Genomic DNA, 72,089 nt, shown 5'->3' with positions numbered 1-72,089 from the left:
GTGTGGGCAGCTCTCTTCAAGTTCTGTCTGCTGAAATCCCTGAAAAGAGGTAATCATCCTTGATGCATAAGTAGGGATGAATATTGAAAAAACATAACATATTGTATCAGCAGTAGCATGGTAAGACAAAGAGCAAAAGACAAAGGCTTGCACCTGCCTCCAAAGGTGTACCTAAATTAACTCTAGCATGTTGGAACATCAGAACCATGCTCGACTCTGCGAATAGCAGACGTCCTGAGCGATGTTCTGCCCTAATTGCCCATGAACTGGCTCGTCTCAACATCGACATAGCTGCTCTCAGTGAAGTTCGCCTTCGCGAGGAAGGCAGCCTCAGAGAACATGGTGCCGGTTACACACTTTTGGTCAGGTAAGCCCAGAACCGAAAAACATCTCTCAGGTGTCGGCTTCATGATCAAAAACTCTATTGTCCCTAAACTCGAAAATCTGCCGACAGGTCACTCTGACCGCATTATCTCCCTACGCCTTCCACTAAACAACAACCAACACGTTGTCATCTTTAGTATATATGCCCCAACTCTCCAAGCTGATCCTGCTGAAAAAGATAAATTTTACACTGACCTGCGCCGCCTTACTCAAAAGGTACCCGCAGATGATAAGATCATTATCCTTGGTGATTTCAACACCAGAGTAGGTAAGAATTTTGAAGCATGGAAAGGCATATTAGGCAAGCATGGTGTTGGAAACTGCAACGATAATGGTTGACTTCTGCTAGAATTCTGTGCGGAGCAACAGTTTACCATTACTAATACTATCTTTCAGCAGAAAAATAGTCTGAAGACAACCTGGATGCACCCCAGGTCTAAGCATTGGCACCTCATTGATTATGTCCTGGTGCGACGGAGAGACGTCCGCGATGTCCTCCATACCCGCGTGATGCCCAGCGCAGAATGCCAAAAAGACCATCGGCTTGTGCACTGTAAACTCAACTTCATTCTCAAATTCAAACCCAAAAGGGGCAGTATCCCAAGGAGAAGACTCCATGTTAACAATCTCTAATCAGCCACAGTAAGAGAAAGATTCCAGACAAATCTTCAAACCAGGCTTGAAAACCATCCCACAAATCCTGCAGATTCCTCTCCTGAAACAATTTGGCATCATATTAAAAGCTGCATCCTGCAATCCTCTGAAGAATCCTTAGGGTTCTCCCTCAAGAAGAACAAGGACTGGTTTGATGAAAACAATCAAGAAATCCAGGACTTGTTGAGGAAGAAGAGAACTGCCCACCAAGCACACCTTGCACTGCCATCATGTCACGCAAGAAAAGTAGCCTTTCGTCTTGCATGCAGCAAGCTTCAGCAGAAACTCTGTGACATTCAGAACAAGTGGTGGACCGATCTAGCTGCAAAAACTCAACTATGTGCAGATACAGAGGATCACAAAGGATTCTATGAGGCCCTGAAAACAGCATACGGGCCTACGTACCAAGTCCAAAGCCCACTACTCAGTGCAGATGGTCAAACGCTTCTGACAGATAAAACCTCCATTCTGAAGAGATGGTCTGAACACTTTCAGACTCTTTTCAGTACCAACCGTGTAGTCCAAGACTCAGCAATTCAGTCCATCACACAACAACCGGTGAAATTCGAATTGGATACTGCCCCCACTTTAGGAGAAACCCTCAAGGCCATACAGCAGGTGAAAATTGGCAAGGCAGCTGGGGTTGATGGAATTCCACCTGAAGTCTGGAAACATGGGGGCCTTGCACTCCATGCTAAATTTCATGAGCTTGTGGTGCGCTGTTGGGAACTAGGCGAACTACCTTCAGACCTTTGTGATGCAGTCATCATCACCTTGTATAAGAAGAAAGGTACTAAATCAGACTGCTCAAATTACCGTGGTATTACTCTGCTCTCCATTGCTGGCAAAATCTTGGCAAGAATACTCCTGAACAGACTAATACCCGCTATAGCAGAAGAAATTCTACCTGAAAGTCAGTGTGGTTTCAGAGCCAACAGGAGCACCACAGACATGATATTTGTTCTCAGACAACTGCAAGAGAAGTGTAGGGAGCAGAACAAAGGTCTCTATGTAACCTTTGTCGACCTCACCAAGGCTTTCGATACTGTGAGCAGAAAAGGTCTATGGCAGATTTTGGAACGTTTAGGTTGTCCCCCCAAGTTCCTTAAAATGATCATCTCACTTCATGAGGATCAGTACGGCCAAGTCAGATATGGCAACACACTTTCTGAGCCCTTTCTAATAAAGAATGGTGTGAAACAAGGCTGCGTTCTCACTCCTACCTTATTCACAGTCTTTTTCAGCATAATGCTCCAAAGGGCCATGGCAGACCTCGATGATCAGGACGGTATCTACATTCGATATCGTACTGATGGAAGCCTATTCAACCTAAGGCGACTGAAGGCCCACACTAAGACCCTAAACCATCTTGTCCGTGAGCTGCTTTATGCTGATGACGCCGCCCTTGTTGCCCACACAGAAGCAGCTCTGCAGCGTTTAACATCCTGCTTTGCTGAGGCTGCTGAGCTCTTTGGACTGGAAGTCAGCTTAAAGAAGACTGAAGTTCTCCATCAACCTGCACCTCAGGAAGTCCTCCATCATCCCCACATCACCATCGACCAGTCAGAACTCAAATCAGTCCAACAGTTTAATTACTTAGGCAGCCTCATCTCCTCAGATGGTAAGATTGACGGGGAGATAGACAACAGGTTAGCGAAGGCATATAGTGCTTTTGGAAAACTCCATAAAAGAGTGTGGCGTAATAAACACTTGAAGAAAAGTACCAAGATCAGTGTTTACAGAGCCATAGTGCTGTCTACTCTTTTATATGGTTCCGAATCATGGGTCATCTACCACCACCACCTGCGTCTCCTAGAACGCTTCCATCAACGCTGCCTCCGTACAATCCTAAACATCCACTGGTCAGATTATGTGACCAATACATCTGTTCTTGAACAGGCAGCAATCACAAGTATTGAGGCCATGCTACTGAGAACGCAACTGCGATGGGCAGGGCACGTCTCCAGGATGAAGGACCACTGCCTCCCTAAGATCCTGCTTTATGGTGAACTTGCCTCCGGCTGCCGCAAGAGAGGAGCCCCGAAGAAAAGATACAAGGACTCCCTGAAGCAACAACTCAGCCTCGGGCATATTGATCACCATAACTGGTCTACTCTGGCCTCTAATCGGGAGGCCTGGAGACAGACCATTTATAACACTGCTGATGCTTTTGAGAAAGCACGCAGGATCACTCTTGAGGAGAAAAGACAACGCAGAAAGAATCGAGCCTTGCAGAATATACCATCTAAGGAGTCTTTCTGCTGTGCCTTTTGCAACCGGACTTGCCTTTCCCGTATTGGCCTTTTTAGCCACCAACGCGCTTGCAAGAAAAGTGGGTAGAGCCCTTCCTAAATCTTCGTTCGCGAAGCCTAGCCATGATGAAGAAGCATGGTAAGATAACAGATGTATATATTTCATACATATATTTATGTATATATATAAGAAAACAGAAGATAACTTTCCTCAAAAATGTTCATGTGGTGTAGAGAAGAAGTCCACAAAGCAAATAAAAGTTTGACTGATCTGTGAAAGAAGCTGCAAGCTCCAAATCTCCATTACAATTGGGATAACACACTATTCTGAGTCTGTCATTGCAGTGGTGAGCTGTTACTGTGCTGTTGCTGTGCACAGCACCTGGAGTCCTTCATGGGCATTAGGAAGACATCTGGCCTAAGCATTATCTGGCATGTGCATGATGGAGCTGGATAACTGGATCTAGTAACCGTACCACGTTTTTGTTGATGCATCATTTCTTCCTTATGCTGCTACAGAGTCCCATGTAAATAAATAATAGTGTTTCCTGCTTCAAGCAATGCAAGAAACTTTCACAGTAAAAGCCCAGATCAGCATTTCAGTAAAGGAGGTATGAGGAAGCACCAGGAGTGTGCTGTTGTGCTGGGGCAGGAAAGTGGGTGCTGAGGGTGGCAGTGAAGAAGGGAGGAGGACAGGTTGCAGGCCCACAGAGCCCAGAGAAAGCAGGGAGCAGTGACAGCAGCCAGGGACCAGCAGCAGGACTGACATACAGTAGTGATGAGGCAGGTCCTGGTGGGTCAGAGGTGGGTGCAAGCACATGCACAGCCAGCCACAGGATCTTGCAGTATAGCTCAAGACAGGGACTTTAGATGGATCAGGATGCAGCTCCCAGGAGAAGCAGGGACAGGGTCCCATGAGACTTCTCCTGGCTGCTGCTCACACAACTCTGCTCCCGCCAAATGGGGAGCATGACTGCACTCTGTTAGAGCTGACTGGTTTGTCACAAATGGACAAACCCAGAGGAGGGGAGATAGATGGGTGAAAGGAAGTTGCAGAGCCTGGTGGTACCCTGGAGGCCAACAGTGAGTGCCAGTGTTTTTCCAGATGTTGTGCCTCAGCAATGACTATGCAAGAAGTCCATTTGTGAATGTATTAACAAGCTGTTGAGAAAGATGATATCATTATTTTCATAAATGTTTGGAATTCTCCAAAATGGATTTGTCAGTTTCTTGTCCAGTCTCATAGATGGCAGAAGACTGGGAGTGTCAGGAACTGAAGAGGACAATTTGAGGAATACTAAGAAGGAAATTAAAAATTAGACATAAATCATGATAATGTTTTCTTACCATTAATGTATGAATTAGAGACACCATGAAGTAGAAATAGTGATTTAAATCCTCTTACTTTAGAGCTATTGCCAATTAGTTCTCTTACAGAAACTGACACAGCTTTGTCAGTGTGATTCTTTTAAGGGATAGCCACTTAAAGGTGTCTTAATTTGGGAAGGCTGCTGCCCACTAGAGCTAAAGCAGTGTCCTCTGTTCCACATACTGTCAAATGCTGATTTTTCATCATTATAAGTTGTGGTGTTGGTTTCACTTCATGCCTACCTTTCCTGAATCCTTTTATTGGAGAGTTTTACACGTAGATACTAAAATCCTTTCCCATCCATTTAGTTTATACCTATGACTTGCTCAGGTACAACAAATTCTTCTGCATTTAGAATACATGAGGCTGCTTAATATAAAAAATCTGCCGGATGCAAGCAGAGCATATTCATCCTCAAATCCAGCAATTTTATAATTTGTTAAAGAATCTTCTAAGAAATAGTTATGCATTTTGAGGCTTCCAAAATGCTCTGCTTCTAATGAATATGTGAAGCACAACCTGCTGTATATACAGGCTTCATTTTGTATATGGGATGATGCATATTGCAAAGGCAATTTAATCAAACATATATGACAGACAGATAAAGCAACTGCACTCCACAAAAAATAAAAGGCTCTTTCAAGAGCCTTTCTTCATTAGCTCCTTGATCTTTTTACTTACTGGACCTCAGGTCACTCTTTAAATCTTAGAGAAATTTAAACTGAAATAATAAACTTAGTGTTTGAATAGTTATATTCTTTAAAATCTGTAATCAAGCTGCCTGCTTAAAATAAGTATGTTGCATGTAGATCTGTTTAATATTTCACTAGTATATCATTTTAATACAGAGTAGCTTCTTTACAGGGAATTCAGCCTGTCACTGGATGTTTAAATTTTCAGTGTCTGTTGTCATGGCAACATGAATTGGCTCTGGTACCCACTGTGCTCAACATAAGTTAATTTAAAGTCATAGCATCTTGCTTTTCCATAGATTTATTGCAGTAAAAAATAGCTATACTTGAAATAGCAATAAAAATACAATAATTCTCAGCTAATTATTAGTTTTATTGTCAGAATTAAATACACTGATCTTAATAAATAATTTTTCCTTCATTTCTCATGGAACCATACTTTTCAAATAATTTAGCTGGCACATTTAAACCATTCTTTACTTTTGAATTCTTCTGTTTTCAATTGCAGTTTCAGTGCTTTCTGATCTGCCTGTTGGACTAAAAAGTGAATTGTTATCATTCAAGATTTCCTCTAATTTCCTGGTTCTTTTTGCAGTATTGTCATGCTTCTATGAAAACTGCTAACTTATGTCTTATATTTAATTTTATCTTAATATGCTTTATGAAAAGAAATCTGTAAAACACAGCTATGTATATATCAAAAGGAAACAAGGAGAGTCATGTGTGTGATCCCTTGGGATTCGCATGGTTCTAAAGAGGATTAAGAAGATACATAAAATGAATGTGGTAAGAGAGGGAAGACTGTTCCAGCAGGCATAACAAAAATATTTTTTCCTCTTGGTATTTGTACAGTCAGTCACTCACAGCCTAATCTATCCTCTAGATAAAACAAAATAGCTTGTGATGTATGGTATTTGTAGGGTTCCTCAGTGCAGGAGACTCTTAATAACTCTGTTTTGCATAACACAGACGTTTTAAGAAAATTCTGTGGTTTAACCTTCCTGATACAAGCAGATATCAAATATTTTATTCCTTATGGCTTGTACAGTACATTAGATGTCTCAGAGGACTAATGCTGAAACAGTTCTTTGAAAGAGTGTTTCAGTTTTATTTTATGTTGAAAAGATTCTTTAATGATTTTATAATTGGTGTGAACAAAATGCCAGCCTTTCTGAAAATGTAGGCATCTCAAAAAAAAATTTCAATTTGAGTAAAGTGAGTGTTTCGTAGGTAATCAAAGCCTAATTTTTTACTATTTATTCTGAAAATCTTAAAAAAAGATCATGGTTCAGTACCAACAATCATCTTGTAGATACTGAGTTTTACATAATGAAACTGCAAGAAACCAAACTGTTCACATTCTATTTAATTTCTGTGTGGAAAACACTGATTAATATTTAGGGCTTTAAAAAAATCACTGATGAAATTCAGATCATAATGTCTAGTTGTGTCTCTGTGTCTCTCTAGCAGTTGTAACCTTGCCATATTGACACATGCTGTAATGAGATATTTAAGAACAGAGAAATCTGCTGCAGCTCTGCATGACTCACTTGCACCACCCTAGCACATTCATTAATAACACAGCAGAGAGAGTAAATCTCAGTCTGAGACTCTTGTGAGGATTTGGGTTGCTGCATTTTGTACAAAAATGTTAAGGGTTGAAAACTTTCCTCATTTGGATTAAATCTCCCAAACACCTCTATTTCCTAATAAGTATGTGGTCATTCATTGTGTTAAATCTTCTCTAATGAGCTTCAAAGGAGAAAGGCTCAGATCGCCCTTCTTGTCTGACACTGATGGGACAATTACAGTGTTATAAATGACTTCATTTTATAGTCTGCTTGATTCAAACTGGAAGTGAAATAGAATCTTCTCATTCCTGGATTACTGAGAGAGGTTTTCTCTTCAGCTCAGTGAGCAGTAAATATCACGGAGTTCATGATAAAGTTGTAGAATCACAATTGTGTGTTCTTACACAAATGTGGATTTAAATATCACATCAATAAATGTTTTCCATAACACAGAACTTTATTTGAAGTTCACCAGAGACATCTGGTTGCTCAGTTGATGAACTCAGTTTGTCAAGTCCCTCTTTTCCTTGGTGAGAGAACCAGTTCTTTAATATTAGCCAGGTCTTGCATTAGGAATTTACAGGCTCCCTCAACATGCCATATAATCCAGTATCTTTTACTTGTGCTGCATTACTTTTTAAGATATCTGTCTGATCTGGGATCTTTCAACTAATTAAGTTGAGATTTTCTTTAAACTGCTTATTAACCTTAAATTATCTTCCTCTGTTACAAGTAGATGTGCAGGTGGTGCATCTTTCAGATAGGCAGATTGTAATACTGAAACATTCCTTTTATTACAGATATGATTTTACTAAATTACCATTTTCGTGCAGCCAAAGTTCATTTTTGGGAGCAAGGATGATTTATCTAGCTCCTAGCAAATAGTGTATAGCTTATTACATAGCTTAGCTTCACCAAGGAGACAGTAAAAACAAATTAGTAATGAAATCTATTCCCTAGGAGAGAATGCATACCAAATGCCTCCAGCAGAATTCTTGCTATGATTTCTTTTCACCAGTGGAGAGCAGAGACCAAGGCTTTTCCAGAAACACAGAATGCTATTGCTAGGAATATATAGTAGGTTTACATTTTTTTAATGGCTGGCAAAATTTCTTTAAATAAACCATTCTGAATGTCTTTGCTATTTATTACCCTAGGTGAACCTTTTGCCAACCACACGTGTATTTGAATGCGTGCAGCTAAATCATATAGCAGAAAGCAAACTTTCAAGAACAATTTTCACTTATTTGAAAAGTGAAGACTTGCTAAACTCTAGTTCAGTGAGGTTTTTTTGATCTGTTACCAGGGACTTTGTAGAGGTTGATGTTATATTTTTACACTCTTACAAAAGAAAAAAGCCCAACAAAACACTTAGCATGAGTATAAACACTGATGGTTTTGCCTTAGGTCAAGATTACTGAGTTTTGTAGTATTCCTAGTTTCTCCCACCATCACTGATATGTTTTATTTTTAATTACTGCTTAATATTGCTTCCTTCTGGTATTTGAAGCACATAGCTGAAGTGAAAAGGACAGTTCAAATTCAGATGTAGACAGCCAATTTATCTGCTACAAATAAAGTCATTTGCCTGACTATAACATTTCCTTAAGAAATTCTTGAGATTTGTGTCTGAGTTTGCACTGATCTTTCTTGGACACTTGCTGATGAATCTCTAGTCTCGTGGCAAAGCACATAATACATTCTCCTTAATCTTGAACTGTACTTTTTCTCCAAGAGTCAGTGAACACTCAGAGAACTAATAACACTTGCTGCTTGCTTTGTATTCTGACTTTTCATGGAAAGAAAAAAGAAGTGTCATCTTGAATTTAGTATGAGTTTCCTGGGTTAGTTTGTCTGGTATGGTTACAATTTTGTGAACAGTGCAGTCAGGAAAGCATTTAATGCCCCAATGCATTGCGTACTCTTAGGATAGTAGTCCAAGTTCTTTCTAACATGATTTAGAACAAGATTTTGATCTTCCGTGAAATGAAAAAATTAGCATATAAAATATGGAGGAGAAAAAAAAGTTTGTAGCTGTAAAATCAATAGATGTGGGCAGGAGACTGGGGACTCCTTGTCTGTTTTGGAGTGACCTGTGTGTTGCAGTGATACCCGCCTGTGTTAATGTCTGACTTTCTGTGCATTGAGATTCAGGGTCTCATTTGAACTTTCCCTCCCCTATGTAATTAGCATGTATATCAGGAAAACGCATTTAACTTTTTTTCACTACAGGGTTAATTTTCCTCAGCTTTCTTTGAACTCAGTGAACCTGATTTTCATTTACATCAAGAACCTTTTGAGCCACTCTGTTAACTTATTTCCATTTTAAAGGGCTTTTGTACTGTCAGTATTACGGAAAAGGTCATAGTGCAAGTGAAAAATCAAGGCTAGTGAGGTTTTTAGAGATCTTGTTTGTGTCTTTCAAAACAATCATCAATAAGAAGGGAAAAATATTACCCCCAGTTATTTTTTTTCCTTCCAAATATTGAACCTCTCTTATTTTATATGACTTCAAAGCTGTAAAAACATGTTTTGAAAGCCATTAAAAACAGTTCCTGTACTTTCAAATTGAATGACATCTGTTAAAACGCATCAGTTTATTTGAAGTTTCAAAATGAAGCTTTACTCATGTTACACATGGATTTCTGGCACTGGGAACAGTTTGTATGGTGAAAATAAGTAAAAAAAGGAATGCCTGGTTTTCAATTTATATAATCTACTTTTTACCCTTACAACTGTGACTGATAACTCTTGTATACTAAACATGTGAAACTGGGCCCATTGAAGACTGTGCAGAACTCACACTGAATTCATAACAAGCACTTCTTTCTCACAGTTAGTTTCACAAAGCTGTATTTATCAAAAACCTGTTTAGTTTAATTGGAAGTATCTAAGGTAAATAATGCAACATTGCTTTCATGTGGAGAGTGTTCCACAGTCTGGCAAATCCTCTGGTCAGTAAATTTTTCCCAGTGAGACAGCTTATATTTACCTTACAGCCACATTAAAATATTTCAGTTTCAGTCCTTTTAAAGGATTGTTTAATGCCAGGATATTGTCACTGACATTTACAGAAAATATGAAGACTCAGAGATTTTTGAAGAAAGTCTAAAAGAGCTACATGCCCACTTTTTATTCATATACTTTAAATGAATTATTTCAGTGGTAGGTTCAGATCGGCAGACCAAACAACTTCTGGCTTCTTTGTCCCAGTTCTTTGTTGAGGTATTTGTTGGCTTCTCTGCTGTTATTATTAATTGGGCAAGCAAATTTACTAATACAGTCCATAACTAAAGCCCAGATTCTTGAATACTGAGCTTATCTATGGATAAAATGGAGATACTTCTTTCAGTAGAGACATCGCAAAACAAATAGCTGTAAATCATATGGAAACATGCAGATATTTAACAAATAGTTAAATTACTTAGAGAACAGACTCTGGAATCTTGCTGGGATGTATTCGTAACACAATTGGGTCCCTATTTACGTTGGATCCTCTCAAGCATTAGACCTCAATAAATAATAAAGCAGATCCATGTGAGTAATTTTAAATAGTTAAAGCAGATGGGCAGAAGCTGTATGCACCTATATTGCAAGGCTGTAGATCAGAGCTGAAAATAATACTAGGAACATGACAAAAGCTTTTGTCAAAGAAAGGCAGCCTTCAGGATATCTTGTGGTCCAGGGTCAGAGCCTTTTACTTCTATTTTAAGTAGAAAAGCCTTTCTCTGCAACAAATATTATAGGGAGGAGTTTCCTTCCTGTAGGCATAGTCTGGTTAGCAGTAAACAATCATCACTATGATGTATCCATGTTCAATGATCTATTTCATTTTTTAACTACCTGCTCCAACAGAAACAGTTGAAATGAAATTATATCCCAAGGATAAATGTCCACTCTTTGGAAACATTTGCATCTCAGTGTTTATGTTGAGTAATTGTCTGGCTTTCTTGGCTTTCATCCAGTAGAAGGAGACTGTTATCCTGGGACAGAGTTGTATGATAACTACATTATTCCCAAATTAAAATATTGCATGGACTCCAAAGCTGAATGCTGTGTCTGTCCTATTTTCAGGCTGAACTGCATGAGTGACCCTGTAATTCAAAGTGGCAGCTTCTATACATCAGAACTGCTATCTGCTTCACTCTTGACATGGTGTCATTCACTATCCCAGTGGACCCAGTCCTAGGTTTACCAAATGCATTAGAAATACTTCTGCCTATTTCACAAGGACAAGAACCAAATCCAACCTAAAGGAATTGAATTTGCTGTTCAGACTGATTATGTTTTGTACTTGTTTTTCATTTTCATATTGCTTTTGATAGTACAGAATATTTTGCCAGAAGAATAGCCATCTCTCAATCTCACTCATCTGTATAGAACAAAAGAATTGCATTCTACCAAGTGTTTGATTAAAAGACTTACAATTAGCTTTTCTGTTTCCATTGGGAGGGAAACTGACAGTTATGTCCTTGTCATGTTAAACAAACCAGATACAACAAAATTCATTACAGATTTGGTGATATGGGAGATCACATGGTCTAAGTAACTACATCATTTCCTATAACCTGCTAGCTAAAAATGGTCTTTATTTGTAATATAAATTTTCTTAGTTGTTCTAAATCTAATGCTAGTTATAAAATTTGTTACCATCTAAGATCAAGAGAAAGTATTTTCAAACAGAAAAAACATTTAAACAATCTTAAACACTGATTAAATTCAGAATAGACTCACAGCTGAAGGAGATGTTTTTCCATTCAGAAATCAGGTATAAATGTCTGTCATGGATTAAGCCCAGCTGGCAGCTAAGCACCACACAGTGGAATGGAGAGGAGAATCAAAAGGAAAACTGGTAGGCTGAGATAGGAACAGTTTAATAACTGAAACAAATGAAAACATAATTACAATAATTAATAAAAATAACAATAAGAAAAAGAAAAAATCTAAGTGATGTGCAATACAATTGCTCACCACCCACTGGTCAATGCTCAGTGCATTCCCAAATCCCACCAGGCCCCCTTCTGGGTCATTCTCCCAGTTTATATACTGGGTATGATGTTCTATGGTGTTGAAATATTCCTTTGCCCCATTCAGGTCACCTGTCCCAGCCATACTCCCTCCTAGCATTTTGTGCAGCTCCTCAGTGGGAGAGAATGGGCCACTGACAAGTCCTTGACTCAGGGTAAGCACTACTTAGCAACAGCCAAACCATCAGTGTTAATATGTGTATAATATAACTAACATTATTCTCACACTGATTCTAAAACACAGCACTGGATCAGCTACTCAGAAGAAATTAACTCTCCCTGATGAATCCAGGATAACATCAGACATCAATTGTCCTTTCTTATTCTATCTCTGTTTCCCACTTAGAATCCCTTGTTTTTCGCTGAAAGAAACATAAATTCCAGTGGTGAAATGCTGTAGTTATATGTCTCCAAAGATATAAATGATTGTGAGAAATATATTTGCTTACTCATGCAGAGATACTTGTAAGTGCACCAGTACTCAGTAAATAAATGTAATTCTGTGTTGTCATTTGGTGTATAAGGTTGTCTAAATATAAGGGCATTAGTTCAACTGAAAATGACACAGTTGTGTTAGTCACAGGCATCAGAAGCCTCCTGAATCTTCTGTCAATCTTCTGATTTTTATTCTTTTCTTCTGCTTCTCATGCTGAGCCTTTTGTTTCTCAGTAGATATCCAAAGAAACAGCCACAAATATTCTCTTTTTACAGCATGAGCTATTTTATCCTTTTATCTAGGATACTGATTTTGAGGGCTTCCACTGAGATACTGTGCAGCAGATAGATCTGTTATTTGAAGTCTATTCTGTGCTTGATCTGTAATATCCAATGCAAGGGATGGTGCTGGATTTCAGAACAACAGGCTTCTCAAACTGGATCTACCTTGTAGAAACCAGTACTGTCAAAGGTTTTACCTGATATTAAGTAAAGATATCTAACAAAAACAACAACAACAAAACCAACAACAGCTGCAACAACAAAACAACAATGATGATGCTGATAATAATAATTATAAAAATCATAAAAATTATACCCATAAACAATGGAAGAATCCAAAAGGGACAGAGGGCAATTCTTGGTAATTCCATTTTGCCTAAGAAAATGTAAGCCAATGAAGAGCTCTCAGATGGTTGATAACAGTCCAAAATGTCCTTTTACTTCTATATCACAAAAAAAAAATACTGCCTGTTATATGAGATGTTCTGAGTTTTCACTAATGCAGTTGACAAAAAGGCCAGAATTGCTGTCCCACAGAGCTAAGAAGAGAAGTAGAGCATCCCAACACTATATAATTATAAAAGCTCTAGCAATTGTAAAGAATATTAAAGGAGATAGGATAGGCTGTTCTTAAAACAGACAACGGATGTTTGCTCTCAGGTGCCTGATTTATTAACAACACCAATACTACCTCTCTCCAAAACCCCCTATTCTTTAAAGTTTACAAAGATATTTTTAGAAGACTTCCCTTATTATCCCTTTTCGAACAAAAGCAATGATTCCACATATTCTCAATTACAGATTAGAGTTTCTCCATCTCTGTTATACTTTTGTAGGATGGGTAAAGACCAAGCCTGACTTGGATGATCAGTCCCTGGTAACATTCTGCAACAGTCTGGACAATACAACTGGAGTGTTATAGTGGGGAAATCCCAAGTCCTGAGGTTTGGATAACCTCTGAAATATCAATACAGTTATTTAAACCAATTGAAATAGTTTCTGTTGCTCTAAGACTCTTTTGACTTCTCCTTTCTCTGTGTGCATTTCCTTCCTTCTCCTTAAATTTCAACGATTTTCTTGTTCTTTTTTACTCACATGCTTACAGCAAGATTTCTGCTTTCCTAATACACCCCTCATAGAAATGGCCTTAGTGGCAGATGTTACTCTCGAAAACGTTACTCTATAACTATTGCTCCTGGTCACTGAGAGCCCAAGAAAGGCCCATTGAAAGACATTTAAACTTTTAAAGGAAAAATACAGTGAAAATAACCCAGATAAACCTTTTTTTTTTTTTTTTTTAAATATAAGATTCAGAGTCCAAAAATTTATATGGCTTTAGAAAATCTGGAACTGAGTTCAAACTCCTCAGTTGAAGCCTCTTTATGAAAATTATGGTGAACTTGCTGTGGAGCAAGATGGAATGTTATGACAATCCTGCTGCTGCAGTTTCCTTTGAGTGTTTAGCCATATCCAGTAACTTATCTCTTAGGGCAGTAGTGGTAACTGAAACAATGTAAATCTGATAAATTTTGGTTCTTTGCTCACATTTTTAGAACCAGTTTACTAGAGAGCTCTCCAAGTATTTTGTTCAACTAATAGTTTTCTTCATAATACATTGTTAAATACAGAGTTTATTTTCAGAGCTTTTGCATTTAGTTAGAAAAATACATACAACTTCCCTCTTTTAAACTTTTCCTAAGCCTGAGGACTACAAAAGCAATTCTTTACCCGAGTCTCCAGCCATTACCAACTCATTGACGCCATCTTCTGGCATGTCAAGAAAATACAAAAACAATCAATCCACAGTCTTTGTCACATACTGTATAATTGTGCACCAAATATTTTTTCTTCTCTTACCTTTTCTCTACCACTACATGAATGACATTTTATTACAACTTGAAATCTAGCTCAATTCTACAGTTGAAAAATGTTACTTTAAAATAATAATTTAAGGAATCTTCTGAAAATGAACAGTCTGTAATACTGTTTTTAATAATTTATAAATATTTATAATAATTTAATTATAATAAAATTAAACCAGGAAATATCGAGTAAACAGTTAATATTATGAAACGAGATACAGCTTTCTTCCTTGACACTTTTAAGATAAAAATAAAATTATGGAAAGGCTCTGTTTGGTGTTGGCATCACTATGGTAGGACACAGTATGGCAGAGACACACACTCAATATTCAGTGGAAGTACTTGTCTTTGATATTAACTGAAATTTCCAGTGCCCTTTAACTTCCATTTTCATATTAGAACAAAGTTGAGAATTTTTTCCTTGGAAAATTTCATGTCTGTTTGGCCATCTCACCTATGACATGGTTTGATCACTGGAATTTGCAATGCTACTTAATGCCCAGCATGAACTGATTTGAAACATTTATAGTATGTAATGAAATTTACCTTCCATCTGACATCCCAAAGTGGAATCAAAGTCCCTCTGTATCATCACACTATCAGAATTCCACCCTGATGTTTTTCATTGTCCATCACTTTAGTGACATCTTTGCAATAAGGTAAGTGGCAAAATACATATTGAAAGAGTATATGTTTCCTTTAAAGAATATCTGGGAGCCATGAGACTCAGCAATACCATGAAGACCCTTATTCTAGTCTAGACTATTTTGTTCCATACTATATTTATGGGAGAATATCATATGTATGATTACCTGTGGAGCAGTTGCAAGAGAAATAGAGAGAGACTGGCCCTTTTGGGGGCAGGCTTGTGACACGTTTTGGTTATGCATTTCCATCTTTTTAATCTTGTTTGTACTCCTTTAATCCAGTTTCAGTATCAAATCATACCCTAGCTGTTTCCAGGAAAACCCTTTAAAATTGTGCCCAGCTATTCCAAAGTAGCAGTAGAAAGACAAGCTCTGCATTACACTCTTTCCTTTACAAATGCTTGCAGGAATGTTGTGAGACAGAGGTAATATATAATCCCTCTGAGCCCAGTCAATATTTTGCTAGTTCCAGTACCTTCCCAAAGAAAAGCAGTGGCAGCCTTAATTTTGTAAAAGGTACAAGGCAAGGGCAAGGGGGACGGCATTTTCATATTCCCTCTGGTCAGAGCTTTCTCCCCTGCCAAGAACACTCTATGTCTCTTTCACAACACTCCATACGACACAAGACCTTCCTTTCTGTAATTCTGTGGACCACTCCATCTTTGTGAAAATCACTGCTCCTCTTGGTTTTCATTCTCTGTGAAGTCAAGTGACACAGTGTGAATCTATGACCTGAAATTACCTAAAGCACAACAGCTAATTCGAAGAACATTTCAGATCTTTGCGTTCACTGAACTGTGTATAGTAAATGGTTTCTGAATAGCTGATTATACACCTGAGGTTGTCAATAGGAAATTTTCTTATCAGGTCCCTGCACCTAAAATGTACGTACTATCCCATCTTACTCCCAAGAATTTTAAAGCAGATTCTGACAGAGACTTAGACTGCTGCAAAGGGTCTGAATACCGAGTGATCCTTTTGTTCCTAGAGTATGAAATTTTCACTCCAAATTTACCTCTTAGTCTCAATATCTAAAGTGTGTAAATGGAAAATGAAGGATTTAAACTTTATGGAGTATATATCTAGTGGTACTAGAGTCACCAGGGGGAAGGAAAGACAGAATATATTTCTCAGCTGTTTTTTAAAACTCAAGGTCAAAGATGCATCCATATTGAGTAGTTTTGCCTTCCTTTGTCCGTGCTGAAAAGTGACATGCCTGAATGGGCTAAAAATAATCCTGAAATAAGAATCAACGTAGCAAGCAGTTGCATGAAAAAAACAGGGATGACTATGAAAATGTGAGGATTATTTGTTCTTAATGTTTCTTGGTAAAAGCCTTCAATTTTTAGTTTCAAACAGCATTTTTCATTAAAAATTAGTCATAATTTCACACAACCATAGAGCTTTGGACTCAATTTGAGTCAGATGTCACATGATCTGACTGTGCTCTGAGTCATGTTAATTATACCTTTAATATGTCTAACTAAGGTTTGCTTAATTTAGTCCTAAGGAACTCCAGTGCCAGAAACACTACAGCAATAGCAGGAAATCTGTTCTGGTTCCTTACAGTCTTCATTGTTGACCCATTTATCCCATTGTTTAACCCAAAGCTTCCCTGTAGTAAATGGACATGTAGAACAGTTTTTCCCTTTTATTTTAGGAAAAGCCTCTACAAATTTTATTCCCCTTGATTTTTCTTTTCCTACAGCTGTTCAAGCTTCCCCTTTAGATCACACTGTCTAGGCATTTGAACATCTCTGTAGCTGTCATCCGTATTGATTCACATGTCCCCTGAAGCATGGTGCCAAATTACCCTACCGGTGCCCAAAAATCTCACTAATGCAGTATAGAAGGAAAAGTCCATTTAACGTCCTCAAATCTTCTGCTTCTTTCTGGTTTTGTTTTGTTTGGGGTTTTTTTAGCTATATGGCAGGACTCATCTGGTCAGCTCTGCAAACCACTACAAAGTCACATGGTGTTCTAGGAAATTGTTACACAAGCAATTGGCTCACATTCTGCATTTGTGCAGCTGCCAATTTCAGCCTACACTAAATTTGGCACTACAGGTTTTGTAGCTGGCTTTGGAATTTTGTCCTTTCAATTTTTTCTCCAAATCAGTTCTCCAGTATGTAAGACTATTGCACATTCTTACACAGTTATCCTATATACCAGAAGGTCTAGATTCTAGCTCTGTCACATGTAATTATAATGATCGTATTCTCTGCAAATCAAAGAGAGCACAGAGTATTTTCAGAAAGTTAGAGGAAACATGAAATACTACACTGTCTTTGAAAATGACCAATTTTCCCCCAGTTTTTCAGGTGCTGAGAAAAGATCCCTCAATTTAGATGAGTCTCCACATACAAATTTACAAAACTTCCTTCCTGACAGTTAGTTCTACTCATAACTAGCCTGACTTATTAGCTGAAGCAAGCAGAGACTCTCTAAGATCTCTTTGTTTTCCACAAATGGAATCTTCTTTGCACTGCCAGGTTTCACTCTAACGATGCTAAGAATCTCTGAATCTCTTCGCTATGAATTAAAAATAGGATACAGTACTGTTAAAGAGGTAGATAGTGCAATAAGTTTGTGGTGTACTGCAAGTATGTTTGCAGAAGACCAGTTTTATTATTGCCTAATTATTTGCTATGCCAGCGTTCAGGGTTACAAAACTGGACAACCTCTGATAAAATTCTATAAGTGTGGAATACACCTTTAAATTTACTAAGCAAAACTGATGTGTCAGTCTTGCTTTAGTGATGCTGGAGTTTAGTGTAGGTTGTATAGAGGAAAAATAAGATTCAAAATAGCAAACATCCTTTATGAACAAGACCAGAACACCCTGAGAACTTCTTAGAGGTTTTTTAGATAATAACTGAAATCTCCTAAGTGTGGCAGAATTAAAAATGGATTGTGAGGTTACACACATATCTAAAGATGTTGCTGTAAAGTCGGAACGGCCAAGGTGACATAGATATCAGACGTAGTCCAGGTGTAAGGTAATCAGGAAGCTGTTTATTGTTCTCAAGTGTTTCTTTTATACTCTTTGCATACAACCGTGGCACAACATAATTGGTCAAAAGTCTCCAGCATGAGACACCGTACATACCCTCATTGGTGACACTGCGCTCACAGTCATTGGTGACCTGAGGACACTGTGCACACTGTCATTGGTGATGTTATACACATTTTGATTGGTGACCTTTGGTCTGGGCTGCATTGCGTTTGTTCCATCCGGCATTGCAGTAAATACTTCCTTAAGGTTGTTTACCTTCTTCTGCAGTCTCCACATAGTCCTCCTTTCAGGGGTACACCACAATCTAGTCAACGTTGATAGCCTCGTTGCCAATTGCCAGGCTGCTGACAGGTTCTCTGTCAACCCCGACATAAAGATACTATATTAAACCAAAATACAGGTTTTGGAATAATGCAGTGGCTTCCTGACAATAATTTAGGAACAATGAGTTTTGGATGATGCCAGAATAATAGCATTGTCTCCTGTAAGACATAAGATATCCCTCAGGAGAAGAGAGGATCACATTTGTTCTGCGTTTGCAGACAATGAGGTGTTACGTAGAATAGTCAATCACTTCAATCTCCTGGTAGTGATAGTTTGTGTTAGTATTCAATAGGAAAAGATCATTCCCTCCCATTTTACAACTGTGTTCCTTTTTGTCATTCTAACTTTTCAAACGTAGTCTATACTCCATAAAGACAGCAGGCAACATTCATCACTTATCCCTTTTGATGTCTTGGTCCACACAGTACCTCATGTGACAAGATCATACAACTGGAAAGTAGGACAGTGGTTGATACAGACTATATATTGTCTATAGTATAAAATAAGCAAAAAGACACAGGAAATTATGGATTATACACTGTAATTCCTCATTTCAGTACAAAATAGAAACATTCAATTAAATGAAAACTTTTGCTATTTACATTATCATCTCATGTCATGTTTTCATTTTTCCACTTCAAAGCATACTTATAGATTCTACATTAATAATATGAAAAAGAAAAATAAGCAATTCTGAAGAGAAAAAAAATATTCCCAATAAAGTCAGTAACCAGTTGAGAACTAGCTAAGGTTTTCTACCAAAACTCTTCTAACAGAAATATGAAGTTGTGATTAAATATTTTTTTGTTGTAACAAACATTTATTTTTGCTGAGATATCTTCAAATAAATCTTGGCCTAAAAAGCAAATTTCTATAAGGGGTTTTTCTTTTTTCTTTGGTAAAATCTGAAAAAAATCTAGATTTAAGTTATTTCCATTCCAGCTAACTGCTGGGGAAAGACTACCTGCTAAAATCAGTTCCAGAAATGTAATGTGACCTGCTCCCTTTAATTCACAATAAACTTCTAATTTTTTTTTTTAATGTGGCAGTTTAAGCTCAACCAGAAGACAGGCACCCATAGAGCTACTCACTCACTCCTGCTCTTGTCCAGTGGGATGGGTGAAGGAATAGCAAGAACAAAAGCAAGAAAACTCATTGATCAAGATAAAGACCATTTGATAGGTGAAGGAAAGAGAAAGAAAAAAAAGAGTGATGAAATGGCAATAACTCACTGCCTACCACAAGCAGACTGATGCTCAGCCAGTCTTTGAGTGATGGATACCTTGGAAGCCAAAACCACCTCCTTCCTTCTTCTATCTCCACCTTTCATTGCTGAGCCTGATATTAGTAGAGTATTGAAAATCCCTTTGGCCAGCTGGTGTCAGCTATCCTAGCTGTGCCCCTCCCAGTCTCTTGCTCATTCCCAGACTGCTCCCAGAGTGGAAAGAAGAAAAATCCTTGTCAGTGTGTAAGCACTGTTCAGACAGCCAAAGCATTGGTTGTTACTAACTCTGTTTTAATGACAAATTCAAACTGATGCAAATAACGATATGATAAAAGAAGCAAATTGTTCATAATAACATATTTCAAAATGTTCCATGTATCATATGGGTATTTAATTTATACCTTAGATAATGATCACACTGACAGCTTCAACAATCTTTTTTATTTTCCTAAAGTAAAGAGAAAAGCATCTTATTTCACTATGTGTTCCTGTCTGCAGCAGCTACCTGCAAATGGTGTTTCTGTGTGACAAGATCCATATACAAACATGAAAAACAGCTTGTGGGTATCCTTCCTCAGTAGAGGGTATTGTTTCTGCTGATGATTCAGCTACCTTACCTGTCTGGACTGAGGTCTCGAAGCACTAGTCTTTGCTAGACAATGCTGAGGAGAATTGGGGGATACATAAAGATGTAGAGCTGAATGTTATCATGTATAAAACTGTCTGTCCAAGTGTCCGTAGCAGGCCTTTAACAAATTAATGAGTCCGTTAAATAAAAATGACAAGATGGACTCCTGTGAAATATTGAAGGTGTAACTGCCTACTAATACTCTTCATCAGTGTTGTCAGAAAGGGAGCATATTCTCCCAGGATTAGCTAAGGCACTGAAGTTTCATGATGAGTGCTAAATAGCTAATAGATAGATATAAATGAGTGCGATATGAGACTTTATTTCCTTAGATATATCCAGACACCTAGGCAGGAAACTAGTCAACTAGAGATCTCTAGCCTGACTTCATCACATTTTGTCCTATGAATAAAGTGGAAGATTTCAAGTAGATAGGCAGGTGGGAAAGGACTCTGAGAAAAAGGTAGTTTTTCTGCTTGTGATATCACTGGTGCTGCATACTGACCTTTACAAGGCAGTAAAGGTCCTTAACTTTATGAAAGGTCAAACTGCAATGTACACAGACTTTGCCAGTATTATATTTGCACTGTCTAAACGTACTGCTTAGAATTTATTCCTAGCATTAATGTCTGTCTCCTTATAATGCAATCACGTTCTGAAGGAATGAATGATTCTTAGTGCTTGCAGTTATTGAATTACTCCCTCTAAGAATTGATTTCCTACAACAGATCGTCATAGCGATCTTCAGTAACATGCCCATAATTTTGTACTTGCTTTCTCTAATTTTATCCTTGAAAAATTGTTATTTAACTGTAAAAGTTAAAATGTTTTTTTCTCTCTGAGTCATCAAGATTAGGTTAGGTTCTTTTACGATAATACTGTACAGTATATATTCTGAAATGTTCACCTTATTATTCTTTTTAAAATTATGCTACTTTTGGTCGATTCTGATGGTATCTGTGGGACACTCCTCTTTTTCTGCTTCTATTTGCATAAATAGAAGAGCACATGAAAGGAAGAGCAGAATTCATATGAAAGTATATGTAAATATTTGGGATTCTGTATTTCTAACTTCAGTTCCAAAATTATGAAAGTTGTGTTAACAACGGACATTCCCTATTCACCTAACAATTATTATTCCTAGCATATCAATTTTCATTGTTTTTTAAGAATCAGAAAGGATCCTGTAAATATAAACCTAGTATTTACAATGTGTTGTCCTTGGTATGTTTTATATTAGCTCACCAATATTTAAACTATGATATTTGCTAACTTCCGAGATCTCAAATGCAGAGATATGGAATACAAGCAGAATTCTCTGTATCTCTTTAAGTAGACTACTCCAGCATTTTGTTCTTCTTGTGTTATCAAATTCTACCTCTTAGTCAGGTGAGGACTGAGAAAAATCCATAGGGATTGCTTTAGAATCTTCATATACTAATTACAAAATTTACTTTTACAGTGTACTTTTACTGAACTCCTTTCCTTGAGATAGAAGTCATATATTCAATTTATCTACTTAAAAATATAAATTATTAAAAGAAAAGGAATATGTTTCCATCTGGTGGGGAAGAGAAAAACAATCATGTGGACCTATTCAGACAAAGGTGACAGTCTGACAGGCCAGAAAATGATCTTGTTAACAAGAGTTCCTTAGGACTAGAGTCAATAGACAAATAAACATAAGGACAGAAGATGAATTAATGACCCTTTTCTTGCAGTTTTGAATGAAAGTGAGAATGACAGTGTAACCGGGAATGGGAGCTAAGAGGGTTTTGGTGAAAAGATGGGGAATTTTCTTTTGCCTCTGCAATGCGGACACATGGGAGAGTGTTTTGGAGAGACAAAACTAAGTGCAGGAATATAGTTTCCTAGTTCTGAACTGAAATCTTTTTCAAAGTACAAGAAATTTAGCAATACATCTTTCCTAGTTTTCTTTTATCTAAAAAGTAACTTGTCCTCCAGTAAATTAAATGGTTTCTGTTCTAATCCTGCTGGCAACAAGGAGCAATTTATGATGGCAATAAACCTTCCTCAATGCATTATTGCTTAACAAAGCATTAATATTTTGCTAAAGGACCTGTAAGAAAATGTAAAAACTGAGTGGAAGTTTCAGAATGTGAAATTTGGGAAAGTTTTATAACATCTAGTACTTATGTTCTCCATTTTCATACTTTTCCTCATTTGCTACTGAAAAGATTGAGTATAGAAATTCTGTTTGTGAACAGAAACTCCATTATACTCACAAAATCAGTTTCCATCCACGCAGATGCCAACATAAAAAAAAAGTAATAATTTCATATGGCTACTAGGTCATATGAAATCAGATGTCTAGTTGTTTATGATGTTATTAGGTATTTCACAGTTGTTTTTGTTAGAAACTGTTTCTTATTGGAAACTGCCAGTTAATTGATCGCTTTTTGTATATCCTTGTAAAATATACAATAGTAGCAACGTAGCACAGGTCAAATGAAAAAATGATGATAATAGATGCAAAATGTCAAATGAAATAGTGGAAATAATAAATGTAAAATAGTTATTTTACTGAACAGTTTATATCAAACTTCTAAACAAAACTTTCTAAAAGTTTCATTTGCATGCAGTGGCAGAAAGGCACATGTTTTAATAAATGCATTGCCTGGGGACTGAGGAGAAAACTACTGCAGGTCACATTATAATGCCTGGCCTGTGAACTTTCAAATCAAACAGGAACCTCCCCAAAGATGGTATTTCACTAGATAATCTTTCAATTCTGTTAAGCAAACATAATACTTAAAGCACACTGGGAAACCAGTACATGACTTCTAATGGATCTGAAGAAGAAATTATTTCAGAAATTTAGCCAAACTCAGACTCCCATATGTGTTTTTTCAGAGCATTTGCTCATGATGAATTCTTTGTAATACAAACAAAGTCTGACCATGTTTTTTGAACTCGAAGCAAAAGTATCTTAAACTCACTAACAAATGATGTAGCAACCAGTCCAGCAACACCAGTCCATTCTAAAATAATACACTAAATATGTCAATCATACACCTACACTAAGTTTCTTCTGTCTTTAATTTGAGCCAACTTATTGTCTGTCCTGACAATGCCATTGGCCAGAGTGTCAGACGATATAAATGAAGATAATAACATTGAGATATTCCATTTACCCTAGCTTTACTATGGTTTACTGCCTTTAAATCTTCAGGTAATTGTTTTAACTGGACACAAATATAACAGTTTACTTCTAAAACAGTGTTTCAACCAGTGGTATTGATCTTTTCATGTTTACATTCTCCACTTCTGGTGGCTGCCTGAGGAACTCTTGTGAAATTGCACTAAGGTGGCACAAAACTACTCAGTCTCACCTCCAGTTTCAAGCTAAGTGAAACCCAAAGGTATTTCTGAGAACAGTCATGGCAGGAGAAAATAGGAGAAAATTACTTCCTTGTGGCTAAAAAAATTTAGCTGACCCAAGATTGGTGTAAAGGAAGAAATTAAGATAAATGCAGCACTATTCATAATTTGGGAAATCCAAAGACACAGGCATGACTAGCATTTGAAAAAGAGTATTGAATATTTCAGAGAAAAGTGTAATGACTGTTTTTTAGTATAGGTGTAAAAAAGTAATTTTTATTTAAGGAACAACATGATGTATATTTTCTACAATTTTTTACTGACTTTATTGCTTGTACACACTTAAAAAGAAAATTCAACAGAAGCAATACAATCAATATTTCTGTAAATGTTAGCAAGTGTTAAGCAGATCCAGCTCAAAACTCTTCTGTAGCAAAAATATGAAGAGTACAGAGCCAAGGAACTGGCAGAGCAGAGATGTAAAGCCTTGAAGAGTCAGGCCACTAGGAAGGTGTGGGACATGATGGCACATCTTCTGTTGATAGGAGGATTTGGTGTTCCTGTAATTGCCACCGTCACTGACATCTCAGTTGCTTTCCTGGCAATAAAAACTGCAGCCAGCCTGCCTTTTCAGGGCTTTGCATTGATAAAGCAGTCATGGACAGTGTGCTGATTAACTCTTCTTCTCCTGCCTCTACAATTTCATTAGTTATTAAAGGAGCCATGTTGGTTTATTGTATTTTCACAGATAAAGATTCTGCCAAACTCTGGAAGAGGAAATAGGAGGCAGGAGAGGCTAGAAGGAAAGAGGCTTTAGGAGCTTGACCAACAGCTGTCCCTGGCTGATGTATCAATACACTAAGCTTCTCTTAGAGAAGTGTGCAATGACAGCTAAAAAATCGGTCTCTTCGTTTCCATACCTGCTAGCAAGCACAAACACAGCTTTTGAAATACTCATGCAGTGCCCAAACACAGCACAATAGTTTATTTATGGTAATGGCCCAACCCTGAGCAAACAAATAGGCTACTTTAGTATGTAAAAATAGTAAACAAAACTGAAAGAGAGTAGGTTTAGATTAGATACTAGGAAAAAAATCCTTTACTGTGATGGTGGTGAGACACTGGAACAGGTTGCCCAGACAAGTTGTGGATGACTTATCCCTGAAAGTGTTCAAGGCCAGGCTGGATGGGGCTCTGAGCAACCTGGTCAAATGGAAAGTGTCGCTCTTCATGGCAGGGGGTAGGAGACAGATGATCTCTCAGGTCCTTTCTAATCCTAGCCAGTCTATTATTCTGTGATTCTATGATTTCATGAGAATATAACATGCAGTTCCCTCTTCAATATATGACCACAGATCTATAAAATTACTCACATCCATTGCTTGTAACATTCTCTTTTTTTTTTAATCTAAGACTTTTAGTCATTAATATGTTCTAATACCATTAACGGCAAATTTTAACAGCAATTTTTTTTTCACCCAAGTTCCAATACCAATATGCAAACAACCAAACTCTGTCCTCCCCCAGTGATATGATACAACAACATGCTCGTGCACTAAAACAGAACCCCCTAAACTGCGCTGTTACTGGCTGTCTCAGTCTGAAGAGACTGGAAGGTTTGCTAAAGAGAATGAGTTATGGGACGAAACAAGACTCCTCTTTCCCTGCAATTGTGGGTTTTAAAATTTTTGGGGCTTTACTCGAGGAAAGTGTGGAAAAACAGAGGAGATAACAACCCTTTATTAAAAGATATATGTATGTTAGCAAAACAGTTAGAAAACAACAGTAACAGAACACAACAATACTATGCAGTAGTCCTAGGAAAAAAAAAAGTCTGGCAAATACTTCTCTGTCCTATTATCGCAGTCCTAATTGTGGCCTGCAGGGGGCGCTGTTGGATCGCAGAGGTTTAGAGCCTGCAGTTCGCTGGTGTGGTCAGTAGGGGGCGCTGCCGAGTCGCGGCAGCCTCCACGGGGAAGAAAGGGGCCTGGGGCCGGTCTCAGACCACGGGAGGAGCCGAAAGGAAGATGGGGGAACTCCCCCCCACCCCTCAAATAGAGGGAAAGGAAAAGGTAGGAAGGCAGTTTGCCCCTAGGGACTCACTGTGGTTCCCAGGTGGTGTCGTCCCAAGAAGCTCCTTTACCCTCCTAGCGAGCACAGAGACTCTCCGATGAAACACAGCAGATTCGGGCCGGGGCCAAGAGGCAGCTCTCAGGCCAAACAAGAAATCAGCAGTCCACACAGGCCAGGGCAGGCAGTCAGGCAAAACAAGCTTCCAGGCTTTTCTCTTTAAAATGTTCCGCACACCGACCCTGTCTCCGTCCTCCCGAGAGGGTCCAGCAGAACTAACCCCCTCCCCTCCGAGCAGAGCCAGCCTTCCAATGGGCCATTAGACAGGAATGCAGCCAGGCTGGCTAAATCTTTTGTCAGGCTAATGGCCTTTTTTTCCCTTCCCCCTTCCCTGCTTGGTGCTCTGTCTCTCTTACTGGGAAGCAGGGGAGGAAAAAATTCTCTCCCAGATTATAACCTATAACACTGGCACATAACACCTTACCTTTGATTACCATCTCTTCTTGTTGCAAATTTTTTGAAGTTGTGGTGCAATTGTCTTCCCTAGAGACATGCACTAAGAAAGCTGGTTTCTCCTGTTGCTCACATCACTGAGATTTCTGGGGCACAGGTAAGTTCTTAACACACTGCTGCAAGTTTAACAGGGCAGTTGTTTTGCAGCTGTCTGAAACACAGATATTGACCTAAGCCCTACTGACTCATAGCACAGACTAGACCAGATGCCTGTGCTTTCAATTTATGATGAAATCATGGGCTAATAACCATTCTATAACGGAATGCATTATTCACCTTTAGCCACTAGGTGTTCTTAGGCTTATAAAAGTTAGAAATTAAATTCGAATATTAGATAACTGAAAGATTTCTTATGCACAGAACTACTTTCACCTTTTTGTAAGACAAACACACACTTTCAATTTGGTTTTTGAAAACAAATACCGCCAAATAAACAAAATTGGAAAAAGAGAAACATAGATTCTAAGGTATTTGTTTTATGAAATAAGTAAACATTCTCCTAAATATGTTATTAAGAAACATGATGAGGTCTAAATCAACTTAGACTGGCTAATCAAGTACTAGCTTGGAAGCTGATGAAGACCAAAGAAGCAGCAGCATGTTAGGTACCAACGTGTAAATATCTGTAAATAACAAAGCTAAACAAAACAGTAGTGAAATAAACAAGTTACTTCAAAATCTGGATTTATCCTATCACACAGAATATGGAAACGACAATAAACTCTGGCAAAATGTTGTTTTGTTTTTCTTGGCAGCCCAATTTGGAGCCCTCTCCCCGAAATTCCAAGTATCAGGCCAAGTGAAATTTTACCTGAAAAAGCTACTTGAAAACTTTCTTTTCCCTTCTTCTGGACAATTTAGACTTTTTTCTTTTTTTTTTTAAGATTTACACATTTAAACATTCATTTCAAATGCAAAGTTATAGTATAGTTATACTCTGGTTTTAATATGCTTCTAAATGTTCTTACAAAAAATTGATACATTAGACTACATGCTTTATTGCCCAAGGGAAACAACATCTCATCAGGATTGATTTAAAATTCTTCACTTCTGGAGAGCTAGATAAATGATAGTGAAAAATGTCTGGTGTTTCACCTGTTCCAAATGTCAGCTGGGGCACGTGTTAGCATAACTTGCAATCTTGACAGCTAACATCAGTAGCAAAAATGGTGGAATCTTATCAAGAACAAGTTAAGAGGGGACCAGATTTGCCAGAAGCTTCCTGATTTGTTGTCTCAGTTTGGGCTGTTACATTTCAACAACCTCAGTTTTCTTTCTCTTCCACCCATGTTGCAACATCTATGTCTTGCGGGTCTTTATTTAGAATGTTTTCCATTCTGTTTAATTCCTCCTCAAAGTTTCCCTTGGATGAGTAGCACTCTTCCAAAGAGAATATACTCTAAGTGGAATCAATTTGACACTTTCTCCTTGGTTTTAATCTAGTATTCTGAATTATTTTTGGAGTCAGAATGAATGTTAACAACTACTTAAACCTTCTGCATCTGCATGGATGTGAGCTGCATGCTTGGAATAACAAAAAGACTATCTAAGATTCAAATAAGATTGCTAATAGCTTCCAGTAAGGTAACAGCTTCTGGAGGTAAAATAATAGGACATTGACACAGTTAAAAATGCGTGCCACCCCAGCTGTTTGTCTTTTCCATCTAGGCTAGGGTGTCAAACAAAAGGAGAAGAACTCATAATAGTGATTAAAGAAATAACAGGTGGGAGAGATGCACAACTGGTGCCATTTAACGTGATGTAGTTTAACAAAATTTGAACAACTACTCAGAACACAAGTTATTCCATAATCAGATGAGACAGGGTCTCCAGTGCACCAGCCTCTTTCCTCCCATCCATCTCTCCTTCAGGTTTCCCTGCCCATGCTCGCAACAGCTCTGACATGGTGCAGTTGTGCTGCCCCGGATTAAGGATAAGGTGCAGCAGGAGCTGGGAGAAGGCTGTTCCCGCTTCCCCTGGGAGATGCATCATGCTCAGGTTTCCCTGTCTGTGATGCTGATGCTCTCAGTGCCCAACTGCCCAGCCACTGCACAGCAGCAAGTGCTGCTGCTCCCTGACAAGACCAGTTACGAACATCCTTCCATCATGATCACGAGTCTAACAGTGATGGATCTGTGCTGTCTAAGCCTCAGCCACTGCTGACTTTCTTGCCCTTTGTAACAGCTCCTATTATTTTCAACATCCTTTTTCTTACGACAGGTTACAGAAGTCCACCCGGTGTTTCTGATGCCACATGGAAAACACTAGGGATGTTCCCCCACTTTTAAGACATCCACAATTGCTCCTGAGATTTTGACTTTCCATTGGTGACACACCCCGAGGCACCTTGGGTCTGTGGCCTGTGAGGTCTGCACCCACCCCTCTGTCCCTCAGCCTGAGGCTCCAGGGGAGGACATGCAGGGAGGCTGTGGGGCTGGTGAGGCCCTGCCCTGTCCTCCTAGCTGTGTGGTTGCCCTTTCCTCCTGGCTCCTGGTCCCTGGCACAGCCACTGGCTCTTGCTGCTCCCTGACCTTAGGTTAAGGGTTATGGTACCTGGTTTCTCAAACAACTGCTACTGCTTACACAGTTCTATCTATTGCCACCAATTCCTCCAGGACCTCCTGAGAGTCTGGCTGTGATTTTTGCTCCCTCAGGCCTCCTGAAGTTTCACAGCCTCACTGTTCCCAGTGCTGATGTCTCCACCTGGACAATTCAGGGTTTTTATGGGGAAATTTGACTAAGCCAGAAACAGACTGTTAGCTCATTCCTCAGCTGATCCTTAGCTATTGGGAGGTGCTGATTAGTAGCAGAGAGGTTCATAAGTTGTCTGTTCTCCTGCCTCGCTTTACAATATTCTTTTCTGAATTGCATAGGTGAAAAGAGGATAGCAGCCTTCTGATTTGATTAAGTATGGATGCCACTGCTTGTAACAAGCTGCAAGCTTTGTGTCTAGCTGACACAAGAGATGGGCCTCAGGACTTGCTAGACTTTGTATGGACCTCACTTGGCCTGCCTGGGGAGTCAGGATGCTGATGGTTTGCTGCACTGTCTCCCATGACTCAAACTGAAACCATCAGACTTGGACTCAGAGGGTTTGTGGAAGTATGGATAGGAAATCAAAGGAAAGAGTGAACATAAGAAATTTCTGCATGTTGTTTTACCTATATACAACTTGGACTACAAATTTAAAAAAAATAGTAATTGGACTAACAATAACTCCTTAATTAAACTGCTAGGACAGTATGGTTTTTTGACTGGGAGAAGTTTGAGTCTAATACACTGTTGGGAATTCAAGCAAGCTACTTTAACTTGATCCCATAACCTGGTGATTGGCATGAAGTGCCCCTAGATGTGTCAAAATCTTCCCATGCCTTGCTGTTGGTGAAATGTGCCCTGTCACTTCTGGCAGGTACACTATACCCTCTCCCATTGCATTTGGCGATTTACTGGAAAACCTCTGATCCTTTTTCATCCAATTGCTCTTCTGTCAATATGGTTTGGCCGTTAAATAGATGTAAGGCTTGGAATTATTTAATCTTATGCTGAATGCAGCCCTTTCTTTCTGCAAGGCTTCTTTAACGTCACCTACTTTAGTAACAGTGCATGATGCAAAACTGTGATTTATTTGATTTATTTGATGGAATGCCATCAGTTTGGCTTAATTCTGTTTTCACAGAGCTTCAGCTTCCAAACCAGATGCAGCAATAACCAGGATATTTCAGTTATGTGACCTGAAGCACTGTTCATTTACATTGATCATTACAAAAGTCTAAACAAAAATACAGTACAAAACTAAACTGTATACAAAGCAACTTTTAAAAACTGGTACATACAATCCCTCAATCAGAAATTAAGAAATGGAAATGAATTATTATGGTTTCTTGTGAACAACACCTGTTTTATGATTCTATGTATAAATTAAATGTGATTTTAATTATTGTGCTATGGACCTCTAAAATGATATTTTATAACTTCTCCTTGAAAACAAACCTTTTAATAAAGATCAACACTCTTTCCCAGTCAAAGAATTCACTTGAGTATCTTTGTAAAAAAAAAAAATCCTGAAAAAAAAAATCCTGTAATGGCTTAACATCTTAGTTTGACTATTGCATTTACTAAGAGCTAACATGCAAGGAGTTTAGTCTGGGATTATTTTTTCACTTACATCTGTTTTTACATATTCCATGAATTAAATCTACTTGATGAATCCGATATTCAGTGGACTGCTGAGCAGGAAAATTGCTTGATTTGCAGCTAAAATTATTTTAGGCTCCAGTGCAAATTTCAATTGACTTTGAGTTGTCTTTTTTTTTTTCCAAGTACAGCTTTTAATTTTCATATTTGCTTTTTAATGTTAATTTCAGTATTTTGTTATTTTCTACTTTAAGAGAAATTTAAAAATGCAATCAACAACTGGAAAGCTTCATTTTTAGAATATTTTCTGTGCAGGGCAATTTTTAAAAGTTGAATTTGTTAATAGATTTTTTTTAGTAGAGAAATTTCAGGGAGTTCATGAGCTTAGCAATTTTTATGCACAAATTCTCTATTTTATAATATACATTAATACAGTCCAGCTTTTATATTTCACATATATAATTATCATGACTAACCACAGTTAAAAACAAGTCTATCCAAGAATCACTCAAGGAAACATTTTTGGCCAGGAGGGTAACAGTCAGTGAATGAAGTCAGACTACTCTTCTAAACAAATAGAAGTTTTATATATTTAGAAAAAGGGAGAACCCCTGAAAAAGCCCAGGCAAGTTTATTCTGGATCAATAAAAACATGGGGCAGAATTGTGTAATTTCAGCTTTATTACACTTAAGGTTAAACTTTTCCTGTAAAAGGCTAGAACAGTTAGAGATATTTGACATTAAGACACTTCTGAAAATTAAAGCAACAAAGTCAGAATTTGTATATTTATTTGAATACATAACTGACATCTTGACAGAAATAACTAGCTAGTAAGAAGCTAAAACACTGTGTGTAATAATTTTGTGTGTAGTAATTTGCAAAACTTCGACAAACCCTATACAATTATGATGCCTAAAATTACAAAGAATGTCATATCTATTGATCCATCCCTTAAAAAAAAAAAAGAATTTCCCAAAACTGAAAACATTCTTTTCTTAGAAAAATCTGAGATTCATGAGAAAATGAATGTATCGGTTTTTAAGAGCAGAGATATCAAGTATTGCAATAAAACTCAAATCTTACAATGATATGAATTTTTTTCACCCTTTTTGGAAACATTAACTATATTGACTGTACAACTTTAATCTTGATTGGACTTCTTTTGCAGTGGAATTTATAACATACTGGCAAGTTTCTTTCTGTACATATTTCTGTCAGGGATGTTTTTTAAAAGCCCAAAGGGAGAGACTCTTCCTAGATGAACATTTGTGGTCATATCTTCTGTTAGTAAAGAGGAAAAGTTAATGGTAACTATAACTCTGTATATGCAGAATTTACTGTGCATCAAAAAGCGTTACTACGTGCCTGCCACTAGAGGTCATGTATTTCCTGGTGAAACAAACTATGAGGCAGATCCAGTTTAATTTCGTTTTGTTGAAACTGGGAACTGGGCAGAAATAAAAGAGAAGAGACTGCCCAGCTTTAGACAACACTGAAACTAGTGTTTCTGAAAAGAAATAAAATACTTAGTTCTTTATTGATCTATCCATTAGATTCCAAGGGAAGGGAAAAATTCGTGGAACTTACTGTGTGAAAAATCAATGGCTCTGGTAAGGGATTTGTTGCATTAACTCCGAATATATTTATGGGTCAAAAACCATGAAGCTTACAGAAAACAGATGAGGTTTGGTTAAAAGTAAAAGATCACAGCATTGAGACAAAACCAGAAGTTTCCACATGAAGGCATATTCATTAGGCAGCTTTTAATTAACATTAAAAAGCAAATATGAAAATTAAAAGCTGTACTTGGAAAAAAAAGACAACTCAAATCATGGGAATAACTATAGGAATTAATTGTAGGATATTGGTTTAATCCTTTTATTTTTACTGACTAAGTAATCAAATGAGCATACACTTAAATGCATTTCAGTTCATGATACCTTGGTTGGACTTCCCAAGAATGAAAACGGCATAAGATTCAGATCCATTACTAATATCTTAATGAAGATAATTGTTCAAGAAAGTATCTCCTTTGTCATATATTCAAAACAAGAGAAAAGTTGATACTGCTTCTTTGGGCCTATACTGGTGTCAGAATTACACACAGGGCAAATTAGGAGCTATATTACCATAATTTACATACATACAAAATGCTAAACAAGCAGCCCATGATTGCCCTGAGACACAATGTAATTTGGAGGTACCTTGAGCTAATTAGATCGTACAGGAGAAGAGTACATAGCTGTAGGTTTGCTTTGTTCACTTTTAAAATAATAAGAGTGTTCAAAAGGAAACAAAACCAGATAATTTTTACATAAATAAGTAGAAAACTTCATACAGGCAATCAAAATGTAGGTTTTACATTTTTTCCGGGACAAACACATTATCAGGACTGGAGTGGAATTAAAATTGTACTAGTAATATACAACAATGAAGATAGTCAAGAGAAAAGATAACTAATATATTAAACTCCTGGTTTTACAAGCCAATGAAGCAGGTTTATTTGTATTTTATTCTGACTCTCTCTAGTTGCTAACATTACTCATTCCACATGCCTGTTCAAAACAGGCAAATACACTTGCTAGAGGTGTTAATGCATCTTAAATACCACAAAGTGTACAAAAACTCAAGATCAATTTTCTTAATTGGAAAAAAACGACGCAGATGCAAAAGAAGATTCTTCATTTAAAAAAAGAAAAAAGATAGCACCTTTTTTTCACAGCTTCCTTTGCATGAATTCTGACCTAGGTCAAATGACAGAAAATTATGTGGAGAGAGAGGTTACACAGTAGACATGAAATAATCCACAGATGAGGGATTTTACTCAGGGTGTCAAGGTATCACAAATAAAGTTTTGCAAGTACTTGTGGTCTGAAACATTCAGAAAACACTGAAAAGCTTCCTGGAAATTGTGTTCTAAGGATCTCAGGTAATCAGCTTTGCATCTTATTTTATAGCTGTGAGAGTCAAAGGGAGTATTGTACTGACAAAATGTTGTGCCATGTTTCTGGGAGATAATCTTGCAATGAGAGAGTGGGTCTGTGCACCGCTTCCTCTCTATATGAGAGGGGATGGCTGTGAGATTCTTGAAAAAAAATGTTTTGAATATGCATTTTTTCCCCTATCTGCCTTATCTGATGGTAAGACATTATTGTCATAATTTTCTCAATCCCTTTCGAAATTCAGAGAATGGTAGTTCTCGGACTTCAAAATGCAGGTCTATTTCTTAAGCAAAACCACAGGTATTATCTAGTACTCCCATGATTACAAAAATGTGACACACCATGATACAACAGGAGAACTCCTATGATGTGTGAGACTGCAGAAGCTGTAACTGATCAAATAAAACAGTGTAAATTTAGAATGTGGCTAAATTTTAGAATTCTTCCACAAATTTAGCAAATTTTTTTTAATATTTGTAAGTGTCTCCACAAGGTGTTCCATATTAATTTTATTGTATTCTTTTGACTTAAACATCCTTTTTTCCCCCCTAGTATATAGTTTCAATTCCCACTTTACACTTTGGATCATAAAGGGACTTCCTAGTTAATCAGTTCTCATGTCATAACCCCAGTCATAACCTCATCCAAAACTTTAGAATTCACTAAATCCATTATTAATTGGTTCCAAAACACATCTCTACTGAAGATTAAAAGCCTTCTAACTTTAAGAGAAAATTAATTGATGTCAGTTTGCTCATTTGTTCTGAAATCTTCTGTTGCCTTTTTTTCTCTTTCCTGGTTGTGTATTTCACAGAGCACTTCACTTTGCTAGATTGAACCAGTTGGTTTCTTTTAATTCTTTCTGGAAAACAAATTTCTCTAGTAATCTTTCTGCATGTTTTCTCCTTCAAAAGTGATTTCTGGGAAGCTGAGTATGCAATTGGCACACACTATGGAGGATAACAGCTTGTAGAACAACTTTAGCAGGTATCTCTGTTTGCAATATACACATAAATTGCTTATATTTTTGCCCTTTTCATGAGCATTGTCAGTCTAGCCAAATAGATTATTCACCTCAGAGTCTATTACCACTTTTTGTCTGAGCACTCTAGACACTTTCCCGGAAACCAATCATATTTTGTCATTTTCAGGTAGATTTTGTAACCAGTCTTGGATTGCCAGGAACTTAAAGTTCTGTAATAGCTTTAAACATGGTCTCAGAGTAAAGCAGTTTATAATGGCTGGTTGAATCTACTGCATTTCTCTGTAAATTGCTTTTGGGGACATAACCAGTGCAAAAATACATCATATTTTATTCCCTATCTCTCCCTCTCTGTCCCTGTGGCTTTCTTCTAAAATCTGTGTTCTGCTAGCATGGTATAAATTCTCAAGAGTTCACTCCTATTGAATTTCCTAGATTATTCAATTCCCTATTTAATTCCCAGACTAGGCCTATACTGGACACCGCAATGCTATCCTCCCCACTTTTCTTAAAAATGTTGGCTTCATCTGAACACTTTATTTTTCATAGTGAGTTCCACTCACTTATCTTTTTCCCTTCTGTTCTGTCACCTTCCTGTGGTGATAAAACAAAACCACCAGCTGACAGGTAGATGAAGATAACAACAAACCTAGCTGACCTGGTAGATAAAGGGAGGTTTTCGGGTATCCTTAGCAGTATAGTAATTTAGCAATTTTGTGGATTATTCTTACTACTCTAGAATGTAGGCACTCTAGCAAAGATCAGGGTATCACTTCTAATGACATGCCCTACTTTATTTTAATTAGGAGGACAAAAAACCAATCAATAAAGTGCAAACAAAAAAAGAAAACTCTACTAAAATATTCTTTCTGAAACAGACTAGTGTGCCAGCTGGCTCAGGCACATCCTTAGACCTCTCACAAAGCTGTTAACTGGGATATATCTTGATAACCAGCAGAGGAAAAACCACTCCAGATTATAGCCTGAAATGATAATAAGCTAGTTTCAGAGTTTGGGCATTGTCAGTGACCAGCAGATGAATGCTTAACTGGAGAGCAGCTATCTGAGCTCCTGTGGGCTTGGGAAGGTCTTTGTGGGGATGGAGTAGCACCTTGAAGGGACCCTGTGGTGGCCTAGGAGGAGCGTGAGGAAGGCCCAGCTGCCAAGGGATTCCATGGCCCTCCAGCTCTAGCCATCACCCACTGCCTCTGCAAGATGTGGCAGAAGAACCAGAAGCAGTTGATTTCCCATTTGCAATTTATCTATAAGAATAAATAGACATATTCTCTTGTCTAAGTTACTTGTTATCTTTTACAGAAGGTCATCTCCATGTTGTTTCTGTGCTGCTAATGAGTCCTTGAAAGTGTGTGCTTCTCTCCTAAGAGCAGATGGCTGAGAATTAAAGAGGATGTCGTGGCTTTCACTGTGAAGCCAAGGTCACTGATGTTATCTCTAGTTTCAATCTTATTTCACCTGTCTCTAAAATGTAAATGACTCTTAAGAGGGGAAGGAGGACTTTTCAGGACTAACTTTCACTGCTCAGAGATGAACACCAGCGGTGACAGTTAATTGATCTCCAGATTCCGTCCCAACTGTTCTCGTGCAGATGAGTAAAATAATTTACACTATATGGAAACAAACTTGGACTGTCTTATACATTTGACAAATTCTAATGGTTGATGTCTGCAGCTGAATTAATGCGTTCAATGACTGGGAACTGCTGCATGTGGAAACTTTCACTGGTACAGGAAGGGAATAAGTATTTTCAAAGGATGACATCCACAAATGTCCAGGGCTTTTGCTGCGGGCGGGTCACGTTGCCTAAAGTGGGAAAGCACCGTATCTGGTCCATTTTGCAACCTTTCCCTTTTTGCAACACTTATGTAAGGACATTTTGAATTTTTTTTTTTATTTCCAGAAAGAAACTTTCGTGACGACTTTTTAAATTTTTTTTTTCTTTTCTTTCCCGCACAGAACGAATGACGCTGGATAACGCGCCTCTCTTGGCCGCCTACACTGACTCGCCGCTGCAGGGGGATTTCCCTCGGGGAGCGGCCGAGGGGGCCGGGCCGGGAGGGGGAGGTGCCGCCACCTGCCCGGCGGGGCGGGGCCGGCCGGCTCGGCCCTGCTCTGCTCCGCTCGGTCCGGCCCTGCCCCCCTGGTATTTAGCGGCGGGAGCGTTGGGCGCGGGTACCGCTCGCAGCCGGGGATGGCAACGGTTTCGGGCGCCATGAGCGGCGGCGGCGGCATCGAGAACGCGGCGTTCGAGACTCCCAGCCCCAGCCTCGGCCGGCAGCGCCCCTGGAACTCCGCCAGCTCCAGTGCCAGTTCTAGTGCCTGTGCCCCCTCCGATCCCGACTTTGAGGAGGGGCCCTGCGGGTGGGGTGGCTGCACCCCGGAGGCTCTGCAGCTCTGCAACAACCCCGAGGGCTACCTGGCTGTGTACAGCCTGCTGGCCACCTTCCAAGGTAACCCGTCCCTACGGGCCGTCTGGTGCCCGAGGCGCCTCTTCTGCTGCTCCTCTTTCCTGGGGGGAAGTCGGCCTGGAGCCTGGACTGGGGGAGGCAGGAGAAGCGTGATGATGTTTTAGGCAGTGGGCAAGGAGAGACAGGGTTCCTTTAGAGACGATAGTGGCTTTGCTAGGGGAAGAAAATACAGTAATGCCTTGTATAGGGAAGTTGCTCCTACAGCGTTACTCTCTCTACTTCACTCTGTTCTGGCTCTTCTTTTCCCACCTACTTTACTGGCCACTGCTGAGTCCATGGTCCCATCAAGTCTGCGTTTCGTGCTCTTGTCAGTGCTGCATCCGCATTGCTCACGCTTCATGTACACTTATGGGTTGGGACTTAGAAGCCAGGGAATAAAACGCCAATATAAACAAGTAATCAAAACTCTAGTACCCGAGCATGTACTTTGTTACTTGCCTGCTAACTAAAACAGTATCTTGGCCTGGTTGGTCAGGACTTTGGGTAATTAGGGTGGCTCTGAAGAGAAGCAAACAAACAACAATCTGTTCTTGTTCTGTGGATCCCAGTGCAGCCGTCTTCCCAAAACTTAACGGTTTAACTTGATTGTGGGGGAAACCTGAAGATTAGCTTGCCCTAAATTTCTGTTCAGCTTCAGAGTTTCTTGTCCATAGTTTTGGTTTTCTGTAAAAAGATTTGTTAGGGCCTTAGCAAGTCTGAGGCTTAGAAAGTAGTAGTAGTGACTGGATGGAGGAGAAACATTAGTGTACCAAATATACAGTCTTGAGGTTTGTCCTTCAAATGGAGCTATTGGATTAATGTTCATAACCCTTCAATTTTATTGGGCTGACTAGAAGTGAAAATGTGTTTCCTGGAAAAATATGAGGCTTTAAAGCTCATTATTGTTGCTCCTAAAGAATGACACTGCTGTAGAAGGGTGAAGGGAGATGTTGGAGATTTGATGCTGCAGGAGCTGGCAGCCTGCACCAAAGATATGCAGGATATGGATGGCTGCATTCCTGCCTGGAACCACACTGAGATAACTGGGATGGTATGAGGAGAACTGAACAGGAGGTTCTGCTTAAAACCTAGAAGGTTTTGAATGCTGTTTGTGTTGCTTGGAAAGTCCTTGAAGGAACCGGTGTCTCTCAGTATGTGTTTCTGTGAACTTTTTCTGGTTTCAACCTGTTCAGAATCTAATCTTAGCATACAGGTCTTGTGTTAGAAAAGAAATATCTAGGGAGTTTTGAGCAGAGCCTGTTTTTTCTTAGTTGGATTTCAAAAGTCATGCTACAGCTGCTAGGATCAGGAGGTGATTACTGTTACAGTTGTCCTGCTGTTAGCTCAAATTTATTTTCTTCATAAATAAAAAGAAAGGTAAAGGTGGAAGAACTTATTACATATCAGATTTCAATAGCAGTTGAGTAGTAGAAGACTGTTAGAATACATGTCTATCTTTTTTTTGAGTGGCTTAAGAATATTAAACCAAGTGTCTTGAATATTTCCAGCACTTCTAAATTTCTTCAGATCTGGTGGGCTGTTGAGATTTGGTTGCTGAGCTGAATAATAAACTTCGTGTCATTTAAAATTCTTCTCTTGTTAGTAGTCTGTGTAGGTTGCCAGTCATAAAAGCATCTTGTACCATAAGAATCTCTGTCCCCTTAAGAAGGCATAAATGTTGTTTGTGCTGCTTATCCAGCTCTTGGTCCTGTTATCTAACTTTATATATGTTCCAGGTAACTAATCTAGTTCAGGTTTAGGGCCTTTAATGTAAGGAAACTTCTGATGTTGGTTTTGGAAGCTGATGTAAGTGTGGCTATCACAGGTCTTGTGGCATTCCTGATGTTGTTACCTCGATTTTCTGAATAAGAGCCTTTCTTTGGTTTAGAACACAGAAAGGAAATTGGGTGCTAAAGACTCAAGCTGCAATTCTTTTTGAGAGGCGGGAAAAACAAGAGTCTTTATCAGCAAGAAATTCAATGTTGTGTGTGAAGCTTTGTGAAAACATTCAAGTCTGTAGCTTCAGACTTTAGATAAAAACACACAAAATACAACTGGAATTTTGAAGTTATGTGAGCTAATACTGTGTGGTGGTTTTGGGTCTAATTATTTGACTTACCCTCCAAATTACAGAAACAATCACTGAGGAAGATAAAATATGTCTATTTAACTTGCTAGCACACCTCTAGAAAAGATTATAACTTAAGGTATTGAAGACTAATGAAGGCTTTTTATGTGAGTGAACATAGTGGGTGATTATGTGCAGTGGCCTGGTACATGTGTGTAGATTTCTGGGTGTATCTAACTGAAAGCATGTATTTGTCATGCTATTTGTCAGGTTGTTTTCTAGCTGCTTTAGAAAAGAGATTATTGTTAGCATCTGATGTACTGGATTTCAGCTTCTCAGAAGATTCCAGGTAGAACTTGTGATTTCTGGTTGTTTCTGTTTCAAGTATGTATGAAGCCCGTATTTCCAGAATAGAAAACAATTTGTGTAGAATGTTGTTGCATGGCTAATACCTGCTTTCTGCACAGCACTTGGAGTTGCATAAATGTATGTTGTATCTTGTAATACAGTAACTGGATGTGCTGCAATTCCTAGCTGTAGTAGGAAACAAGGTAGAAATTATCTCACTGTTTTGAGTACAAGAAGGACTGTTTATTCCTTGTCAGTAGTTTTTATTAAACAAAATAACAAAACTGCTGTTTGAGACTGGTTCATTCTAATATGTCTAAAAAATTTGAATAGCACAAATATTTTATAGGCTGGTTAGGCCTTCTTGATTTTTTTGTGTGCCTGCGAACTACTGTGTTACAGCCGCCATGCTTATAACAACTGCAGAGCAGTTCTTTATCCTTTTTTTTAAGAAAGGATAAAGAAAAAATACTCTTGTGTTTCACTAGAGCAAATTAAGTTGGTTTATAATTAATCTGGATTTTATGGGTCAGTACCCACTGAACCTAAATCTCTAACAGATGTAGCGGGACAATAAGGTTTTGGTTTAGAAGAGTTGAAAACTAGCTTCTGTGCTACAATTTTAGAGTGTTGAGATGGCCTTACAGAACTTGTTTTTCAGATCAAGTATTAGCCAGGTTCCATCTTTCCTGAGGGGACTAGTGATTAGTCACTAGATGATGGCATTGGAGGAGTTATGTTGCCATTCATCACATCTGTGTGTTTACAGATGAAATTTAATTATCCATTAAAATTAACTATGAGGTTTTATGGCTTTTAGGATGCAAATTAAAGGTGATGACTTAAACTACAGTAAAAGACAATGCCTTCTAGCTCTGTAATCCACTTGCTGTGTAGCACACTTGCTTCATATGAATGTCTCGAGGCCTTAGTAAATGTTTGAGGTGCTGGCAAACGGGGGAAAAAGTTGTTTGTTCATTCCTTCATGCTATTATTGTTCTTTGGTAAATGCTCCTTAATAGGAAAAAGTTGCCAAATGTATAACCAATGGCAGTGGAGGAACACTGTAACACTTCTGTTATTGACTGATAGGTAGAATTGTCAACATTAATAAAGAAGCCATAGTAGGGCTTAAGTAGGAATTAAGATTGTGCCAAGAGCTGCCTCCTTACAGAAAGCTGAAATGTTTGCCCGTGGTGGGGATTGGAAAACAGCTGGCTGATTTGGAGTAGTTTTTTTCAATATGTTGGAGCACTTGAAGGAGATGTTGAAGTTTAGCCTCAGTAGTTGTACTTCTGGATGGTACAATGCTTGTTGAAAAGTAACTTAAGCCTATTGCTGTCACCAGTCCTTCTGTTCTGGTTGTAGAATGACAGTAGAGAATCACGTTTGAATTTTAGAAAGAGTAAGAATAACTGTAGGGCCTGTGTCATGAGAGAGGCTCATCAGTCATCTATGAGGTTACATAACTCAGCAGCTGTGATTCCAAGACTTCCTAACTTCTTTTCAGGTATATATTTTATTATGGACGCAGTTTAATTAGACTGTGACGAAGTTGCCTGACACTGTTATGAACTACTGCTATTAATCTCTCTTGTAATATAATCCTGTTTTGTTAAAAGCAAACCCCTGTAAGTTTGACTACTTGGTGTTTCACATAGAAACAGAACGTGAAGCAGGATGGGAGATTCGAGTTAGAATCTACAGACAGTGCATTTGTAAAAATGGACATGCACTGGGAATTGCGGCTTACTTACTTGCTTTTATTATTTTAAGGGTCACCTGTGCTTCAGTAGGGCAGCTTGTGCAACGCCTTTTTTTCTGGGTCATTTCATACTTTTGCTTCTGGGAACTTAAAGATTCAGAGGACAAACTTTTTATTTTTCAGTTAAAGTAAATCTCAGTTGCTCTGGAACAGTTGTGAAGTATTTTTAAATAGCTTTTTTCAATTATAGGGGAAGCATGTCTATTTAAGAGCCTTCTTATCTTCCCTTGTGGTGGCAGGGAGGAAATTATGTTTTTTGACAATACTTTGAAAGCTATGTCCCGAAGTTAGTTCACTTGTAGCTTGTATTCTAGTGCAAGCCATAACCTTGACTAATTTCCTTTTTACTTGTACAGTATCTTATAATACTATAATGCATTCTGTTTGGAATCTGTACTTCAAACAGAATCTGGAGCCTTAATATATGAAAAGAGTTTGAGGCATGGTATATTTCTGGCTTAATGCTTGAGTGTCCACAGGGGAGTAAAATTAAATAGATCCTGTGCAATTTTGCTGGCTTAAGCTGGCACTGTGTTGATCTACTATATACCTACATACCTATACATTTGTTTTCTATATACCTAGATTTTAAAGCTAATAAATACTTACAATGGAGCTTTGTAAATATGTTAATTTCATAGCGTTGCAAGGGTAAACTTACCATTGTGTGATGGAAAGGTTAAAATGAATATATCTTTGACTAATTATCTCTTTTTTTGGTTTTGTAGGTATTGTGGTAAATGGCCTGGTTAACATTAGTATTTCAACAATTGAGAAGCGTTACGAGTTGAACAGTTCCCTGACTGGCTTAATCTCTGCAAGCTATGACATTTCTTTTTGCATGTTGTCGCTGTTTATATCTTTTTTTGGAGAAAGAGGGCACAAACCACGATGGCTTGCTTTCTCAGCATTTATGCTAGGACTGGGCTCCCTTATATTTTGCTTACCACACTTTAGTGTTGGAAAATACCATTATGGAGCTAAACCTGAAGGTAAGCTTATCTTTGTTTTGAAAATTACACACACAAAAAGAATCTCTGTAGTGACTTAGTGCAACACTTTATTTGGTACAACGTGACTAATCTCTGTTAAAATCCTAAAATAAAGTACTATCTGTGGCACTGAAAAGAATGATTCTGTGAAATCTGTAAGTTCAAGAACTTACAGAACTCTACACAGTGAACTTTACTTAACAGAAGCAATCTGTCAATATCAGTTCTTACTCATAAGCAACATTTGAATAAAATGCCTTTTTTTTTACTTGCACTGATATATGCAATTGAAATTCACTTTTGAGAAAAGTATCTGGCATCTATTTGTGAATTGGAATCAAGTTAGATCAGTGAGGTAGAATAAGTGTCAAAGTAAAGCTTTGACTGTAGTCAAAAAAATTAGACTTGCCATCTTGTTGAAAGGTGGCTACTTTTTGGAGTTCTTTGGGGTTTTGAACCATTAAAGACATCTTGATTCATTCATTAACAAGTTTCTAAGTTCTTTTAAAAGATGTTGATTAAAACTTGTGGATTTATTTGAAATAGAGGCAACAAGCAGTACTGAACTGTACTGAACAAAGCAGTATTTAAATCATGGGAGTAGTTAGCTCTCAGTTCTTACATAACTTTTCTCATAAAAGAAGACTTCAATGCAGTGTAGTTAGTGCAGTGTGGTTTGTATTTCAATTTAGTGGCACACCTGTAACTAATACAGAAATGTTCAGATATGTTTAAAGCAGGATGACTTAATGTTAATTGCAGTGTTCAACCAGACTTACGCCTCCAATGACTAAGCATACTAGAGTGCTCACTTAAAAAAATCAGTAGCTGTTAAGCAACCTGATGAAAGGTTTTGGTTTTCAAATTAACTTCTTTAGTGTTGATCATGTCATACACTTGCATGAGCTGTCCAGACATTAGTTAAACAAGTTTGGTAAGCTATTTTTCCCCTATCTAATAAATGAGGATCTGTAATGGAAGTTAATTGAACTTTTAACTGAACAAGGCCAAAAGAAAACGATCTTCAGTGTTTGAGGGCTGTGAGCAGATGATTATTTGCTACCTCTTAATAGAGGGGCAACAGGTTATTTGCTCCTGGCTCTGTTACAGTCCCATTTCTCTACAATTTTGGTTTCAGTATTGTACTTCCTCCTTCACTATAGTATGGAAGGGAAGCTGAATTTGATATATAAGTTTCAACCTGATTGCAGGGTTTTTTTTAATTGAAACAAGATACTGACAGTGTGGGAGAGAAGACCAACTATCACAACTGATCTCTTTCCTTTCAAAAAACTGTAGTTGAAATCTCAAAGTATATGTTACTGTTTTATCAGACATTCCCATTGAATATGGATGTAGATGTTCATGCTTTATTAGGGAGATGTTCTACATGGACTTTTAGAAATTCCCCACCACTTCTAGGTTTCAAAGTAATGTGTCTCCTTCACTGTGGCACTGTCAGCTGACAACATTCCTGCTGTTTTGACTGTTATAATGCAGGTGCCTATGCTGGGACTGTGGTGAGAGACAACTGACTTAAACAAAACACTATTAAAGATAAATGACTAAGTGTAGGGAATGTCTTCACTGTGACGGACTCAACATAAATCTTCAGGTGCTGTGCAATGGCATCCTTTAACTGTCAAGTACAGGATCATGGGATGTCTGGTTTAACTAGTTCTGATGTTGATGAAGCATCTTAACTATACAATTGGTTGTGGAATTTAATAGCACCACACCCCCAAGACCTTCCTTTTTGATTATTTGTTTGAATGAGTAGTTAATAAAAAATATTAAAGTTTCTATAAAACTTTTATTTGATGCTTTGTATTAAAATCTACCACCTGATTTATTTCTGAACAGCTCATTTTACTAGTTGGTTACTTGATTATATATGTTTGTCTGCTATATGTCACTACAGTGAGTTTTACCTGCAGGATAATTTCAAGTACAGTTCAGTGCAATTTTTAATATGGCTGCCAGGTTAATAAATAGATCTAGACTGGAATGCAAAATACATATAACCTCCAGTATAAGGCTTACAGACTTCATGAACTTACTGTTTTACCTTGAGATATTAATTTACTTCTATTCTGAGTATATACATATCCTGCTCTACAAAACTACTTGATTGTTTATTTATCCTAATACCACTTTTTAGAAGTGGTTTAATTTCATATTGAAGGAATTGTTAATGAACGGTCTCCCTATTATTAAAATTTTTTAGCCATAGCAAACATTTGTTTTCTAATCTCCAGAAAGGCTTCAGTCTCCGATTTGTAGCCTAGGTGTGACCAGCTGTTTGTTCTAACTTTTCCAGGTTGCAGAGTCGCCAGTGCCTCAGCTGGCTCAGATACGTGCAGTCAGGGGCTCCACCTGGTGGTGTGTCCGTAGCGGAAGCAGACGAATTTGATTAATCAGAGATGGCAGAGGGGACTGTGAAAACTGCAGATGCTATAAGCAGTGTACCTTTAAGCTTCTGTCTCGGATTTTATTTTAAAAATTTAAACATATTTCAATATGTCTCTCACAGCAAACGTGAATAGTAGTTTTTCACTTGACACAGGGAAGATAATTTCATTGTGAAGACAGTCAAACACTGGGACAGATTACCCAGGATTCTTCTTAAGTGCAAAGGAAGGAAAACTTTGACTCCTCCTCTTGATCTGAGGTTTTCTTATCCCTTATGTTGGCCTTTTTCTGTGCAACAGCACTGTATCACCTGTTGTGAGCTACAGGGAGTAATGATAAAGCCCATGCATGTATTTATAACACCAGTGTAGACAGTTTGTTTAAATATCTGCTGTGTAGCAAGGACTTCCTTGTACTTTGTTTTGTGAGCTCAAAGTGTGGGTTGAGCTTGCCTTTTCTTTGCTTAAGTAAAAAGTGTTTTAAACTGTAAAAGGACCTGAGGAAGGAAAAAATGTAGTAATTTTGTGGCAAAGTAGTGTGAATGAATCAGTCTGCTTGTTGGATCTGAAGGATGTTTTCATATGTCTGTTCAGTGTGGCTTATTGCCACAAAACTGATGAGTTTATCGTCTTTCTTAAGGTTTCATGCTCTTCTGTGGAAAAAAAGAAACGTGCTTTTCTTTTATCTTGTCACTTGTCACTCTTACTGAAAGTGCAGTGGTAGCAAGGGGAAGGAGAAGAGAACACATACTCCCTGTCATACTCCTCTTTTCTCTTCCCTCCTTGTAGTGCCAAACAGTACAGGAGCAGACACAACCTTACGCTGCTGCACCGCTGCTTTCCTCTTTGTGTGCTTAAGTACAGAGGCTTTACCTTAACCGCTTGTTCTGGAGAGGTGGCGGTGTGTGTGCTCTATGAGAGGTAGTGGTGTAGGTTTTCAAGGTTGGTTTTCTTTTTTCCTAGGAAAACATTTCTCAAAAGAGTGAATGAGAAGGGAGGATTATCTTTGCCAGTGACTGACTGCACTTTCTAGCAGTCCAGCTTTCCTTAGGTTGTTCAGGCTGCACTGTCAATTGAGTGGAAGTTGTTAGTGCTCCTTAGAATCATTATAACGTACAAGAACAAAATGAAGTGTGTTACCCAGGAGTTTTCACAACCTGTGGAATGACCATTTGACAGATGGTTGGTTGTTTGGTTTTTTTTTTTTTTTCCATAAATCTGATCATTAATGCTTTCAACAAGGCAAAGCATTTTAATAAGGCTATTTCATTCATCTTACCTTCCTGATGAGGAAACAAGAACCAAGCCATGATAGTATTTCTTTTGGGGGATATAAACCTTGGCACTGCCATAGTGGATACCTTAATAGCTGTGAAAATTGAAATGGGAGCCTGACATAACAGCACTTCATTTGTACTTTAGCTTTCAGTACAGATTTTTCTTCAGCTGGACTGTGATGAGCTGGGTATCAGACTTGTAAAGTCTTGTTGTCTCTGTTTTTCAGACACTTGTCAAGCTCCAGAAACCGTGTCTGCTAATATGACTTGCAACGCCAGCTTGAAGTCTTCACATCACAAGTATATGTATGTCTTCATTCTGGGACAGCTGCTGCTGGGAATTGGAGGAACGCCGCTGTATACTTTGGGAACAGCTTTTATTGATGATAGTGTCCCAAAACACAAATCTTCCCTTTATATAGGTAACTTTTAAACTGTTTATAACATATTGTCTGGATTGATCATAAACTGCAGTACCTTCCAAATGCTTTTATGAATTACTCTAAAAATCTTGTAATTGTTTACTTATGTGCATAAAGTGTTTCTTCATCAGTTACTGTGCAATTTAGGTATTAGTCTGCTTGAAGTATCGAGTCTTTTCAAGTTTTATTTTGTAGAGCTGATAAAGTTACTTTGAGCACCTCTCCTGTTACTTTTTGATATCCGTAACTGAAAATGGTTGTGGTTAATGTAGCCTGTCTGTTAACAATAGAATAGGCTGTAGCAAAAACTTGCTTTTTAGTGTCACAGGTGTTGAAAAATACTGCATATCAGTTAGTCAGTAGCTAGGTCATATTGTATCCTTTAACAATTTTATTTACTTACCTTCTGTTAGTAAGCTGTGCACTCAGTGTGGAGACAGTGCTGTGCATTGTGTGTTCAATGCAGTTCTCTAACCACGTACAAATTTGGCACTTTAGGAGGACATACTAGAAGTATCTTTCCTTCATTCAAAGCCATAGTATTGCTTTAGGGTTAGGGTTGTTTAAAAGCTAAGGAACACTAATTCTTATCAGTAGTTTTTAACTTTTTTCAGTCATCATTCTCTGGGTTGTGTGCATTTTTACTGCCAAGTTCATTGTAGTCTAAGTGTGTTTTCTATGGGTTTAAAGATATTTGTTTCCCCCCATTTTGTGTGTAAGCTGATAGAAGCATTTTAGCTATACTTATAACTTGCAGGAGGAATTCAAGTCACCTCAGATTCCAAGACTCATTTCCAGACTTTATTTTATGGGGCAAAATTGAAATCATCACCTATTAGCATACAATTCTTGCACATTTATTCCAGACAAGCCACTTCATTTGATGCCAACAAATACAATAGTTGCATGTGATAAATCTAAAATAACAAAAATGGGTTTTATTTTTGCTGGTATTATACTTTTTCTTCATTTCCCTCCCCCCATCCCTACCCCTGAAGCCGATGAAATAAATAGAGCAGAATTAGGGCTGTCTGCACGACTGGGGGATTAAATAGTGACCTGAAAACTCAGGAGAATTATGTCAGTGTTCATACTTAAAAACGATGAATACAATAAACTAATGTATGTACAATCTTCAGGCATCTGAGTTCAGAAGAGCAGTGTATTCTGCCTAATATAATAAAACTGAAATGCAAGTGAGTGAGCAGGTAGCTACCTTAAGCCTTAATTCTTTTTCTTGCTTTTATGCAATGTATTAAGGATTTAAAGTATATCGTGTTGCCTTGCCTAATGCAATAAGGCTTATACAAGGCAGCAAAAAAACAAACAAAAAACCCCTAAAACTTTCTGTAAAGAGCTGCTAGCATCTTTGACTATAGGCTTGTAACTCAAAAGTTGATAGTTTCTTTCTTTTCTAATCTGGGTGCATTTTCATGAGGACTGTTCTGCTCTTGCTGAACTGGGACATCAACAACTAAAGCCACTGAAAAGTTAAGCAATTGCAAATGATATTTAAACTGAGTGATGTGTAGGAGGAAATAGGTATCTTTTAAGCTTGGTTTGAAATTCTGTAGAATGAATGTGACCTTAGAAAGTTCTGATAGGCATGTCACTTTTTCCAAAATACAGGAAAACCTGGGATATGTTTACTCAGTGTTTATTTTGACTTGAGCATCACCTTTTGCATTGGTTTCCCCTCTCGCACCCTTCTCACCTTCCTGCCTCCCCCATCATTTCCTTTTGCTGTCTAACTAGAGTGAAATTAATACTAAGTACTCAGGATCCAGACACTTTGGAAACATCAGAAATCCAGATTCTTCAGCCGGGGGAAGCAGCGTAGAATATCAGCAGTAAGAATGCATGTTTACTAATTATTTCAGGTCTTGTTTCTGTTAGTTGCAAGCCTTAATCTTCAGAATGCTCCTGATAGCAGTGAGTGCTAAACTGCCACAGAAATCTTTGTGATAGGCCAGGGAGACTGTTGTGATATTGAAAAAGTCTTGTACTTTTTAGCAGGATATGGTTACACCTGCTACTTTGCAGGTTAGGGTTTGTTTTTGTTCGGTGGCATGTTTTATTTTTTGGCTTTTTTTTTTTTTAGATGGTGTGTCTGGATTTTTGTTGGTGTGTGTTGTTGGTATTTGTGTGTTGGTTTTTTTGTTTGTTTGTTTGTTTTGCTTTTTTTAGTGCTGTCGGGCACTGTCAAGAGCCCTGGCTTTGTATTTTAAGGCAGATCCAGTCAGACATTTTAATGGAACCTTGTCTTTTGATCTTGAAAGATGTATAAATACTTAAGATGGAAAAATATAAATAACTAGATTCTTAAAGATTTTGGTCATGTACTGTTAACAACTGGTGCTCATACTTTCACTTCAACTTTTTCCTCAGCTAGCTCTTGAACGTAGGCACAAAAGGTAGGTGCAAATGGCAGTCTAATAATAATTAAAGATGCAGTCAGTGAGATGTTTTTTGCTGAACCTCCGAGTTGCAGCTTTTAATGAGAGCTGCAAATTTCCTTGCTGAGGCATAAGTATAAATTTTGTCTTCTACACACTGTAGTTGAATTAATGAGAGTGAAAAGAACAAGTTGAATTACAGAACTTTGATCTGAAGTTGATTTAAGAATTTTACTAAAAGAAAGCTTTAAAAAGAAAAGCTTAAGTTACGGTGGACTCGATGTATTTTCTCTTCTAGGAATTGCCTATGCCATGTCTCTGCTGGGTCCTGCTATTGGATATGTTGTAGGAGGGCAACTGCTTAATGTTTATATTGATATCCAGATCCCAGAAAGGCAAGATACAACTGAATTTATTGCTTTCTATTTTCTTTTCCTAATAATTTTAATTGAAATCTTCAGCTTTTCTTCCTGTGAGAAAGAGTTTTTGTTCAGAAAATACTGCATTTGCAAGAGCTTCATTGACTTGTAAGCAAGTTGTACTCATAAAGGCTTCAAGTAAGTGAATTACTTCTCACAGGGAGTAGTGTGACCCCATTATGTGTGCAAGTTTCTCCATAGTGCAAATATTTAGTTCTAGCTTTTTAGATATTAGCTATTTTAAAACTGAGTAACAAAAAATGCTTTGTCTTCTGTTTAGTTGCTCGTTTAAACTGCACCTATTGATTTCTTGTGCAGAAAGTTTCCCTGAGTTGCAATATGAGAGGTAGGATACTGCTGCTTAACTCCTGGCAAAAAGCTTGTGAGAAAATCTAACAGGTTGAGTAATAGTCTACTATTAAAAAATGTTATAAATTGTACAACTGTCCAAGCCAACAACTTCATTTAGGTTTTTATTTCCTGTGTTTTAGAGCAATGCAATGGCATTCTGAACTTCAGAGTTGGCTTTGACATAACTCATTGGTTATGAAGATTCTTTCTAAACCCAGCTTTTTCGGTATCTTAATAATGCTTTAGGATCTTGAAGTCAGGGCCAAAGAGTAGCCTCTAAATCAGAATGACATTTACTAGTGAGATGAAAGCTATATTTGGTAGAATGCAATATTTTTATAATAGACCCTGTGAATGTGCAAACAAGCAAACAAAAAATTTAATGCATGTGGAAAACAAGAAAATTACAATATTAAAAGGCTTTCTGTTAAATCAGTTTTAAGAATAAATATTCCAGCTCATGAAATCTGAAATTGCTGATTGAAATTCAGAATGATAAATCTGCTTTTTCTGAATTACTTTTTCAGTACAAAGGTGGATCACGATGACCCACGTTGGCTTGGAGCATGGTGGATAGGATTTCTTGCATGCTTTTTTGCAATTTGGCTTCTTATAATACCTTTTTCAATGTTTCCAAAGCACCTGCCAGGTAAAGGTTTAGCAATACTGAGTTAGTTTGGAAGAGAGATTTGTTTATATTTGTGGTTATAGACTCCTGGACTGGATGTTTCCTCTTTGATTCCATTTTTTGGTTAACTTAAGTCTTTGGCTAAAATCTGCTAAATACTTTTTTCCCCCCCAATACGTAGCCTTTAAAATAAGGCACATGGACTAGAAGAAGGATCTTGTTTATGGTGTCCCTGCCCGTGGCCAGGGGGTTGGAACTAGATGAGATGTGAGGTCCCCTTCAACCCAAACCATTCCAGGATTCCATGGTTCTTTTCCAGTAGAACTGGAAACAGGTACCCGAATGTGGAGACTGATGGTCAAATTTTGGAAGATGCTTCCATCTAAGCACCCAGAACTGTATTTAAAGCTGCTGTGTTACCCACCAAGAATAATGTGGAAACTCTAATGACTTAACTCATGCACTGTTGTCTTTGATTTTTTTATTAGTTTGGATGGAATAATAAAGCATGAATCAAAGTATCCCAGAACAGTCTTCTAGAGAGATACTTAGAATATAATCTCTGTTCAGGTAGATATTATCTAGGAGTCCCTTGGAAGAGCATCCAAAGGAACTTAGTATACTAATATTGAAAGAGAAATCATGGAGGAAAAGAAACAATGAAGTAGGGAACAGGGGAGAGTGTGAGGATGCTTTAAAAAAATATTGAATGGGCTTCAGCATACTCTGAAGATTTTAGGATATTCCTGATAATATCTTATTGCAGCCAAGATATTCCAATGGAAGCATGATGCTTTCAACAAAAATATCTTTTCAATTTATTATTGATCTCTTTATAAATCTGTACCAATAAAACACTGAAGAAGACCTGCAGTATCTGACTACTTTTTCCAAGTAAAGGAAATGTGAATTTTTCTGCCTTTTTGACATTAAATCTATGAGCACAGGTATTCAATGTTTTCATTGTCAATAAATATGACTTTGTAGGAACAGCAAAAATACAGGCTGAAAAAGTCTCTGAAACTCATGATGATGGAAGTGAGGCCCTAGTTCGGATCAAGAATATTGGAAAAAATTTTAAAGACTTTCCTATATCTCTCCTGGTAAGAAAAATCTGAACTTTGCTAAAACTGGTGTATTCTGAGGAATGAAATTCTTTTTCGTATAATCTATAGATATTTAGAAAGGTAATTGCTTCTTTATTGTGTTGTGATAGTCGTCTCCAATGCTACTGATAATATAATGGATATTCATTTTGTTGATACTTGAGGTTGTTAAAGCAGAAAAGCATATTACTGAAGTTCCACTTAGACTATCTACTTTAAAATATAGTGGCTTCTACTTTAGTTGGTACCAAAATCAAATGATTTCCGGAGCATTATTATAATTTCTCTCCATAGATACTGTTGAGGAATCCAGTGCTTATGTGTCTAATAATAGCCAGTTCTTCAGAAGCTTTAGTTACCACTGGATTTGCCACATTTCTACCAAAGTTTATAGAAAATCAGTTTGGAAAGACGTCAAGTTTTTCAGCAACTCTTGGAGGTAATGTGGCTTTTTATTTATAAATCTTAGATATATTATATTGAACACCTCATTAACATGGTGGAAGATTATATGGGTATCTTGTTTGCCTGAGATATTTGTAAATGTAATTACATGGAATGCAATTTCACATCAGAAACAGTATTTTTGTTATTCTTGCCTGCTTTGTGAAAACTTAAGTTTTAACGTATAAGTTAATACTTATTAACTTAAACTTAATTCATCAAAGGTGCAAATCTACTTGTCTGTAGGTTTTTTGAAGACTGTCAATCTCATATTGGAAGTAGAATGAATAATTTGTGTGCTGATGAGACTGTAGTTTATTCCTTTCTTATTCTTGGTGAAAAACATTTAATTTTCCTTACTTAAAATCAGCTGAAGTAGCATTAGTATCTTAGTCCCACTAAAGCAATCAAGATAAAGGGCAGTTGGAAAAAAAGCAGTGCTTATTGCAAATAAGTGGTTGACTGCCCTTCTCCAATTCTGCAATAATGTTACGGTGAGATTGATTTACAATAAAATGACTAATCGGGATATAAGACAATTATGTAACAGCTTCTATAGTTGGCTTACTGTCACTTATTTCTATTATCTGATATGGAAAAGTAATAGGCAGAATTCTATGAAAAGCTGAGTATTAGAGAAACAGAAAAATTGGGTGGAAGAGCTACACTCAATATGGTCCCATGATTAACTCTGACACAATTACTTCCCAAGAACAGTAACCAGATCAAGGCAGAAATGATGACCCACAGATGCTTGCAGTATGACAGACTCAGTGTTTCTAAAACATGTCTTGCCAAGCTGTAGAGTGCCGCAATATAAGGATAAGGTAGCTGAGCTGCTCTTTCTCCAACAAATATGTTTGGGAAAGACTTTCTGACTGACTGACTTACAATACTGGATATAGTACTGTCACTCTTCCTGGCTTCAAAACAAAGTATCTTCAAATTTTGCATAGAAATAGATTATGAAATACATGCTCAATTGTTAAACAATAACCAGGGGTGAAGCAGAAAACTGAGTGTTGCTTTTTATATCCATAGACTTTGTCTGAATGCCTTTGAGTTGAAAATATTGATAGGGCTTATTAAATGCACAACTTTAAAGAAATGGCTACACTCATGTTGAAAACTGTCTGTACCTGAACTGAGCTAGCTAGTCTGTTACCAATGACCGTGAAAACTACTAAAACTACCTTTGACTAAGATTGATTGTGACCTGTGCAGTTTTACCACTGTGCTTGAACTGTCTCTGAAGTTAGCTGTCTCGGGTCAGTGCAAGTTATGCTGAATTCTGTGTTGTTTTGTAGATTAGCCATGTAGAAGCCCAGTTATTTATCTGGAGTACTAATAGAACAAAGAGGATAAATCATTGTGGACTATATGGCTTTGGACAGCAAAACTGACTCAGACGTAGATTTCTTTAAATCTTTCAGTAGATGCCTCATTGCATCTTGTGCTGTCTCTTGTATAATAGTGGTTATGTTCTTTTAGTAACAAGTTCAGTACACATGTATAGCAAAGAACATGGACATGTGAAAAAAGACACTGAAGCAATGAATGGGCATTTTGTATTTTCTGAAGTGAAAAGTCCTACTGGTGTTCAGAGATTCCTGCCCAATATGTAGTACTCCTAAGGCATCTAGTTTGGCTGTGCTGAAGTCGGGTTTTGGACAGCTGTAAACTGTACTGTCAAGGTGAGCTTCAGTAAAGGCTAAAGGTCATGTAAGGGCAGAATAAATGAGTCATACAGTCAGATTCTGGTAGTATAGTTTGAAAATGACGTCATGTGGACTGCATTTTACAGGTAACTGTTTTGATTTTTTTTTTCATAGTATAAAATTGCACTCTTAATTGCTTCACAATTATGTCTTGCATTTTTGTGTCTTGTTTTCCTCTAGGACTTGTATTAGTTCCAGCAGCAGTACTAGGCCAAGTCATAAGTGGCATCTTGGTTTCCAAGTGCAAAATGGATTTGAAAAGCATAATCAAGTTCATGATAAGCACTTGTTCAGTGGCCCTGCTATTAAACACAGTGTTTTTATTTGCCAAATGCAGGAATGAACCTTTCGCAGGTGTCTCTGAAACATATAATGGGTAAATATATTTTAATGCACTATGGGGTTTGGTGTTAATTTTTAAAATAAAAAGGTTACATCATAGAATACAAATCCTTTTAAAATGTCATATTTTGCTTCTATGTATGAATCTGAAATGTTTTATGCAACTTTATAAAGGTTTGTTTTGGAATCTTCATGTAATAGATGAGAGAAGGTATGGATGCCTTACCTGCAAAACGTTCTGAGCAGTCAAGCCCTGCTTGACACAAATCGCAGCTTCTGTAACAATTTTAGGTGTGGTAGGCACATGGCATTGACTACACCTAATTTTGTATTGCTGTAAAAGTAGAGTATTTTGTATCTTGTTTCATTTAATCAACTCTGGATAATCTAAACAGTTTGTTCCTGGAAGGAGTTGTCAATTTTGTGAAAGCACATGGAAGTGCACTGCAACTTACACTGACTGCGAGTTTTTCACTAGGAGAGCAAAGACATGATTGTAGCATCAGGTTCTAGGGCACTTGGCCTCCTTGTACAAAGGGGGCTTTCTTTTTTTTTTTCCTGGTCTAATGGCTGATAGAGGTAGGAACTTAATGCGAAGAGGGAATAGCTCAGTGACAAAATTTAAGACCAGAATTGGTGGAGTAACATGGTTAATTGAAACACAATTAAAATATTTTTGGCTAACATGTATACAAAAGAATTCTCTAAACTCAAGGTACTTTACTATCAATTAAACAACATAATTCTCCTTCCTAATGAGAATCTAGTCTATCACTCATTTTTAGATATTTGTAGTAATTGTAAGAAATTCTAGGATGAATTCTTCCTATTGCTGTGAACAAAACTTACTCTGGAAACCAGTAGGGCACTGAAGGAAAAGAAGTCAGAAAAGTGAAAGCAAAATGAAACAAAATTAAAAAGAAATGTTTGCAAGGATGAACTTTCTTTAAATACTGAATTTTTAGGTCCATACTTGAAAAAAATGGATAAATGAATGTGATCAGGTCACCACTATGTTGTAGAAAATGCCCAATCATGCTTTTTAAAGAAATAAGTAAAAGATCATAATGTTTCAATTCTTATAGTTCTACATAGTACGAACTTCTGTAGCACAGGCAGTGTTTAAAAGCATTGGTGTTCCAAAACTCTGCTGTCAAACAGTTGGTTACTCTGTCGTTATTTAACAGAGCCAAAGGCAACTCCAGCTGTTTGACGGTCTGCCAAAGAGCCAGATGGTGCTATGCAAAATAACTCTACTAGGCTGGTAACTAGGGGCTGCTAGCTACCATTTCAAAAAGTCATAATAATGAGCAACTGACTGAATAACTTCCCTATACCTTTGTATTGTTTTCCCCAATCCCCCATTTTAGACAAGGGTTAGGTACCATTATCTTGTGCAAAAGCATGATCTGAAAAGTTCTCCTCCCATGCAAAAAAAGCATTGAAACCTAAATAGGGTGAGCAAGAGGAGTGTTGCACTTCACTGCCTCAATAGCATGAAGTGCACCATGAAAATGCAGAAGATTGAGTTTGGGAGCATATTGCTTTTGTAGCCTCTAATGCACATGCAAAGTGGTAGAAAGTAGAAATGTAATGTCACGATACCTCAATTAATATGTATTTCCTTTTCCAGAAGGTATGCGAAGTGAATAAACAAAGTTTTATATATTGGTGACCAAAAGAAAAATAAACTTACCAGTCATTCAGATTTGGTCTTTACAACTTGCTGTAAAAATTGACAATATATTTAAAGGCCAGTGTTGAAATCTGATGCATAAAATATGGCTCTGCTTCAGTGTCAGAAAAAATTCTAGCAGCAAGATGACTCAAACAATTCAGGACTGTGAAAACCAGAATTCAGACTTTGGTTTTAAAAAGGTTATAGTTACATACTGAGCAAAAGAATCTGTATTCATCAACTGAATACTAAAGAGGTGGTCTAGAAAATATAACATGAACAGGTTGTATGATAATGAGCACCTGACAAAAGGTAGAGCTGAACTAATTTCCATCTGAAGTTAAACACAGTTAACTTGTATTTAACAGTTTTGCATCACTTTGTCAGTTATGTACATTAACTGTTGCTGAAGACTGCTTATCTACAGCAATTTGGAGTCAACCAGTCCTGAAATAACTCTCTTGCCTCAGTGTCCATTATAAAAAATGGTTTAGTTTTAGTTAATTCAATGTTAAATGTTAAACTATATACAGGTCACTATATACATGTGACCTGCATCAGAATAGTTAGTGGAACTAATACAGTGCCAGTTCTGAAACTGTATAAGCTTGTGGAAGTATAGCCAAGTGTCTGACTCTTGCTTATACTACTGAACAAATGCTTCTGAAAGAATAAATTATGAAACTGCTCTGACAGCTGACTTGGAAACTTAATCAGATTCATTTTTGTGGAGAATTTAAAGAAATCTTTCATTGCAAGCATTCTCTTTCTATTGAAAAATAGCCTGGAGGAGTGAGGAAAGCTTTCATAGGCTTAGTTCCAGAACCATACCAGTACAGGTTCACTTTTGAGTACATGTGTTAGTGAAAATAATATATAGTTTGTAGTAACACTGTTCATTACTAAATTAGGCTATCAGCAGAACTAGCATGGCTTATTTTGTCTTAACAAGCACTTCAAAAGAATTGTTTTTGCCAAATTTAATTGCCCAATATTTCATTGAAAACTTAATGAAGAGAAATGCAGTAACTATTTCTGTAGTTCTGTTCATTTCCACGTGTCTTTGGGATTCCTTTGCTGTGAAAGAACACCCAACCGATAGAGTTTTTAAAGGGCATTTAATTGTCTCATCTGCTAGGCTTTAGAAAAGCAGTGGTATCTTTTTTCAATGTTTTTCTATGACCATGCATACCTAAATGTTCAATCCCTCTTTGAAGGTCACGGAAGAGAGACATTGTCTGCACACTTAATCGATTAAATATTTCTAGGCTTTGCATGCCTCACAGGCTAACAAGGCACTGTATGAACAAATCTGTAATTAGTGAATTTGCTTACGATGCACCATAGTTCATTCTTCATACGTAGAAGAATGAAAGTTAGTTTGGTTAGGCTTAAAGCACTAGTGTAATTTAGAAGGATTCCACTGTACTTCAACTGAATGGATTCTATATATAGTTATGAAATTCCTAATATTCCATTTGCAGTTTGAATTAATGTAAGTTTTCAGCTTAATTCCTAGATATATTTTCTCCTACTAGTATTTTTACTAGCTTAAATTCTTATGGAGAAACCTGCTTTTATATAATTAATGTGGAACTTTCATTTTACAGTACAATATTTAAACTACTGGCAGTGTCGGAATCCTGGTTTTAGGTGATGGGACTCTGAACCTGTTAAACTTCTTTACTTATTAATTAACTACTATTAGAAAATCAAAGGGTGTTTTTATTCTCTCTGGTTACACCTCAAGGCAATCTTCACACATCCCAAAATGATTTTTCGTACTAATAACATTGTGGGACTACTTCAAATACAACTAGACTATAGCCTGTTACTGGAAGTAAATGCCTAAAATGAGAGTAGATATAGTAAGCAAGAGTTTAATTTAGCTCTGTTATTCATTAGTTATTCCCCAAACAGCCAGGAAAAAAATATTTCAGATCTTCAGGGTGTGATAAGACTAGTTTCTATGTTATTGGACTCTGCGTTTAGCATATGCACTTGTCTTGGTGCTTGTACAATTTAGATGTCTGCAGAACAGTCTTAAAAATAGTAAAAATGCAGTGGGTTTGCAACTGGACTTGAATCAAAAATGGGGAGAAACCTTGGAATATGATCAAAAGAATAAACAACACCAAATAGTGTTTTTAATCTTGTACTTTTTTTCTTAAAATTGTAAATTGAAGAAATTCAAATACCAAAGTGTGTGGGAGGGAAAAGATGGTATAAGATAAGAATTGGGCTGATATGCAGAATTTTGTGATCTGTTTTGTGAATGGAAACTGCAGGGATAATCTATGGAAGGAATAATAGCATAGAACCAACTAGGTGCACAATAGCTGGAAATTCCTAGAGATGTAGCTATTATAAACATAACTTTTAAAGTAATCAAGTGCATCAATAACCTGACTTAAATACTGTGAGATTTATTATGCTGTAAATCCTGCAGTACTTATTTACGTATCTTTTGTTTTTCAATTACTTTATTAAAAGCCGATTAACTTCTGCTTTTCAGAACAGGCACGCTGCGCAACTTGACAGCACCATGCAACGCTAACTGTGGATGTTTGCGCTCTATGTACTACCCAGTGTGTGGCAGGGATCGAGTTCAATACTTTTCTCCCTGTTTCGCAGGATGCAAATCATATCTTGTTGATAGCAACATGACAAAGGTACTTTATGCAATGAATATAGCTGACGTAGTCTGTTCTGTTCTGGTTTCCTGCAAAATGCATTGTATTTCAAAAGCATCCTTCCCTTAGTATGACAGGAAATTGCAGTATTTATGAATCTAAGTCACAGTCACTACAAGAAAAACTGTTGTTTTTTTTTAACTTACCAGTTCAAGTGGAATGAATACTGGTATGTGTCACAGTCCAATACACTCTGACCAGGTGCTCTTAGACATTCCACCTGTAGAGGTGTAATGTTTAATACCAAATTTTCTTGATAACAGTTGATGTTACATGGGATTTATGATTTAACAGAGTGATGCAAAATATGCTAAAAACACAACACAAATGTAAGTTACCTTTAGCAAAATACGATTGCAATACACAGTTCAGTTATGGTACCAGTGTGACTCCGGTTGCTGCTCTCTAATATGTTCACTGTCACAATGCTGGGCTTCCCCAGTTGTTGGGAAGGCATATGAAGCCAGCTCAAGCCTATTGCTCTCTGATTTTTTTCTGGTAGTTGTCTGGCTTTTTATGCTTTATGTTGGGGCTGAGCCACACTTCCCAGCTCCCCATGCTGGTCTGGCTAATTTAGAAAAACATTCCCACTCTCTTAATGAACTCAGGCAGAACCATTTACACCACTGGTTGATTGACTCAGCTGTCACAGCTTTTTCTTTTCTGTATGGCATTCTTTGCAACAGCTCTGGTCATTCACAGCCTGCATTGTTCTGGGAGCTTCCTGGGCACATCTCTCTTTCCCATCTCCTCTGAGCTTCTTCCCTGGTAGGGGTTTATTGGTCAGTCACAGTGTTTCTCACTTGTGTGGTGATGTCATTTTGCAAATATTACTTCTCCTAGACATTCTAATGCTGAAAATAAGTTAAATCTAAATGTACTTTAATAGAATTGTCAATCAGAAAACTAGAAATCAGCAACTGTTTTGACATTACCTGCAGTTCTTTTCTACTCGATATTAAACTAGTTTAATACTGCTTCTGTGAAGTTTTTAAAACTTGAATGTCAGTTGCCCCGATGCAGGAATGGTAAGCCATGAAATTGGCTGGTTATCAAGCCCTTCCAGAACTCAGAGGCTTTCTGTGCTTGTCTCTACTAGTATAACAAACTCTTGAGCAGGGATGTGGGAGGAGTGTAGGAAGATTCTAAAGACATGCAATCACCTGGGTACTTTTTATATCAGAAAAGGACAGTGGTAAATGAGGAGGTATTATCCATAAGAAAATATAGGAGACTGACTGCTGCTTGCTATGAAAACTTCACATTTCACTGACATGGGGTTTTTTTCTTAGAAAACAAACTTGTGTGGATTTAAAAGAAGTGCATGTTCCAGTTGTTCCCCTGCTTACAAAAGCAGTCCAATATAGCTTCTATTGTTTCCTGCTTAAGTCTTAAGAGTAGAGCTCACCTCTCTCCCTGCATATGATTTGCCTTTAACTTTAAAATCTTTAGTTTCAAGGGTTTTTTTTTATGCTTGCAGCTAAAAACTTGATACAAAATGGAGACTGTCGCTGTCTTTTTAGGTCAAAAAAGCAATAATAACTTTTGCTCAGGTGAGATGGATCACTCAAGTTCCGATGAACCACTTTTAAAAATTAGGGTTAGTGTCATCAGGAAATGGACTGTTTCCCTTATAATAAGGTCAAGGTTTATTCTTGTGTGATGCAGATCCAATGAATATTTACCAAAATAATGCCATTTTGTGTCTTTCTTGGAACTAAATTTTGTCTTATATATTTGTAGATATACCACAACTGTTCCTGTATTGGGAAACCAATAAGAGAAAATGGTTCAGAAGACTTTCTCTTTGAAGCTATCTCTGGGAAATGTCCAACACAATGCAGATTTTTACCTTTATTCTTGACGATCTTCTTTTTTGCTGTAGTTTTTACATTTATGGCTGTTACTCCAACAACTGTGGCCATTCTCAGGTACGTTTTCTGGGCTGAAAGACAGGTAGCATTCTTGTGAAAATTCAGATCAGTGAAATATTTTTATTTGTTTTGCTTTGGAATGTGTACTTCAACAGGAAATACCTTGCGCATTGGTTTAAGTACTCTGTGTAGTAAGCAGGCAGTGCTTGAAAGAGAGCAGAGTCATACAACTGTTCACTTTCTCTCTAATTACATTTGATTAGTAGATATGGTTTGAATCTATTAAAATTTGCCTGTTTGTATCAGAATCCTTCTTATGGGAGCACTCTTGACTGTTTTAGTTAAAGCAAGAAGGAATAAATATGCCATGTGTTTGAATGAAGAAAATGTTTGACTAACCTGTGTATCAATAGTGTCAGGTCTTCAAATTGTATCAAGAAAAGAATAAAACAACCAGTCTTGTATTCTCAACCTTTGTTTCCTGTCTCAATTCAGAGTTCTAGCTTGAAAAATTGACCTGTCAAAGTCTATGGACTACCTTTCATGGTATTGATGTTGTATGTATGGTGGTCACAAATATAAAATGTGATAGCATGTATGTTTATCAGTGGTTTCGGTTTGTTTTTTGTGTGTGTTTTTTTTGTTTGTTTTGTTTTGTTTTGTTTTTTTTATTTTACAATGTGGTCCTCATTCTGGGTGTAGGGCTGTTTTCCTGTATGATGAAGTCTGACTTGTACCTCTAATACTTCTAGAGAGAAAATACCCATGATGCATAGGCATACATGCAAAATACACATGATGCTTTGTGAAGTTGTGGCTAGATGCTCTTTGGCAGGGGCTTGAGGGCATAAATGATACACTGCAACAGTGCCTTATAATAGCCTCCTGTTCGGGGTAGGTGTAAATTTGGAATTAACACCTTTTCATATTAGTGTGGGGGCAGAATAATATGAAGTGTTGCATTATCTTCAAAACTGAACTGATGTAGTTTTATTTTGATAATTCTAAGCAGCAGCATTCGGATATTTGAATCCTTGCACACTTCAGCTAAAATAGCGAGACTGTTTTTATGGAAGAAAGGACTATAGAGTATTTTAAATGTTCAAAACCTAAGTTAAATAGCTAAATGTCGGGTAAGTTTTACAATATATTCTGATATCTTTTCAGCTGGCTTATTTTGTGCAACTTTAAATGTAAACTCACATGGTCATGACAGTGTTCTAGTGCTAGATATAGTGACCTGCATGATGTAAAACTCATTCTCCTTTACTTATTGCCTTTTGGGTATTGGGGTCCTAACACTGACTGCTATAACTGCTCATCTTGGATGTTTTGTGGCTAATCCTCATACATTCTCCAGAATGTGAAAATAACTTCTGAATATGTAAATATGATATTTTTCAATATTGATAAAGTTTATTAAAGAAAAGACATGTTACAGTTTATTAAAGAAAACAGTTCTGAAACTAAATTCTATAAATGAAGCAAATTAGGTTGTATTTAGCCTTTATAGTAGTATCGTTGGGACACTGTCATAAAAACATGTTTGTTCCTGGAGAAGTATCAGAAAAAAATGGGTAAGAGGTAAGGAGGTAAATTTTGCTAGTTACTAAATCACTATATTGATTTGTATAGCATAGGCCAGAATGGTTTAATTATAAAGTTAGGTAACTCAAAGGTTATGAGAATACAACATGTGCTCTGCTGAAGCCTGGTCTCAATTCATTTAGTGCTTCTTTAGGAATAGTAGCTCAGGATTACAACCTAGCACTTGTTTTCCTTGGTTGTTCTATGGAAAAAAAGTTCAACAGTATATCAGGGTGCTGGTAACAAGCTACCTTTTTATTTATAATGTTTGTTAAACTACTTAAATCTAAAATTTCTTGATGGGCTATGGGATTTTTCTCAGTCTTTTTGTCTAAACAGCATTTGAAGTAGTTTTGTTACTTGTTCTGCAGGCTGGATTTCTAAACCAAAGCATATTCACTGAGGGACACAGCAGAGAAATGAAACAGTTAAAACTTGTTTACTGTGCCTTAAACTGCAAATCTTGTTACAGGTGTGTGCCACATAAACAGCGGTCATTTGCTCTTGGAGTACAGTTAGTGTTTCTACGACTACTGGGTACGATTTTTTTGTTGCAACATTTGCCTCTGAATAATCTTCTTATTTGACATTTTTTTCTAGACTTTTAAATAATGCATTAAGAAGCTTTCAGAGGAGCTTGAAGCAGCCTGTCATTGGCTTATAGGATACACTTGTTGTAAGGTACCATCTGGATTCAAATTCCTTGTTAAATAGGGCATTTGTGCTCATTGTAGCCTTTCTTGTTCTTATCAGCACAAACCAAATACAGGTAACTGTCATTCAGCTAAAGGCACCTGCTGTTATTTTTGCCCAGAAGAAGGTCTGTTAAGAACGTTGAGATAAGAAAACCTGATGTAATAGAAAACAGCTTCATGAAGTTAACATCTGAAGATCCAGAAGTTTAAAGAAAGTGACTGTCATACACTTGTATTCTTATTGCCCATGCCAGTATATTTTAAAGTGGATAGATGGAGTCTTCCCTCCTCTCCCTTCCTTTAAAATTCCTTTGACTAATTTTGGCATTTATTGAAATTGTAGACACTTGTACATAAATAATTACTGAGTTTTAACGTGGGAAATGTAACACTTCTAAATCTAAGCATCTTCAGCATCTCGATAAGACAGATGAATCACCTTAAGTAAAACAAAACTAAGTGTAGGTGTATTTTGATCTGATCCACACTGACCTGAATTTTTTGAGGCATATTTTAAGTTCTTGCTTTTGTAATAGACAGTTTTTAAATGGCATATTTAATTCAAGACTGGGACAAGACACGGTTACTTATTTGACTTTTATGTCAACATTTAGTACTGCAACCATTCCTTCTCCTTTGAAATCAAATATCTAAGTGTGAGTTCTGCTTTGCTCTACCAGTTGAAACCTCAATTAGTCTAAGTCATTCTACTAATACAGCATAATAAAAGCAAACATCCTCACAGGTAAAAATTAGCTGGGAGGTAGTGTTGGGTATTATATGAGGGCTTCTCTGTGTCATTTCACTCAAACTTAAGATATTAATGTTAGTCTAGACTCCTAATTTCACTGTGGATGATAGAACTTTTTGCACTGCCTGTACTAGGACTGAAGAACTGCAGCAACTAACAGCATTACTTAACAGCAGCTGCTGTAGACTTGAGGAATCACACAAAGGTTCTAGGCAGAAGACCTAGTGAGGACATAGCTACTTGTTAGCTCTAGGACAATTTAGGGCTTGGGTAGGTTAGGTAGATATACAGTGATGTACCTGGGGTGTTCATTATAAAATTGGCTATACCTGGATGCAAGACACTTGTGCTTTATAAAACACTGCTGTGACAAAAATCACAAAGATCTAATAAAATCTACACAGGAATAATTTTAAACACTGCTTTTTTTTTTTTTTTGTGAAATTTTTTCCTGGAAGCTTGGCTACATCTGAGGGATGGGAAGACATAAGTAGCTGAAAATACTAATATTTTAGTTCTCTACATTTGGAACAAGTTAATGAATATGATCTGAAGGAAGACTTTTAGTTAAAATCCTGCTTCCTTGATTAGCTGCTTTCACCCCTGATTTAAATCACTTTATTTTTTTTCAGTGAAAACTGAGGAAGCTTCAAAAAACTCAAGTCTTTGAACAAACTTCTTGCTTGATAAAGTGAGAGCTGTATAGAGAATTAACTGGCACTCTATGCATCCTACCTGTTAATTGAGAGCAATGTTTAGGTACACACTTGCTGTGTACTATGAGCCCCATGACTTTGTTTAAAATATTCTGTTTAGTGTTTGGTTCTCCAGTTTTATCTTCGCACCAGTTTGGCATTTCACTGTATGCACAAAGGCCAGGTAAGACTGTTTCAAGTAATTCAAACATTCTAACATTTTACTGTATTTTTTAGGTACTATTCCTGGGCCAATTTTGTTTGGTGTTTCTATAGACAGCAGTTGTACTCTGTGGGATATCGATGAATGTGAAACTAAAGGAGCCTGCTGGGTATATGATAATGAAAGAGTAGTTTATCTGCTGATGGGCATGAGTAAGTAATTTCTTTATATTAAGTCTGTGTACAAGGTAATAGATATACTGACCCTGACTGCTAGATGGGAATTATTTTAAAACAGAACCTTACACTTTTAATTTTTAGCAGCAGTGTTTTAATTTTTTTTTCATAAATAATAAAAAGCAAAATATTGTGCAAGGAGAAAGACAACATTAAGTGACTCTTTAAAGGTTACTTAGAAAATATTTTAAATAATAATACAAAAGAGTTTTGCTCTTTAGTTTTCCTTCATTGTCACACTTTATGTACTGAATTTTAAGGGACTGGCACACATCTCAGTCTGGCCATAAAGATGATTAGGAACACAAAGATGATTAGAGGGATGGAGCACCCCTCCTATAAAGAAAAGGCTGAGAGAATCGGGATTGGTCAGCCTAGGAAAGAGAAGGCTCCAAAGTGAACTTATTGTGGCCTTTCAGTACCTGAAGGGGAGCCTACAAGAAGGATGGAGAGGGACTTTTTGTCAGGGAGTGTAGTGATGGAACAGTGGGTAGTGGATTTAAACTCACAGAGGGTGGGTTTGGGTTAAATATTAGGAAGCAGCTCTTTACTGAGAGAGAGGGTGGCCAGGCACTGGAACGGATTGTCCAGACAAGTTGTGGATGCCCCATCCCTGGAAGTGTTCAAGGCCAAGCTGGATGGGGCTCTGAGCAACCTGGTCCAGTGGAAGGTGTCTCTGCCCGTAGCAGGTTGCTGGAACTAGATGGTCTTTAGGTTCCCTTCCAACCCAAACCATTCTGTAGCTATCTGGGTTGTGTGTTGAAAGCTTAAGGTCTGAGGAGCTTTCTTCTTCTTGTCATATTTCAGTTCTTTTCTCTAAAGTATATAAAGTTCTTGTAACTATCTCTGAACACTGGTCAAAAAAAATTCCCAACTTGTTTAAAAGTCTGTTCCCTTCAACTATGTGAACTGTGTGTGCCTGTGGGAGAGAAGACAGGGTAAGCTTGCATCTGTGATAACTGTTCTTGTCATGTCTTCTAGGTACTTACAGTGCATAAACTGAAGTACCAACATCTAATCCTGAAACTGAAAAAGCAATGGTCACAAGGCCAGGTTTCAGTATCTCCCGGGCATGTTTATGATAAAATACAATCCCTTCTGCTTTCTCCTTCCCCTGGCCCCCCAAGTTGCACAAACACCTGTATATAACCTTTTAAGGTAGCTGATGAGAGAACTCTTAACAGGCATTCTATGTGGGAAGTTCTAGTTTGTGAAAAAGAGACTACTGATACAGCAAATGACAGTACTGAAACAAGGAATGACTTGCACTTCAGGCTAGAATGGGGTGAGGAAATACAAAACTGAAGCAAATGCAACAGCTGCTGCAAACAGAAACTCTCAGGCTGGTGAAGTTCAGTTGAAAGACTGCCTTTACCTGCCCTTTGCAGTTCATGTAAAATACATTTAAATGAATGCTGTGCATTTCAGAGTCTTACACTGTAACTCATCTTGGGAAACTTTATAAATGACTGAAACACTTTTTGCTACTGAAAGTGAATGCAATAAGGACTCTTCTATTCTTTGCATTCAGGTGCTGCTTGCAAAATCATCACAATCGTCTTTGTGGTCCTGGCAGTGTATTTCTACAAGCCTCCACCACTGAATAAAGCACTGTCGCCAAAGGATGCAGAAATGGTATCTGCTGTACACACATGAATTATGAGCAAATCAGGGACTTTTGAAAGAAACCAGTAAGAATAAGCACTTTTACAACAGTTGTACCAAAGTTCTTGTACACCCTTGCCTGAATATAAAAGATCACATTCAACATCTGAGCAACTTAAAATATTTGTGAACCTGTAGTGTTCTTTAATTTGCTAAACATTGCTTAGTATTCCATTGAGTATATCCAAAGAAATGGCACTTTAATTTGCAGTCTAATTTAAAAAGTCTAGTGTGTAACTTAATTGAAACAAGTTGCTTACTCTGACTGAGCCCCACTTACCTCTATTCGTAACTGTAGTGGGAGAAAACAAGTAACTTGGAATATTAAAGGGAACTATGTATGTTCTAAAAGGATTTATTTTAATGTGCTCATAATCTGGGCTAGTGCCTTTGGGGATGTTTTTCTATAGCAACACTTGGGAATATGCAAGTTTGGCCATTTTAAAAATATTTCTACATGTTATTTTAATGGCATAAGTTCACTTCATAGTATTGCAGGAAAATGTAAATGGTTATAATATGTTAGCTGGGTTGTAAAATCAAAATATTGCTTAATTTGAGTGTTTGAGTTTCTATCTGGAATATATATAGAAAGTTGCTGTTCAGCTGATTTATTTAAACATTTTTAAAATGTTTCTGTAAAATTTGAAGAGAAAACCTATTTTCTTACAATTTCTGTGTATGCGCTGTCACTGCCAAATGACTGAGTTCTAGGCTTCTCAACTCCAAGAAGCACAATGCTGAAAGCTAGCAAGAATGTGTATGGAAAAATCAGAAGTAGAAAAATATAGCTTTAGTTTTTCTTTTTGACATAATAAGTAGTTATTCAAGCTGTATTTGTATAGCACAACAGAAGTGATATACAAGTCAACCACTGTTACCAGACATTAAACTAGTGCCTGCTACTGAAATATCATTCAATGTTGACAGGAAATTTTTAATGAGCCAGATATCCCATATGTTTGTTTTACTTTGTTAATAAACACTTCTTTTTTGTTGCACTGGCTGTGCATGTCATTCTTATGTAGCTGTGTGCGCCCTCTTCATTGTGTTACAAGGACTGTACTCAGTGACTCTACCAAGATTTTTGAACAAGTGCTACAACAAAGGATTATGGCATATGGCTCATGCTTCATCTAATTCTTTAAATGTAGCTGTTAAATTAGGTAAATGTTAAGTGTGCAACTCAAGAAGATCCTCTGTAACTACTTGTAAATTTTATTTACAGGAAATATTTTATTCAAGAAATAAAGCAAAATCAACTACACCCTGTAACACAACACTTGAGGTCTCTTGAGGGAGAGAAGGAAAGGGGCAGAATTTGCTTGCTCCATATAGCTGAATGTCTCCTGATAAGGTCTGTGATTCATTCCTGATAAATGGGCTCAGAGCAAGATTGGTAAAATCACTTGAAAGAATGAAATAGAGATCTTCCTTAAAGTTTGGGAATGCAGCCTAAAATTCTGAAATAATTTTCATTTTCTAGCTCTGAAATGGTTTGTGTGAGGTATAGCAAATCACTTAATCATAGTAAAGACATGTAGTACTGTAGCTCAACTGTTAAACTTGCTTCTCTTGCTTAGACTGAGACCATAATTTACGCTTTCTGCTGCTGAATGTGGTTGCACAGACTACAAAACCTGGGGGGCAGAGTAACCAGAGTTTTCTCTTCTGAGGAGGTTACTCTTACTTGCACTGGAGTGGTTATTTGGGTGGAGAAGGAAGGAAGCATTGCTGTTGTAATTTATAACCGATCCTGTGACTTGTTAAAAATAATGTTTGCTACTTTAGGAGTAGCAGCATAAGGACTAGAAAGACAGACCAAATAGAAGTGTACTGATTTACCTTGTGTCATAGCCATATTAAATTAATAGGTACAGCAATAAATAGTGGAGGAAAGTAGACGTTGTGTCAAAGGTTTTTACAAAGTGAGGGTAAACATCACAGAGAAGTGCATCTGATGTGTGTGGACAGGGAGGGGTGAATTAAAAACTGCCCCTATGACTGTGCCTGGAATGTCAAAGCACAAAGTCCAGTTTGAGTCAAGTCACTGGTGCTGAACCCCACAGATCAATTCTGGGGCCAGTACAGTTCAGCCTCTTCCTTAATCACCTGAATGATGGGATAGACTGTGTTTTAGAGAAGTAGCTAATAGACTGGGTGTTTGCTGCCCTCTCCAGAGGGACCTTTAAAATATTGAAAAATAGGCAAATAGGAACCTCATGAATTTCAACAGGGAAGTACAAAGGCCTCCACCCAGGAAGAAATAAACCCCCAGGTTATTTTGGAGGTGACTACCCAGCTGGAAAGCTGCTGTTCAGAGAAGGCCCTTAGGTTCATGGTGGACAAGCTGACCACAAGACAGTAATACACCCTTTCTGCAAAAAAGGCCAATAATGTCTTGGGCTACATTGGGCAAAGCACTGGCAGCGGGTCAGGGGAGGTGATCCTGCCCTTTACTCGATGCTGCTGAGACCATACCTGGAGTGCTGGATCCAGTTCTGGGCTCTCCAGAACAAGTGTATTACAGACTTACTGGATGGGCTGTGGTGCAAGGCTACAGAGATGATTAAGGGGTGGGAATATAATTCCTACTGAGAGAGCTGGGGAAGCTCATTTTAGCCAGCAGAAGATCAGGCTCAAAGGGTTCTGAGCCTTGAAGAGGTGGAAATCAGACTGTTATTAATTCCTAACTCTATGGACAAGAGGCTGTAGACACAAAGGGAAACATCTGAAATTTCCTCTGAACGCAAGAAAACATTTATTAACTGTGGGAGCGGTCAAATATTGGAACAAGTTGCTCAGGAATTTGTAAAGTTTGCCATTCTTGGAGGTGTTTAAAACCTGAATGGACATAATCCTGAATATTCTGGCTGACCTTCCCTAAGCAGAGGGTTTGGACTACATCACCTCAAGTGTTCCCTTCCAACCGAAATGGTTCTGTGTTTCTGTGAGATGCTCCCCAGTGTGGCCTTTGTCCTATTAACTGTATGATGTGTAACTTCTATATGTGTTCTTACAAAGGAAGACCTATCTGTCCTTGAGCAGTGTTTTTTGATTCCTTTTTTTTTTATTGATTTTGTTGCTGTTTCTTTTTTTTTTTTTTAAAAACTATCAATCAGCTTGTTTCTCATATTAATACTTAGCAGCTAATACTCTGTGTATGTCTCACTGGTTGATATTAGTTCTTTTCTTGCTGTAAGGGGAGTACTTTTGAATTAGATGATCAATGGAGCATAGAGGCGTGAGAAAGAAATCATATTAGGATGTGAAACCAGCTAGAGTATGGTACAATGTAACTTCATGGCACAAGCTAATTGTAAGGTCCATTGTGCTTTTTAGCAAGTCAACCTGATATCCCCTATTATCAGAGCTGAGTTCTTCCTTGGTTTTGCTACATATTGCAAGATAGATACATCTACCCTTGAAACACAATGGTAGAGGTCATACATAGGGGTGAGAAAGATGATGGTGAGAGGAAGATTATGTGGGCAGGGGTCACTCAACCCTTGCCCCACAAGTAGGGCATGCGCAGACTGTTGCCATTAGGCAATGATTAGGCGGTGTTTGGCTGCCATTCAGGCATCACCTTATACTGCGTACTGGCCCTACGTAGTATAATGTGGAACTGATAAAAACGGGGTGTCAGGACTGCTGAGTCGAGTGATACTCATCCTACCATCAAGACTGTGTTGCTCCGCGGGGACGCCCGCTAAGCATGGGTACCGACCAGCTGCTGTAGATCCTGGTAGTCCTGACCTATCTGTGTGGGGAAGCACAGTTTTTTGATAGGAAGCAACCGAGAGAACAAACTTTTTAACCTTTTAATCCTTTTAGTATCCCTTTAATTCCCCTTTATTATTGAATAAGTTGTTCATAGTATTTTCCCTTTAATTTCCCCTTTTACTAACCTATATCGTGTTAATAGTTATCCATAATATTGTGTTAAAATCCCTTTTTTGGCATCCCTTTTTATTAGTTAAGATTACACTATATTGAATGCTGTTCGTAGTATTTGTTTTAATGCCACACGATAAGGTAGTTATTTTGTATCTCTTTAGTTTTTGGTGTGTTTTTTTTTTTCCTTTCACTAAGTTTATTGTTATTATTACTATTCTCACTGTAATTAAGATATTTTGTGTGTTTGAATATCTGTGCACTTGTTTTATTCCGGGCATGTATCCTAACAAACTGTTACACTTGCTAAGAGTGATAAAACATTTCAAACTGAAGTTGACAGTCTTTTGTGATTCGTACATGGTCTGTGAACTACTGTTCAGATTGCTTGGACTGCTAAATTTAGGGACTCGTATCTTTGAGGTTGTGTCAACAACCACAGATTTGGGGTTTAAGAATTTCAAATATTGTCCAAAATGAGGGCGATTTAAAACTTTTTGAAAGTTGTGTCTTGTAATGAGCATGATTATTTTTAGAAACATATCCCAGTGCAAACGAGGCTATCCCACTAAACATTGTAGTAAAACAAAAAATTTAATTCATCTGTGAACCAGAAGTAAGCTTCTAAACCTAAGTATATTGCCCTGTATGTCTAGTGCAAATGAATTCTCCAAAACTTTATTGGAGCCTCTGCTCAGTAAATCTGTAAGATTCCAGGATCCTTACAAGGAGGTGACAGTAATTAGCTATTATAGTTGAGACTAAACTTCTAAACTTTTTGTTGTGGTGGTTTTTTTAATCTTAAAACCAAGACTGCAAACTGTGTTCTCTGTCTTGAAGAGGAAGGACAATGCTAAGGTAATCTCAAGATCTGTTTGGACAGTGAAAGCTGGAGCCCCTGTTAAAATAAGCGAGTTCTTTTTATTTTAGAACTTTTCCAAAGTGAATAGCTTAACACCAAAATTCACTTACCATGGCAAGAATACATTCTTTCTGGCATCATGAATACTGAGAGAGGGGGAAATAGGAATTTTGTTTTGCATGTGGCTACCATACTTATCATTACTTAAAAGTAATATTTTGTATGTATACCTGGTTCGTGGAGTCTTTTTGCACATGGTTAGAAATATCTGAATAAAATTATTGAAATGTATTGATTGTAAAAAGAGCAGACCAAAGTACATCTATTGGCAGATTATGGACAGAAACATAGGAACCTTAGGAATGCTGCAGCTTTTTAGCTGTTTTTACCAGCTTGAAGTTCAGTTGCTGACCATTACTGAGATGATGACAGTAGCACTTACACTGCTTCCTGGTTTAAAATATGTTACAGGGAGATCAGATGCAAGTAAATGTAAGACAATTACTGAAAAAAAACATCTTTTAAGTCTGAAAGCCTTTAAAAGGTTTTGAATTGAGCAATATTTCTGTTTAGCAATCAATGACTATAATATACTTATTTAATCTTTTGTTAGAGTAGCAGAGCATACAGTTATGATATAACATAAAACTGGGATGAGGATTTTGTGTGTGTGTGTGTGTGCTTTTTTTCCCACCCACCAGATGGCTCTGTTTCTGCTAAAAAATATCCAATTTTGTTGGTTTTTGTATGGAACATTATGAGTCTTTAAAACACCGAGCAAACAATATGCAGCTTTTGCAAAAATATTCTGTTAATGGAAGTGTGACTGGTGCCTTTTGTCTGCTTGATTTCTGGTTTTGCAGTGGCAGTGACTTTCTTTTTGTGGTAAATACGTGAATATGCCTGTTTGTGATTTATTTTCTTTTTATGACATGTCCATGAAGCATGATGCAGCTCTACTTTTGTATGGATCCTTGTGGAGTTTTTTTGCTGAAAGACAGAGATCTGCAGGTAAAAAAGATCAATGTTAGATTAAAGAAGCTTTAAAAAAATACTGAGGAATACAGTTAATCTTGTGTCTCAGTAATAAATGATGCAAAAAATCCGGAATAAATTATTTGTCTGCGCTTCTATGGAAAATATACCCAGAAAAGGGAGTCTGCTATACAGGAATCTTATGAATTTGGGCAGCTTATTGGATACCTTTCCAAATCTGTATAATGGGAGTGTTGGTGACTGGTTATAAAACACCCATTCCTCTTCAGTCTACAGAATACCTTAGTAAATGTCCCAAATGGAAGTCCCAGTGTCACATACAAAGGTTTTTTTCTGACCATTATTAATCTTTGAGCATTCATATTGAATATGCGAGTTTTTAGTATGAAATGGCACTCTTGAGCAGAGGTGAATATAAACCAGCAAAATCATATCCAAGCTGAGTATGGAGATCATAATTTCCTCCAAATTATTCAGAAACTTTAAAAAAAAGTGGCTAGACTAAATAAAGACCTGTTTTGTGCCCAGTTTTTTGCTCTGAGATTGTCTTTAAAGGTACAAAATGAAGGAAATATTTAACTTGTTTGAAATAAAAACAAAATCATAAAATAGGGTCCATTGGTGTGAAGTCAGTGAAGGTTTTGCTGTTTATTTAAGGGGAATCAGGGTGCCTAGACAAATTGCTAGACAATTCTTTGATGTACTTACCATGTATCTAACTAAAGGAAGTTCTCACAAAAGTGAAAGGCTTTAGTAACCTATAAACCGTGTAAGAAATGACTGAGCTATGACA

The 72,089-nt window shown here is 37.5% G+C and overlaps 1 protein-coding gene across 1 annotated transcript; it reads left to right on the top strand.

Moving 5' to 3' along the window:
• The first annotated feature begins 36,529 nt into the window (after positions 1–36,529).
• On the top strand, positions 36,530–66,542 carry SLCO4C1 (solute carrier organic anion transporter family member 4C1). Its single transcript, XM_027671255.1, has 13 exons — positions 36,530–36,820; positions 41,727–41,990; positions 45,906–46,100; positions 48,795–48,891; positions 49,794–49,915; positions 50,882–50,997; positions 51,295–51,439; positions 53,343–53,538; positions 57,698–57,854; positions 59,619–59,806; positions 61,809–61,873; positions 63,715–63,852; positions 65,408–66,542. Exons 1-13 carry the CDS (start codon positions 36,562–36,564, stop codon positions 65,530–65,532), a joined length of 2,067 nt encoding a protein of 688 aa, XP_027527056.1. The 5' UTR covers positions 36,530–36,561; the 3' UTR covers positions 65,533–66,542.
• Positions 66,543–72,089: the final 5,547 nt, after the last annotated feature.

The sequence above is a fragment of the Neopelma chrysocephalum genome, unplaced genomic scaffold (genome assembly GCF_003984885.1).
Source record: "Neopelma chrysocephalum unplaced genomic scaffold, ASM398488v2 Primary Assembly neopelma1_97065, whole genome shotgun sequence".
Taxonomy (NCBI): Eukaryota; Metazoa; Chordata; class Aves; order Passeriformes; family Pipridae; genus Neopelma; species Neopelma chrysocephalum.
Note: the sequence above shows the minus strand (reverse complement) of the source record. Positions and strands in the feature narration are given on the sequence as shown.

Bases quoted from the DNA above. Each gene is read 5' to 3' on its own strand.
- SLCO4C1 (XM_027671255.1), top strand. From the start codon at position 36,562: ATGGCAACGGTTTCGGGCGCCATGAGCGGCGGCGGCGGCATCGAGAAC. The intron at 53,539-57,697 runs GTAAATATATTT...TCTGCTTTTCAG, and splicing joins GTCTCTGAAACATATAATGG to AACAGGCACGCTGCGCAACT. The intron at 59,807-61,808 runs GTACGTTTTCTG...ATCTTGTTACAG, and splicing joins ACAACTGTGGCCATTCTCAG to GTGTGTGCCACATAAACAGC.